This window comes from Coptis chinensis, chromosome 3 (genome assembly GCF_015680905.1).
Source record: "Coptis chinensis isolate HL-2020 chromosome 3, ASM1568090v1, whole genome shotgun sequence".
In the NCBI taxonomy this organism is placed as follows: Eukaryota; Viridiplantae; Streptophyta; class Magnoliopsida; order Ranunculales; family Ranunculaceae; genus Coptis; species Coptis chinensis.
The window spans coordinates 26,651,521-26,723,609 of record NC_141458.1 but is presented as its reverse complement, the minus strand read 5'-3'; the positions used below and the strand labels follow the sequence as shown (position 1 = coordinate 26,723,609).

The 72,089-nt window shown below is 38.2% G+C and overlaps 1 protein-coding gene across 1 annotated transcript; it reads right to left on the bottom strand.

Moving 5' to 3' along the window:
* Positions 1 to 31,686: 31,686 nt before the first annotated feature.
* On the bottom strand, positions 31,687 to 39,128 carry LOC147508910 (plasma membrane ATPase 4). Its single transcript, XM_086601265.1, has 16 exons — positions 38,733 to 39,128; positions 36,868 to 36,987; positions 36,517 to 36,753; positions 35,669 to 36,430; positions 35,414 to 35,536; positions 35,219 to 35,323; positions 34,990 to 35,134; positions 34,742 to 34,906; positions 34,400 to 34,638; positions 34,242 to 34,274; positions 34,066 to 34,147; positions 33,799 to 33,959; positions 33,540 to 33,713; positions 32,576 to 32,758; positions 32,265 to 32,446; positions 31,687 to 32,001 (listed from the first exon to the last, which is right to left on the bottom strand). The coding sequence occupies exons 1-16, from the start codon at positions 38,793 to 38,795 to the stop codon at positions 31,905 to 31,907; spliced, it is 2,871 nt and encodes a 956-aa protein (XP_086457391.1). The 5' UTR covers positions 38,796 to 39,128; the 3' UTR covers positions 31,687 to 31,904.
* Between the last annotated feature and the right edge of the window lie 32,961 nt (positions 39,129 to 72,089).

Sequence of the window (72,089 nt, the reverse complement as noted above, 5' to 3'; positions counted from 1 at the left end):
GCAATTAGAACCACTATCCAACCTACATAGCTTGATGGGGCCTATCCTTGGAATTCTAGGAGAAAACATTGAGGTAATGATGAATTATTTTGTTTCGCATGTACTTAATTTTCTTTTTGCTTCTGAAATTGCTTATTTTACTGTATGATTCGTGTCGTTTTAGTTTGAATGTTCAAGAGCTTTTGGCCCCTCGGTGAGCTGCTCTACTTCTTATGCACGCAATTATTTTACTTGATTTGTAAATCGTGGAAAAGCTACATTCTTGATGCTGATTATTAAGTTATTATGTGGTTGCTTGTTTTTTCCGTCTATGATGCCTTAAGGGTAACCGTGACGTTGTACTTTTTTTGCGGGATGGTTGCTCATGCCATTGAGTTGTTTACGGCAGGGAGCACTCAAGCTGAAACTCTCCTACATGAAGAGTGTTATTACCTGGGAGGAATCAACATGGAGGAGCTCCATCATCTTGTATATGCTCAAATTCTTTGTTCACATGCATTAACTTGGCAGGTGTGTTACGATCACTGGGGAAAGAATCTAATTCAGTACTTACGTTTCTTTGATGGGCACAAGAAATATATTTTGAAGGAAATAGTACTACAAGAATATATTAAGTTTTTGTTGGACACTTAGCTTCGACTGGGGTGCTAGGGTGAATAATAAGGTGGTTTACTACTCAGACAAAATTAGAAAAGCAGCAGATGACGAAAATGATACGGTGGGAAGAAGACAACAAATAAGAGCATGACATGATATGATTTTCCTTCTGTAGTTTATTTATATTAAAGTTAAATGTTTAGGGTTAAATTTCTATAATATTTCAATTGAGTGGTTGGCGTGAGTTTTCTTGCAGATTGGAGGTGCTAGCGAAATTGAAATCGGGGAGAAAAAGGATAGAGTTACTGATGCACTAAATGCAACTAGAGCGGCTGTTGAAGAGGGAATTGTACCAGGTAAATTCAATATTTGATAAATTGTCACTCTTTCTTTAGGTTGGTTAGGGGATTGAAAATGTGATTTATAAGAGCTTTTCTTCTGCAAGTGGTGGTGTCAATACTGCTTATGCATCAAAGGAGTTGGACAAATTGCAAACCGCAAATTTTGACAAGAAAGTTGGAGTCCGATTATTCGAGAATGCTCAAAGGTTAATATTTCATTGCCAACTAGTTTATTAGAACACGTATTTATTGCAAACATTCGACAAACATGATATTCTCTATAGAAGTCTCATTGAAATTATTCTGCATTATTTTTCCTTTTGACACTATTTAAGTATACAAGTGGGTACTTATAAGTTGAGTTCAATTCAACATTTGCATCCTGTTTTTTTGGACCTTTTGATACCTAATTTACTGATCTAATATTTTGTTTTGGCCTTTGGGCCCTCTTTCAACTTCAGATGCCAGTTCACACAATTGATGCTAATGCTGGAGTTGATGGTGCTGTGATTGTTGGCAAACTATTGGAACAGGATGACTATGACCTTGGATATGATGCAACTAAAGGTATGAAGCTACAACAATGTTATTCGCTAAATTAATATAGTTTTCTCTAATATGTGCTTAATTTGTATAACCAGGTGAATATGTAGACATGGTGATAGCTGGAATTATTGACCCACTGAAAGTGATTAGAACTGCGTTGGTTGATGTTTCAGTTGACAAAGTTGAGGGTCTTGACATCCAAGCTGGTAAGTGGTAATCCCCTTTTTCTCTGCAAATCCAACTAAATTGTGTGCTCCTTTATAGGCTTTGAAGTCGAATCTAGGGTTATGTTTATAGAATTTGGTTTTGTTACGAAGTTTGTAACCTTTGGCGTTATTCTATTAAGATAAATGTGTCGTTGGTGAGGACGTTTTCTATATGAGACTTAGAGGTTCATTGCATGTCATGGGAGTGTAATCATCAATATTTCTGTTGGTCTATATGATTTTCAACTTTGAAGTAGATTTTTGTCCTCACTTTGTAGAGGTTCGCTATTTTTGACACTAACCGAGCTTAACTTTCAGCTGCAATTACGGGGTTTCTTCTCTATATGTGTTCTAATCGCGGCGGATAGGGTTGTGTTCACCAATCATAAATGGTTTTAATATATAGGTATCTTTGTCTTTGAAATGATAGGCATTGCCTTTTATTGTTCACACTTGACATTTTATTATTCATAATTATAATGATTATAATAATAATAAAATTAATAAATTGCATCCTGTTTACATATACTTCAGTAATCTTCTATATTTAAATTGCCTGGATGAGTGTATACCTAATACATCCAGCTTTTGGTTATTTTATTAGATGGGGATAATGTATAGGGGGACTTCCATGTTATATCAGGGAACGTGGTTCACCGACAGCCCATAATTGTTCTATGATAGTAATGACTTGATCTTGTGTCTCATAAATTTTGTGTCTGTGTCTCATATAATGACGATGAAAGTCATTACTATTGACGTTGAGGGTTTCTCTTACAGATGTGCCTGTCTGAGGGATCATATCATGTTTTTCTAGATTGTGCCCGAAGTATTCGAAGGAGAAATCTTAATTTGAAATTATTCATGCAAATTGTCTTTTTTTTAAGAACGCGTTTTGTTGCACATCTACGGGGACAATGATAGTCATGACTATTGGGATCGATCACCAATAATCGGATTGCCTGGGGGTTCATCTGACGTCCTTGTAAATTTTGCGTGAAAGCTTATTGTAAAAGTATTTCCTTTTGATTTCTATAGATTCCTTTTAGTTTGTTTTAAGTTTTAACTGGATTTATTGTCCCAATTTTTTGTTTTGTTTTTGTTATTTTCATACTTAGACTGTGCTGCGCCTTTTAAGATTATCCTCAAGACCATGTTATAAAAAGTATACCTTCATTCTATGAATTTTATGAATTCGTTTCTGTGAGTTTTTACTTGCTTTCATGTCCCGTTTTTGTTTGTTTATTTGAGGGTGTTTTCTTGCACATCATACGTAGTCGATGAAATTCAATTGTTGTCTGGTTGGAAGTCATTGCTAACGAGTCCCAAGTGATCATCTAAGTTGTGCGGCTTGAGGGATTATAATATCATGGATTTGTAGACTGCTTGAATACATCCTCTTTGTTTAGATCTCCTGATTTCGTTTCTATAAGCTGTTTTTTTTTTATTTTATATCTCAATTCTTTTAGTGTGTTTTCATGCACATCATACTTAGACATGCAAGTCATCACTGTGCTTGGGGTATCACCTACAAATATGCTGCCCGAGGGTTGATCTCATGTCTTTGTAGATTGTTTTTGAAAGCGTGTACTAAAAGTAGTTTGCGCTGGATTTATGAACTTATGTATGCAAGTTTTTTTTTACTTTATTTATGTCGGATTCTTTCCAAATTCTTTTTTATTTTGTTTCCACTTTGTTCTTTTGGACATTATACATTGACTTGGAAAACATTTTTATTGAGTCTGAGGATCATCTATCCTTGTGCTTCTTGAGGGATCACCAATACCGATTATTGCTTGAAAAGCTTCTTCTTTTCTTTTTTATTTTCAAAAAATAAATAAATAAAAATCTGCTTTTATGATTTCTTTTGTCTATCATTTTTATTGCTATTTTCTTTTAGTCTCATTTTCCTCAATTTTTATTGCACATCCTACATAAATGAAGTTATCATCGAATCTAAGGGGTCATCTACCACTATGCTACCTGAGGGATCAAAGTATGTCTCTGTAGATTGTGCATGGAAGCATGTTGAGTATAATCTATTTTGTTAGGTCTCTTTATTGTCTGTATCTGGATATGTATTTTCTTTCTTCTGGTTTGACTGTGGTCTTTGGACATCACAATAACAAAATAAAATAGTGGCCTGGTTCATTATACATAGTTCTGAGCCTGTAGGATTAGTTAGCCGTCGGGCTGCCTGAGGATCATCTAATGGCATATAAGGGATTTAGCAACGTCATCCACCCAATAGAGATGGAAACAAACTTCTCCTTGTAGAATCCTCAATAAGTAAATCAAATTATTTCAGTTAAAACTGTTATTTCCAAACACTTGGTTACTGCATAACTGTCATATCTACTGGCATTTGATGACACACATCTCATGGGGGCGGTGAGAGCCCCAAACTTTGGGGGTGTATATTGGGGCACTGACTGGAGTTTAGTAACTTGGCTTGAGTGATGATATTTTTGGTGTACAACATCACATGCATGTAGCGATGACATGAATACATACTTTACACATGAATGATGTGTACATGTCAACTACAACATTGAACTATAGCATAACTGTGTTTTTTATTTTCCATAAGAAAGAAATGTGCACCGAAAGGAAACTACGCAATGGTGTCTTTTGGGTGATTTGATCAACTAACACTTTCAGTCATTTGCTAATGTCTGCTTTTTCATACGTGATAAATGTGTGATGCATTTACTTCTCATCTAAGGAGCAAAGCTTAGTTGACTATGAGACTTTTGCAGCTGAGTGGATTCCTTACTTTGTCGGGTCAAGCAATTAAAGAGCCAAATGGATTAAATAATGCAGATGATGAGTTTCACTCCTTTTTAATTTGTTTAACTAACTATCATTCCTTAGCGTAACTCTTCCATTATATGGTCGAGTATTAGGACTATATTAAGTATTTCAGTGCCACTAAATAAAATTATATTCTATGGAATGCATAGCTCTTTTGGGACTGAAGTCAATGTTATAAATTTATAACTTGATTTTAGATGGTCCTGGCAATAGTGGCCCTTTATCTTTCCCCATTTAGCAGGAAACGTGTTGACTACACAAAACGATAATCTTTCACAATCGTGAGTGATCCGGTTTTAATTGTATTTAACTATTTATTAAATGTGTTTGTCAACTACGTGCATAGCACATGCATCTTGCTAGTAAGTTTAATGCTTCCATGAAAACACTGCTTCCTATGTCCAAATGTCTGATTGATTACTATCAAGTAGCTATGGCGATGCCTTCTATTTTTCATTTTTAATTTAAATATCTAAGATTCATCTATCGGAACTTTCAGTGTTTTATACAATACTTTGTCATGTAACGAACTTCGGAGGTTTGCGACATGAAGTTACATGAGCGGAGTCATGGTTACTCCTCAAGCAATGCCTAACAAGTTTGATCCGCTTAGGAGATGCACAATTTTTTAAGCTACAAACTAATGTGCAACCCTCCAGAGAAAATTATCTACAAGAGCCTGGCCAGGTGGCCATATGGGTATGATGTGGGTTTTGGATATTTGCTGTTGGTATTTATGAGCTCGATAATGTAGGTATAATCGATCTTGGTGGATTTAGCGGTCTGATTCTTATTATTAGTCGTCTTTCAATTTCAGCGTTCAGTAACACTGTTGAAGAGTTTAGTTTTGAATTGTTTAGATAGTTTGAAATTTGAGTTGATTTGTTGCACAAAAAGCACAAAGGCAATCGGCAAATAAAAAAAGAGATGAGAATCACCCAATCTAGAGATGAGAATTCCGTGTATCTACACCCAATTTTCTCATTATGACCAAGTTATCACTCGGACTGAATTCTCAATTGACTCTACACTGTTCCTGAACCGACTTCCACATAACTGACTTGCTGGACAGTATTGAGAATTGTTTTTCTCCTTAATCCCGGATTACAATTGCATGTCCTTTTGACCTTTCAAGAACAACAAGCAGTCATGCTTTAGACTCTCAGTACTGTTACGAAGAGCTTGGAACAAAACAGTAGAAGAGACGTACAACCTCACTCAAAGTCAAATTCCTGCATAATCATAGTGAGCCACATAACATTTAAGGTACTATATACATTCAGAAGTCACCACTGGTTTGATTCCGGTTATGCATGTTTAATGTGATTTTTACTTGATTCAATAAATACTACACATTAGTACATTACTAAGGGCGTACACTTGACAAGAGATGATATAAACAACGACAACACCCACAACCATATTTGGACATACACAAAATCAACAAATTACACAAAATCTCAAACTTTAAAAACCACATAATCTAAATTTAATAAAAAGATTCATCTGCAGAATGGGAAATAGCATCAAAGTGGTCCATGAAACTTATTTGGTCCAAATCAACTGCATATATCAAATCACGCAGCGTATTTAAAAAGTCATCCTCCCTTTAGGAAAAAAAAAAAAAAAAAAAAGGCCAGCTGACTGGAAGGACAGTGAGATTTTCTAAAAACATTGCATAATTGCCTTAGAATCAACATTTTTAAATATCTCTTTCTCAATATATGTTACTAAGCATTCATTCAACCAATCATCTCATATACGATTCTGAAATCGATTCCTTACAATATGTAAAGTTGAAAAATACTATCTCAATAGTTGTTTAAAGATTACGAGAAAACTTACGAAAGATTAGAAATTTTCAATGAATCAATGGCACAAGCCGTACTTGACAAGTTTTTCAGTAAGAAGAATGAAGATTTTATTTTCTTTCTAATTAATTATAAGTTTTGCTAAGGTGCTCTAAAATTAGTAAAATCCAACCCAATTAGTAAATCTTAATTAAATCAAGTGACAACAAAACAACACATTCGAGGTAGCACCATATCAAAGTTTTACACCTTTCGAAAAAACAAACCAATGCACATAAGTAATTAAGTACATAACTTGAATTTTTTTATTAAGAAAAGTTCTGGATGTGTAGCTACCCACTCTTGGCTCCGCCACTGAGTACCCTGCTGCTACTGCTACCATCAGTCCTACCTCCAAAATATCTCTCACTCTCAATTCTTAAGACTCTTCTTCCACCTTGTTTTCTTATATACTAGTATTTGCATGTGTTGTACGGCACAGATACGCGCGCTTTCGGCGCCCCCGACGTGCATCCGCTCCCCCTTCTATACTACAGATATATGCCTTCTTCGGCTCCCGGCCAAGATCCGCTATCTATACAAAGATATCGTGCCTTTGGCACCCCGGACGAGCAACCGCCCCCCATATGGCATATAGATACGTCGCCGCGGGCGCCCGACATCCGCCCCCTACTCTACTGAAAAGCGCCTTCGTGCCCCGACACGATCTGCCCCGCATAAACACAGATATATGTGCGCCGGCTCCCCGACGCCCGATCCGCATCCGCCCCCCGTACTAAAAAAACTCCAACCGAAGCCTGACTAAAAAAACTCCAATCAAAGCCCATTAGAAGCCCGACAAAAAAGCCAAACCGAAGTCCACTAAAATTCCAGCCGCATTTGTTGACTTCAAGAATGATGCAACACTCTTGTTCCACACTATTAAACAACTCACACCTCATAAGCCCTAGGATTTGTCACCTTATAAGCTAGATCCAAAGGTTAGGGGGTGGTGTTAGATGTCCAGCACCACCCTTCTTTGTTATATAGATTGTAACATATCATTCACTTGTCCACCTCTACTAGTACTAGCATACACATCACCTTTAGTTCTTTAGACTCCACAAATATTTTGCAAACTTCCTCCACCGGAGCCAGAAGCCCCAAAACCAGACCCCAAAATTTTCACAACATTCTTCAACACAATACCAAATCTACTGGTCAGGCCAACAAACTTCTTCCCATTATCCATAGGCTTCTTACCACGATCCATTACTAAAATTTCCAACAAAACACATAATGATACAATTAAATTAGATTATAGATTGAAAAACATATTGAGAGTAGCATTATCCAATAATAATGCATATAGTAGATTAAACACATGAAATTTTTTAAAAACATATCGACTATTGAAATTTCAAAATAAAACACGCAACATTTAAATTTTTAGTAGATTGAAGTCGTTATTTAGAGTAACATAATCCATAACTAATACTTAGAATAGATTAAACAAAAGAAAATTAATTTGGAAAAACAATATCCATTACTAATTATTTACATTAGATTAAAGTCATTTAACACATAAAATAAAAAACATTTCTAAACCTTACCATAAAACAAATTATGTCTACATTTACAGTAGATTGAAGACAATGTTTATAGCAAAACTATCTACAACTGATAGTTACAGAGTTACAATAGATTTAACACTTCAAAAATAAAAACATTTCCATTACTTAAAATTCAACATAGAACACACTATGTTTCCGTTTATAGTAGATTGAAAACAATATCATAGCAAAATTATACATTATGATCCATATGGTAGATTAAAAAAAAAAACATGAAAACAAACACAGTAAAACACATTTCTCTAATTATAACAAAACAAAAACACCAAATCATATTTCTCTAAATGCAAAACAATTATACAAAATAAAAGTTCACCTTCAAATGTAATTTAAAATATTAAAGAGAACAACTGATTTTAGTTTGATACCAGCAGCAAAGGTGGCACAGGGAATAAACTAACAAAGTATTTATAGTTCGTAAAACTTTATAAATCCAGTTTCAATGCTACTGTTGGTCCGTGACCTATCAGACCAGACCCTTACAGGCCAAAACTTAAAATAATTTCATTAGACCCACTAAATTAGCCCAGATTTCTAGATGTCTACTAGAAAATAAAACCACCGTCAGAAAGATATAAATCTAACACTAGCTTTCGAACCCGTCCTACGAACGGGTGTCGTTATATTAAATTATTCTAAAAATTATTAGCAACTATTCATAACTATGAGATATGAAAATTATATTAAGCACTTGTTTAAATTTCTTGCACCACTCTCTATCAAAAGAAAGCACCAAATCTTGGTAAAACCCATCGATTTATTTTTGTTGTTATGTTTAATAATATAAATTTGATTGAAATTTTGTGAGAATGCTCAATGTGGCGAAGATGATATTGAAGCTACTTAAATAGTAAGGTATTCCCAATCATAATAAAATAATTATAATAAACACTACTTAAAATGCAAAACTATAATTGTCGAAATATTATATTCTCCCTATATATAATACAACTATGTTTCGAGGTTAGTTTAATGCATTTGCATCAAGTTTCCAATTTTACGTTAATTGAGGCTAGTTCAATGTATGTAGTTGGATCTAGTTTCTGATTTCCCATTAATTATTATTTTAGGTTAATTCAATATAGTTGTATTAAGTTTCTGATTTCCCGTTAATTATTATTTGAGGTTAGTTCAGTGCAGTTGCACCAAGTTTACGATTTCCCGTTAGTTATTCATTAAAGTTAATTCAGTACAGTTCTATCTAGTTTTCAATGTTTCGTTAATTACTCTTTGAGATTAGTTAATTGCATTTGCATCAAGGTTCTAATTTTCCATTAATTACTTTTTGAGGTTAGTTTAATACATCTACATCCAGTTTCTGATTTCCCGTTAATTATTTTTCGAAGTTAGTTCGCATCTAGCTTCCAATCAATTTCCAGTTATTTATGCTTTGAGGGTAGTTCAATGTAGTTACATCCGGTTTTATATTTGTAGTTAACTATTCTTTAAGGTTATTTAAATACATTTGCATCCAGTTTCTGATTTTTCATTAAATATTCATCAATGATATTGCATCCAATTTCTGATTTCCCGGCCTGTTAGTTAATATATGATTTTAGTTTAATGCAGTTACATCCAGTTTTCAATTTTTCGCTAATTATTCTTTGAGGTTAGTTCAATGCAGTTGCATCCAATTTCTGATTTCCCATTAATTATTTTTTGAGGTTAGTTTAATGCATTTGCAGCAAGTTTTCGATTTCCCGTTAATTATTTTTTGAGGTTTGTTCAATGCAGTTGCATCAAATTTATGATTTCCCGTTAATTATTTATTGAGGTTAGTTCAGTTCATTTGCATCCATTTTTTGATGTTTCTATATTTGTTAATTAGTTTTTAGATTAGTTCATTATATTTGCATCCAGTTTTCAATTTTTCATTAATAACTCTTTGAGGTTAGTTCAATACATCTGCATCTAGTTTATGATTTATGATTATTTATACTTTGAGGTTTTAATTAGTTTGATGCAATTTCATCCGATTCCTGATTTTCCGTTAACTATTCTTTGAGGTTATTTTAATGCATTTGCATGTAGTTTCTGATTTCCAGTCAATTATTCTATGAGGTTAGTTCAATGCAGTTGCATTTGGTTTTTGATTTCCTGTTAATTATATTTTGAGGTTAGTTCAATGCATTTGCATCCAGTTTTTTATTCATCGTTAATTATTATTTGAGGTTTGTTTGATCCATTTTTACATACCGTTTCCGATTTACAGTTAAATATTTTTCAAGGATTTGCATCCAATTTCTAACTTCCCATTAGTTATTCTCTGACGTTAGTTTAATACAGTTGCATCCAATTTTCGATTTACAGTTAATTACTTTTTAAGTTTAGTTTATTGCATTTGTATAAAGTTTCCGATTTCCCGTTAATTACTCTTTGAGCTCAGTTCAATGTATTTGAATCCAGTTTTTAATTTCCTTTTAATTATCCAATGTGGTGTGTAATACCAATTTTCTACTTATTCATCTGTACTGTCCTTGCAAGCATGACATAAAAATAAATTATGCTTGATTTATTATATTGGATCATCAAAGATTATCCAGTTCCCAATTTCCCGTTAATTATTCTTTAAATTATATACTTGACTCACTATTTGGGATCTTCAAAGATTATCTACGAACGGGTCATGTCATATTAATTATTCTGAAAAATATATGCAACTATATATGTATAACTATTATATACAGATATTATATTGCTCACTCATCCAAATTTCTTATAACATGAAAACCTCACGCACTCTCTATTAAAAAAAATAACTCACTATTGATAAAACCTTTTAACTTCATTTGTTGTTTAATAATAGAAGTTTGATTGGAGTTTTGTGAAATTGTCTAATAAGATGAAGTTCATATTGAAGCTACTTGAATAGCAAGGTGTTCCCAATTATACGAAAAAAGATAAGATAAACACCGTTTTAAATGCAAAACTATACTTATCGAGATATTCCCACAACATATAACACAACTATATTTTGAGGTTAGTTCAATGCATTTGCATCCAGTTTCTGATTTTCTGTTATTTATATTTTGAGGTTAGTTAAATGCATTTGCATCCAGTTTCTGATTTCTTGTTAATTATTCTTTGCTGTAGTTTAATAAATTTGCATCCAATTTCCAATTTCCTGCTAATTATTCTTCGAGCTCAGTTCAATGCATTTGCATCCAGTTTCCAATTTCCCATTAATCATTTTTTGAGATTAGTTTAATACATTTGCATCCGGCCAGTTTCCAATTTCTCGTTTATTATTCGATGAGGTTATATTTGCATCTAGTTTCTGATTTCACGTTAATTATTGTTTGAGGTTAGTTCAATGAATTTGCATCCAATTTCTGATTTTCCATTAATTATTTCTTGAGGTTAGTTCAATGCATTTGCATTAAATTTATTTTTTGAAATTAGTTTAGTGTAGTTGCATCCGGTTTCCGATTTCTCGTTAATTATTTGTAAAGATTAGTTTCACGCATTTGCATCCTGTTTCCAATTTATAGTTATTTTTTTTAGGTTAGTTCAATACAGTTACATCCAGTTTCTGATTTCCCGATAATTTAATCTCTGAGGGTTAGTTCAATGCATTTGCATCCAGTTTCTGATTTCCCGACAATTATTTGTTGGTGTTACTTTGATATATTTGCATTCAAGTTTTGATTTTTCGTTAATTATTCTTTGAGATTAGTTTAATGCAGTTGTATCAATATTCTGATTGTCCATTAATTAATTTTTAAGATTAGTTTAATGCTTGCATGTGCATCCAACTTCCGATTTCCCGTTAAATATTATTTGAGATTAGTTCGATGCATTTGCATCTAGTTTTCTGTTTCTCGTTAATTGTTCTTTGATGTTAGTTTCATGCAGTATTATATATATTTGAAAATATTTGTTATTATGGGGGGGGGGTTCCAGTTGGTATCATATATTTTGTGATGTTAGTTTTTGTATAATTTAATTTTCCATATGTAATTTGTTTTGTTTTGGTTTGGTATATAGTTTATTTAATCCTAATGTCTACTTTAACTAAATCAATAGTTATATAATTTATTTAAGCCAACGTCCGTTTTAACTAAATCTTGTTATTCCGTTAAAATTGAAAATTATAAAATTCATAAAATTAATTAGAATATGTCATAATTATTGTGGGCTGTGGTTTTTGAAATCTTTAACTATGACTAAATTTTACACCTCAAATTGATTCAACTTTATTTGTTAGGCCCATATATATAGTGCATATAATACAATTTTATTTGTTTTTGGTGTACACTATTACTTATTTTATGATTAATTTACTTTTTTTTTCCCCAGTCACATGTGTGGTTAATAAATGCATAAAGTAAATGTTCAAGCAACTCAATTCATTTTTTCCTTTGTTCTTTCATAGTTTCATTATCATTTTCTAAAAAGAAACTTTGTTATGTTAAACTTGACCTGAGATTAGTGTGGAAACTATTCTTTGTGGCGTAAGAGTTTTAGGAAAATCGTTTTTGGTTGAAAATATTGTTTTTTGCAATTTAATTATTTTTTTTAGGTTAGTTCAATACAGTTGCATTCAGTTTCCGATTTTCCGGTAATTTAATCTCTCAGGGTTAGTTTAATGTATTTGCATCCAGTTTCCGATTTCTCGACAATTATTTGTTGGTGTTAGTTTGATGTATTTGCATCCAAGTTTTGATTTCCTGTTAATTATTCTTTGAGGTTAGTTTAATGTAGTTGTATCAATATTCTGATTGTCCATTAATTAATTTTTAAGATTAGTTTATTAGTTTAATGCTTGCATGTGCATCTAATTTTTGATTTCCCGTTAAATATTATTTGAGGTTAGTTTGATGCATTTGCATCTAGTTTTCTGTTTCTCGTTAATTGTTCTTTGATGTTAGTTTCATGCAGTATTATATATATTTGAAAATATTTGTTATTATTGGTTTTTTTTTCCAATTGTTATTATATATTTTGTGATGTTATTTTTTATATAATTTAATTTTCCACATGTAATTTGTTTTGGTTTGGTTTGATATATAATTTATTTAATCCCAACGTCTATTTTAACTAAATCAATAGTTATATAATTTATTTAAGCCAACGTCCGTTTTAGCTGAATCTCGTTATTCCGCTAAAATTGGAAATTATAAAATTCATAAATTTAATTAGAATATGTCGTAATTAATTATTATGGCCTGTGGTTTTTGAAATCCTTAACTATGACTAAATTTTACACTTCAAATTGATTCAACTTTATTTGTTATGCCCATATATATAGTGCATACAATACAATTTTATTTGTTTTTGGTGTACACTATTGCTTATTTTATGATTAGTTTATTTTTTTTCTCTTTTTTCCAGTCACATGTGTGGTTAACAAATGCATAAAGTAAATGTTCAAGCAATTCAATTCATTTTTTCCTTTGTTCTTTTATAGTTTCATTATCATTTTCTAGAAAGAAACTTTGTTATGTTAAACTTCGCCTGAGATTAGTGTGGAAACTATTCTTTGTGGCGTAAGGGTTTTAAGAAAATCGTTTTTGGTTGAAAATATTGTTTTTTGCAATTTAGTTTTTTTTTTCCGTAATTAGCTATATTGTTTAGGAAAAGTTGGACACTCTGTGAAACTCTAGATGAAATTGTTTATTTATTTATATCTTACTTTTTCATAATTAGTAATAGAGTTTAGAAAAAACTGGAGTCTCTGGAGTGCTCCAAAAAATATATTGGTGAGGGTATAACTATAATATATATCTAATGATTTGGAATTCTTTTTTTTTTTTCGTAATTAGTATTAGAGTTTAGAAAAAGTTGGAGACTCTGTGAAGCCTTGCAAAATAGAGCCAGTAGGGTATAGCTATAATATATATCTAAGGAAATATCAATCGCTCAGAAAATGTTAGATCCGTATATAAACTTCACCAAATTTCAATAGAAAGATCGTATTTATTTGGTTGGAACGTTTACGACTATTAAACGCTTACAGCTAACGTAAGTAAAACATAACCTATTTTGTGATGATCAAAAGGAGGAAGAAAAAATCACCGTTTATAAGAACCTTACCGGTCTTCTTCCTTCAGATCATCACAAAATATACAATTGTTCATAGTTGGCATGTTCATTGACAACTGTAAAAAAACTCTTGTAGCCCTTGTATGTTAAACATAACCAATTTTGTATTGATTGGAAAGAGGAAGAAAATTTAGGGTTTATCCTGTCTTCCTCTTTCAAGCCATCACAAAAGATCATATTTTTTCTTAGTAAAACATAACCTATTTTGTTATGATCTAAAGGAGTCGGTCTTCCTCGTCCAAGCCATCAAAAGATCATATTTTTCTTGGTTCGTTGATGACTATAAAAAACGTTTGAACTTTTGTATGTGAAACACAAGTGATGAACTAAATGTCATAATTTTGTTAGCTCATTAACAAGGGTCAAGCAATACAACCCTTATAAAACATAATCATGTTTGGGTGATGATCTACAGGAAGAACAATAGTCATATTTTTTGTTGTTCTTCCTCTAAGCCATTACTACATGTCATACTTTTTTGGATTGGTTGACAGAAGCATTGCATGTTTTATTTTTTTTCAATAATAAGAAGTATTGCATATTGGAGACTGAATGAAGTAGACATATATATTTATAGAAATATTAGATCTGATCCAATGGTTGAATCAAAACAAATCAGTGCCTAAGACTTTAACGTTATACTTAAATAATTAAGGTTTCCTTCTTAAATCCCTTTACCGAAAGATTAGGATAACGTTTTGTTTTGCGACCAATAGCCCCCTTTATTCACTTATCTATTCACCTTGCATATTTACATATCTATCACATACGAAAAGCACTATAATTCCTTCAAAACAAGGGTAAATTTGGTCAATTCACAATATCCACTGTCCTACCTGCCATAACCTCTCCCGAGAAGATAAGACTTTGTGGGACTGCATGTTATTCCACCCGTCACACTGAAATAATATCTGGAAAGCCTGACTTTGTGGGACTGCATAAGTTGTTGGCACACGTCACGCCTAAAAGAAAAGCTCAATAATAATGAGAATAGTAATTGATGGGTCTTATTATTGACAGACCCCAAATTGTATTGGGGTAGACTCCGACCCAACTTAAGGTATGTAATTGTGTTAGGCACCACATAGAGTCTCAATACCTCCTCCCAATACACTTCTTCACCAAATTCTCTGCGACCGACCACTCTCCACCAAATTCTCATTAATTTCAAGTTGTTTTCTTTCAAGAATAGGAATAATGGGTAAAGAGAGAGAGAAATAAAAGATGTTTGTAGGTGTTGTTTGGAATTGTTCAGCTGAAATCAAAATCTTGTTACTAGCACTTATCTTTATATATTCCTTAGCTACTGTTATTCAATTCCTCCCTTCTCGTCTCTATTTCTTCTTCTGATTTCCATCTTTGTCTGCCCAAGCTTTCCTGTTATTCAGCGAAAAATCACATTTTGTTATACATGATGCTGGAGTGGTTCACCCAGGTGTGCTTGAGGTTCTGAAGCCTTGGATTTTGAAAGGGTATGTGACCTTGCAGGATATAAAAAATCGACATGAAAGGTTTGAAAGGTATTATCACAATCAATTTCTTGTGGTATTACTTTATGGCTAAGTGGATGTTCTTCTTTGATGTTGATGAGTACGTTTATGTTCTGTTCTGCCCAAGAGCATTATCAAATCAGTTTTGGATAGCCTTTCGGATTATACTCAGTTTACCACTAAAGTTGGGTTTGAACGATTGGAGCATCAAAATTCCAGCACATACACTTTTGGACTGACTCCACCACGTCGCTTGAATGTGGTTTTTAACGTTGCATATATGTCGAATGATTTCCATTTGAAAGATGGCAGTACCCTCCACTCTCAACCACTCGTTGCAGACCACGTGTCCAGACTACAAGCAGGTCATTTATGTAAATTGGTCGTCGGGTTTATATTTCAAACGTACGTAACTTACTGAAACTTAACTCCGAATCATAAGTCACATTAGGTAAGTGACCCATATGCGAAAATTTGACAAAATGTCGGTTAGCGGTTTTCTGCGTGCGAAGCTGGCACGAGTTAACAGCTTACACGCATGAGTGGGTCATCGTTATAGCATGCAGTGAGATAGGATATAGGAGATTAAATTTAGCGGGATGGGCCGGAAAAAAAATAATTACGACGCGACGTCAAATGAGTTAGTGGTTAGGAGTGAATTAGGACTTAAGCCTAATTGGGAAATATTGGGCTTGGGCCTTAACCAAACAAATCAGCCCAAACCAAACAAAATCGCGAAACCAAAAATCGCACCTAACTTCTTCTTCTTCCCCAATTTCGCACCTCTCAAACCCTAGGAGAGAGAAACCTAAATTCTCTCAATTCCCATCGATCCAACCCTCAATTCTTCACACTCCAACCTAGAAACACTAAACTGAAGTGGGAGAATTTGAAATCTCCTTGAAATTCGAGCATACCGAAGCAAAATCGCGGCGACAGGTGAGTTAATTCCTCTCCAATTGATTCAAACCCAAAATTCAAACACCCAATCCTTAGTAGCACTCAAATCAAGTGTGAAGCTTCGAAAATTCTTGGAGTTGCGTCGGGTTTTCGCGAAAGGTTAGTGAATTTCGCCTACAGTAAATAGTTTGAACTCGATTTCGTTCTATTTGGTTGTATTGATGAATGATAATTGAAATGGGGTGTGATAATTCGACAGTAGCTATTTGGAGAGGTGATGGCTTAACGAAATCAGCCGAGAAGAAAGCTAAATGTAGCATTCTTACTGATTTGGTAAGAGATTTTGATATTATCTAGTTCTATACTTTGTTTGATGAAGTTATTATGGTTGGAGTGTTGAAATTTGGATGGGATTGTGATGTATTGGAAAAAAAAATAATAATAATAATTGAAATTGGTTGTTGAATGTCGGCAGTAGCTTGTCTGGAGAAGATTGAGTTGAGCGATATCGGTGGAGCAGCTAGCTAGGGAGCTGTTCTTACTGACTCGGTAAGAATTATCTATATTCACTTTATTTTAGAGAAGTTATGTTAGTTTAAACTTGTTTAGGATTTGATTGAGTAATGCACGATTGATAAGGAACACGACAGTAATCGTTGTTAGATTTAATATGAATCGAAGGGCTTGGGATTGGTTGTAGTTGAAATTTGGACTTGGAATTGGGATGGGATAGGATTGGCGTCGATATGAGGGCCTGCCATGGCCCAAAATAGCCGTAGAGACCGTCAGAGTAACAGTGCCAGAAATGGCCTGTAGCTCTGTTAACGGTAGTTAGATGAAAATTTATCCAAAACCCAATTCTTAACGTCGAGATTTCTTCTCGGCTTACACTAGTTAAGAATTCCTCGTTGTTCGATCAATTCTAACAACCGACGTATATGTATATGCTGTTATATGAGTGAATTCGAGTTGATTCGGTTAAGCGGGCTCGATTTGGTTAAGTGGACTTGAGGAGAAGGAGCTTGCTAAGGTAGGAACCTACATACCAATATATAGCATGCTTATTTTCATGCATGATTTGAATTGTTTAAATTGGAAATAGATAGTTGCGTATCAACCATGCATGTATATATGATATTCATGTTTTGCACTGTATTTCCTCGCTATAAACTATATATATATAGATAGCTTTTGTGTGAAATGGGTTTTGTAAAATCGGGGTAGCGGAGATTTGTTTTCTTTGTTAAAAGAGAAAAACTGGTTTTGGGAAGGGTTCCCGTCTCTTGTCTCAGTAAGGAGACAGAGAGATGGATTTTGTATGCGGGTGAGGATTACCCGGGTGTTTGTAACTAGGTGGGAGGTTCTGGATTGTTCCCGGGATGGTTGTGTAATTTACGATGATTCGCCGTTTGGGAATCATCGGTTGTTATTTACTATGACTGGCCCGTTTGGGAGTCATAGATTGTTTTACTCGATGGGGGGAAATCCAGGAACTCACACCTACAGAATCAACAGTTTTAAAAGAAAAAACTAAATAGGTAACTAGAGTATTTGAAAACAATCGGTAATACGAGTATATATAGATATTACTATGCTTATCACGAGGGGATTTAGAAAAGGAATTGTGAATTCCTATAAAGAAGGAATTGTTGTCGCAATTCCGGAGACGGCAGTTCGCTCTAGGATTCCAACTGTGGTGTACACCTTTCGAGGTGGTGGGCCACCTTTAAAGGGATGCATCACTGGATGTAGTCCGGGAATTCCTTTTCTACTTTTCTAGATAACCATGCTTGTAGGTGTCACGTTGTATGGTGATTAGCTTGTATAGGGTTACATGTTACCTCGATGAGGTTTAGACGCGAGGAGTGAGAGTTAGTCCACTCCTGGATGTGTGTCAGGATCCTGAGCAATCTGCAGTCGTCAAACGGTTGACCACCGTAAGTTAGGTGACAGCCCGTATGGGGGTCGTGGTCACAGGGCCCACCTGAGCCCTAAAAGCTTTGGGGATTTTGTGTGTACGAACACAACAACGGCATTTCAGCTTCCCGGCCGGTAAAATCGGAAAACAACGGTGCATGGTTCACACTGGAAAGTCTTGAATCGAGATTTGCCTGGATCGGGTCAAAATACCGGTCGTTACCCTCACCATTCTAATAGGATGCAACGGCCACAATAGTTGTATGATGATTGTGAAAAAAACTCTATTTTGTATATCAATGAAGCATGTCGAGATGATTTCTGCTAGTTAGTGATGTATATATACATAGTCACAATATTTGAATACTATTATAAAAACCCTGCATGTTTTAAATGTTTTCTATAAGTAGACTATTTATTGGTTATGTGCGTTTCTACTGGGCATAGTTGTTTGCTCATCCTACTTAACATTTCAGACGAGCTAGTTGCGGAGGAGGTTTTCCCTAACCCTAGTGATGACGGTTATGGTGATTTGGGAGGATTCCCTTATGCTTGACGAGGACAGAGTCAAGTTCATATTTTGGGTTGTATAGAGATAGTCTAGTCATTTTGGTTGTATATATAGAGAGAGCTTCGCTCATTTTGATGTAATATTTGATGTATTTGAGTAGCAGTTACCCTTACACAGTTGGTGGATGTATATAATGTTGTTTAGAAGGTTGGGTTTGTATATATATGGTTGTTGGAAGGGTATTATGAAATGTCCAGGTTATGACAGGTTTTAGGGTTTACGAATGTCGATTAAACAAAGGAAACTCTGCCGAAATTTCGGTAGAATTGGGATGGGTGTCAGCCTCGAGATTCACTCCTCGTCCTCGGGATGTGTGTTGGGTCTCGAGGCGTCACAAGTAGTCAGCATTCTTCCATTCAACTATCAATGGCAGCAAGCAAAAAGTCAGCGTTCTAAGTGATAAGTCTACATTCAACTATCTTTCATTTATACTAATCTTTAATCTTTGGATCAGTTCGGATAATCTGTGCACACTTCTATGTTGCAAGATATATTTCATACTTACAGATCACTTGCAGTCGATCTAGTACCAACCCGAGGGCTGAAACTACCACCATGTCACACATTCCTTTACGGCGAATCGGGGACAATACAGATCCAGGAATCCAGCTTACAGGTCGCACTTTACCAGGTTAACTAAAGTGTTGGTTCAACCAATCTCAAACAGAAATTTCAGAGCATGTTAATCTATGGACCTATATCAATGAAGAGAAACGCACACCAGCACAACTCATCACAGAGCTATATCAAAACCTCAGCCAGATCTCATGCAAAGACCTCCGCCAGGTCATCCATCAGCCATCCATCAACCAGGTCGTCATCAATCATGCCGTCCTCAGCCAGGTCGTCTATCAGATCAGCGCATCATCAACTCAAGTCGGACAAAAATAGAAAAAGATGAATTTGGAGGGGAAAATATTGGATTTTGACCTTGAAAATGGCCATGCCAGCGTGCGCGCCACCGAGATACTTCTGAATTGGGCTCACACGCATGATTCTAACAACTGTAGCAAAAGTTATGGCCAAAATACCAAAACACATCCAAACTTACTCCAATTAGCTAAAGATCAGCTCATCCTCAACTCTTAGGTCGTTCTCAATTCAGGTCGTCCTCAGATCAGCTCATCCTCAGCTCAGGTCGTCCTCAAGTTAATTCGTCCTCAAGTCAAGTCATCTTCAAATCAGCTCATCCTCTGATCAGGTCGTCTTCAGCTCAAGTCTTCCTTAGATCAGGTCGCCCTCAGACCAAGTCATCCTCAAGTCAGGTCAGAGTAGGTCTACAACCTGGAAGAAGCAGCCAATATTCCAACTATCAGTTCAACTCGAACACAATCACTATCAGTTCAGCTTGTACACAGGTTATCATCAGTTCACTAGATCTTGAACGAACATCAATATTCCAAGTCGTCCCAGACTGACCACACCACAAAGCTCGCGTCGATGATGTCAATCAATCTAAAAAAGCTCGCTCGCCATGGAGTTATACCACACACAAAAAGTTGCCAACATATCCATCATCAATTGAAATAACAAATCAAGGGAAAGCAATACTTTATCGAATCAAGGAATCAACAATTTTAAACCGAAAAGCATCCAAGTGTTCCCGAATCAGATATAACAATTTAAAGCACGATGTTCCCTCCTCGACAGTTCGCATATACTACAAACCAGTGAGTCGCTCGAATTATAAAATGGAAGCCCACTCCCTTGCAGTTTATTGCAAGCCAATCAAGTTGGGGGCTAGCTATAGCCATCTCCGAAATGGGACAAGTTATTGTCATCTAAACATATCAACCAAGCTCTAACATTGGGGATAAACAACATTAACACCCATAAAGGGCTGCTTCTACTACGAACTGGGGGTTAGCTATAAGCACGCCAGCTCAAGGCTAACTATCAATCATAGTAATGCCCCCAAAAGGCTTACTATCAGCCAACCAAATTGGCATCTACGATCATAGTAAAGCCCCCAAAAAGCTTACTAATCAGCTAACTCAAATGGCATCTACGAGACAACAATTGCGCCCCCAAAAGGCTAACTATCAACCAATCAGCTTGACGCCCTGCTAAGGATCAGTTCGAACCACACACTACAATGTTAGATCGCAATCAAGGACGCTCAACAGGAAACAACCATAGTGACGCCCCCAAAAGGCTATCTATCAACAAAAATGCCCCCAAAAGGCGTACAAATCAACTTAACACCAACGCCAAGGTTAAGCTGGATTCAACTGTAATTACCACTCAAAGACTAATTATCAGTCAAATCCAATCCAAGGTAGCCCCAAAAGGACCACAAATCAACTTAAGGCCTATGATAGGGTTAAGCTTGATTCAACTGTAATTACCACTCGAAGGCTAATTATCAGTCAAATCCAATCTACGAACTATGATCTACGCACTATGAGCTATGACATACGATTTACGATTTATGCACTACGAGCTACGATCTGCGCACTACGACGTAGGGCCTACCACATCAACTCCCAACAAAGCTCTAAGCAAAAAATGACATCTAGCCTACAAACACATAAAATTCAATTAGCAGCAATCTTCATTTTCAACCAAGTAAGACACGCGGTCTCCTTTATTATCTTTCTTTACACCACTATTCTACAAACAGTGATATAAAGAAAGGAGGCTATGTCAGTACCCTCCACTCTCAACCACTCGTGGCAAGCCACGTGTCCAGACTACAAGCAGGTCATGCATACGACCTAGGAAATGTAACCGTTGCAAGCTAGTCAACAACATCATTAATGACAGATCATTACTTCATAACGGAAAGAGTAAAAGCAATCATCAAGATAGCACAAAAGGGGGATTTACGCCTATAAAAGGAGGCGTATTCTCCATTCTCAAGAGGAGGCTGACATTCTCTCCATCTCCAACTCAATCACTCAAGATGAACTACGTTTGACTTGATTCCAGTTCATCAGAGAACTGGATACGTAGACAGCTCAGAACACCGACCTGAGTTCAGTCAAATTAATGCACTAAAAAGCGATATTTCTCGGGCGCCCAAGGACACTCGTTTTTGGAATTTATAGAACTTTGATGTTTTGGGAGACAACACAAAGGGTTTTACTTAACAGGGCCAAATGGGTTTTTAAAAAAAATTAAATTTGAAATTGTGGAGTCACTCACAAAGTATAAACACGACCCAGACAGACCCAATGGATAGGCACTCACTCTATGCGAAGGTGTCGTCTAAGCCAACCTCAATCGACACCACCACATCGATTGAAAATAGGTCTGATGACATGGTGTAGTCACCCCAAAGGTCTACTAGAATATTTGGTTTCAGGTGACACTGTGTCACGGTTGGAACAAATTCCAGCAATATTGTTAAGTCATTTGGGAGTGCTTTATGTGATTGGATTAGATCGTCTGGCACAAAATATTCCCAAAATCATGACATTTTTTTTTTAACTCAAAATGCAAATCCAATTAAACCCGATGTTTGATGAATCAAAGTATATGTTTTAAACAATTTAGTCCAAGAACTTGCTTCATTTGCTCTTCTCTCATTTCTCTAATTTGTTGTTCCACTTCAAGCATTTCTTTTTTCAAGTGGTTCACCTTCATGTTCTATATATTTGGAGTATTCCATTTTAGATGTTTGATTGAGATTTGGAGGGAAAATTGTGTTTGTTTTTAGCACTTGGGAGTTTTGAAAGTGGAGTATTTGAAGGTGAAGGGCTAATTAAAGGAGGTTGCAACCCTTGTTAGCAATTCGCCGAATTATTCGCGAATCGAATTTTTGAAGGACAAAACATATAATATTTCCGAAAATTCGGAAAAATTCGCGATTTTTTGCCTTTAAACTTATAATACGGATTTTGGCAAATTTTTCAAAAATTCGGCTAAAAAAAATAAAAATAAAATTTGGTTGCACTTTTGTTATTTTTTATGTACTTTATGTCCTCACTCTTACTTTAAGTCCCAACTCTTACATTTTTAGTGATAAATTAATCCAAAAACTTTGCTTTTATATTTTTTGGGCAATATTTAAATTGTCATGTCATGGTATGTGTATTTTGAAATTTGAATGGTAATTTCAATCCAAGAACAAATAAATGAAAGTACCTATGTAGACCGTTCAATTGGTTTCAATGTTTTTGTAGTTAAATTGTTTAGATATGTTTGTTATGTTGTAAAGAATGACAACTATTATTAATATTTACTAACATAATATCACGAATTTTTTACTTCCGAATTTTTGCAACCAAACATTTAAAATGCATATTAATTAAACACCGTATAATTACCGTATTGTGAATTTTTGACCGAATATTTAACCGTACCATTTTTTTGAATCACCGAATAATTCTCGAATTATTTCCTCGAATTATTCCCGTACCGAATTTTTGTCGTATTCCGAATTACTAACAAAGGTTGCAACATGTTACCTTGATGTAATTAGGGGGTGCCTAATACAAAACATGTTTTTTAGAGTAATGACTTACTTGTAATAAATCTTTTCTTTTTTGGGTCTACCCAACACAAAATGGAAGGTGCTCGTAGCGAATATCTAATTGATTAGCAGGGGGGAAATGAGAGTACTAGATAAGGTGGTCTAGCACATAGATTATTTTGAATGCCCAATCATTTTGTTTTGAAGGTCTTCTAATTTTCCACACAACATCACTAAATCCATCTCACCATTCACTTTCACTTGTCTACTGCAATAGCTATATTTAAGTATTTGCTACCACTCTATCAGTATTGACTTTCAGTTATCCGTTGCAGTAGTTATATCTACTAGACTACTACCACTCTATCAACTAAATCCATAATACTTATTTGAATATTTCTTTAATAATTTCACATCTTGATCCAAATGAACGCTTGCCTACACCAGGGCACCCTACCCTAGGGTATGTCACGTGGATATTGTTCATGGCAAGAAAAAATGTAACCAAAAGGCAAAGTGCAAGTGTGTATCTAGGAGTGTAAAAAAAAACCGTTGACCCATCATCCAGTAGGGTACCCGGTCTTCACCCGCCACCCAAACCCGCACCGACCCGAAAAAAGACCCGCCCCGCCCCGCCACCATTTTTACGCGGTCGGGCTATGGGTGTAGGTTCTATGCTCAAACCCGACCCGTCAAGCCGCCCGACCCGCACCGTGTCAAAAGTCGTTGACCCAACCCCATTGACCTGCACAATTTCAAGACTCTAACTCTAATATTTTTGTATTTTGTTTATATTTTCTTTTTACTTTTGTAGGAATTTGAGAGATATGAATACAAACTTATGAGTTCAACATCAATTTCACATATTCAAGTTTGAACATTGGGCAAATATCAAAAGTTCAAATTCAACTTTCAAATTTTAGAGAAGATGAATCATTCATCCTTGTATTAATTTTGAATTCTTTTAGTTTATATTTTATTGTTTTGTACCATAGATCCTCACCCCCATCTTCATTTTATCATGCTATGAAAAATAATCAATTTACAAATGGTAAATCACGAGAAAAAAAATTCAAATTTACAGATATGGTTTTGGGTTCAAGTTCAAGTTTTTTTTTTATTTTTGTTTATTTTTTATTGATTGATTCCATTTTTTTCTCTATGTTGTGAATTGGAAATATATTACTTGTAGAATTAGAAAAAAAAAATTTGGGTGAAATTGGGTTAAAATGATAATTTCCACCCGACCCGGATGACCCGCCCAAAACCCACCCCGTAAGCTGACCCAATAGGTCGGGTGATAGTACTAAGACATGACACTTCAACCCATCCCGCCCCGCCCCGACCCAATAGGTCGGGGACCACTGGATTTGTATCCCCTAGACCCGCTCTGCCCCGACCCATTACTATTTGACCCGCGGTTGACCCGACCCGCCCCCCGTATTACACCCCTATGTGTATCCATGTATTTTTATTCTTTTTTATCAGAATGTGTTTTTTTTTTAATAATTTTTTTATCAGAATATCCATGTATTGAATTGGCAAATGCGGCTATTGTGCATCGAAAATAAATGTTACCAAAATGTCAGCCCCTTTTATCCGAAAAAAAAATGTGCCAGCCCACAATGGGTTTGGTCTTTGTAGCATCTCCACTCAAAAAGTCAAAACCATAGTTTCAGATTTCGGAATTCGAATATATTTTGATCAAAATCTACCGATTTTTTAATCTCAACTTTATATTATTATTTCAATTTGTTTCAAAAAAAAGTTGTATATGCATTAGTGGAGAAGTACCCGACATAAAAACCACCTATGAGACATAATGTTCCATTTGCAGAGCCCCTTTATTGGTAGAGAGAAACACCTTACTATTATGCATTAGGTCGTTTCCGTAAGGTACTTTTTGTGGCCGTAATAGTCTTCGAGCTCAACACTTATTGGATGTCACGCCATAAGTGGTGCTGCAGCAGCTATATCGTTTGATTTGCTAGATGCATTGACCTTTGTGGTGAATCATTAGTTACAGGGACGATGTCCACAGCCGTTAGTAGAATTCATAGCGAGTGCTCCGCTTAGTCCGTTTTTTAAACCAGATAATAGTATTCATCCTATAGTTGTGGGCATGGTCTGGCGTCGTCTGGTCTCCAAGATTGCAATGAAAGGAGTTTCCAAATATATGGTCGGGTACCTACAGGATTTTCAGTATGGGGTTGGTGTTTCTGGTGGAGCAGATGCGATTATGCATTCTGTCAAACATATAGTGTATGCTAATAGTAATAGTACCTCTCTTTCCATGTTGCTTCTAGATTTTCAGAATGTTTTTAACATGGTTGATCAGACTACCATGTTGAGAGAGGTTCGTATTCGATGCCCAGTCATTGCCCCTTAGGTCAAGTAATTGTATTGTCAACCTGCGAGGTTATACTTGGGTAATGGTTACATATGGTCTGCTACTAGGGTCTAGCAAGGCAACCTTTTGGGTCTCCTTCTGTTTACATTGGTGTTGCTTCCTTTGATTCTATGAGTCCAGTCTAGTTGTCAGTTATTGCTACAGGCTTGGTACTTAGATGATGGGACTCTGATCGAAGATACAAAATAGGTGGCGACAGCTCTGCGTATGATTTAAGAAGAAGGACCTTCTCACGAGCTGGTTCGCAATATTGCTAAAACTGAGATATTTTGGCCATCACTGGATCTATGTCATTCCACCCTCGGTCTCTTTCCTTCAAATTTGTCTCGTCCTCAGCAGGGGGTCAAGTTGCTTTGAGGAGCGGCCAGCACTGAGTCATCTTTTGTCATGGGCCTTACTCGCAAGCGTGTTGAAAAAACTATGACTTTGATAGACTGTTTAGCTGTATTGAAGGATCCATGGTGTGAGTTAGCACTCCTACGAGCTTGCATTGGGCTCTCTAAATTGGTCTTTGCGATTCGTACTTGTCCACCATCACTTTTTAGAGAGGCAACTAAGACTTTTGATCAGCATCTCCACAGTGTTCTTCAGGGTATCGTGGTTTTTTATGGTCCTAGTTTCGGTGATTTAATTTGCAGTGGCGTTTATTGACATTCCCATTACGTTTTGGTGGTTATGTACCTAGGGCTATCAACGGGCTAGATTCGAATCGGACCTACATAAGTCTAGGTCCAACCCATTTGTTAAATGTATGTGTTCAGGCCAGATCCGACTAGAAAATATTTTCAAGAAATTGGTCCCAGGGCCCAATTTTGGGGAAAATGAAGTCTAGAGGACATGGTTTTTTGTGAATAACTCACAAGGACAAATTTTGGAGAAAAGTAACTCACGAACCCACTATTTCAAAATTAGTAACCCTCAAGAACAAAATAAGTTGGCCCCGCTTTTTTACATTTTTTAAATGTCAGTTATACCCTTCCGTGAAAATAACCCTCAAGGACAAATGACCCGGATTTAAAATAAATATTTTCCGATTTTGCCTTTTCTGTCATTTTACTATGAACAATGAGTGTTCATACCTTCTGCTGGTGTATGAACAATGATTGTTTATATCCAAATAGGTGAATGTACCTTATACAATATATTAATATATGAACATTGAATGTTCATACCAAAAGGACTATGAACATTCAATGTTCATACCCAAAGACTATGAACATTGAATGTTCATACCCAAAGGACCAAGGACTATGAACATCGAATGTTCATACTCAAAAGACTATGAACATTGAATGTTCATACCCAATCAATATTCATATCCAAGGACTATGAACATTGAATGTTCATACCCAAAAGACTATGAACATTGAATGTTCATATCCAAAGACTATGAACATCGAATGTTCATACCCAATTAGACTATGAACATTGAATGTTCATACCCAATCAATGTTCATACCCAAAGGACTATGAACATTGAATGTTCATACCCAATCAATGTTCATACCCAAAAGACTATGAACATTGAATGTTCATACCCAAGGACTATGAACAATCAATGTTCATACCTACCAATTGAAAAAAAAATTAAAAGTAGTCATGAACAATGATTGTCCATATATGTTTGATGTATGAACACTTTTGATGTATGAACAGTGATTTTTCATACTCCCAAATAGGTATGAACAATCCATGTTCATAACTGGATCAATGTTCATACCTATTGAATCATTGTTCACAGCTCCAATAGGTATGAACACTCATTGTTCATAGCTAATGTTAGTAATTGGGGGTATGAACAATGAGTGTTCACACCTGCTTAAATGTATGAACAATGATTGTTCATACTAAATATACCAGGTCGTTTCGTCTGGGCCGGGCCATTAATTATTTCGCATCAGGGGTATACCTGACATTTCATCTACCCGATCCGTTTTTTATTTCGCATCAAGGGTATACATGAACTTTCATCTACCCGGTCCTTGAGAGTTACAAAAATAAAAAGGTGTCCTTGAGAGTTACTCTTTCGGCATTTTTGTCCTTGAGAGTCACTCCCTGAAATATTTTTTGGGAGTCCAAAACCAGCCCATCTTGATTGGCTAATGTGCAAGTCCAGCCCGAATCTGACGAGCCCGAAAACCCTCACTTGATTCATTTCATAAAAATTCAGAAAAACACAACTATATATTAAGGACATCAAATAAAATAATAAATAGGAATATGATTTTTTTAACTATATATAATTGATATTCATTCATTCATTTTGCACAGGAAAAATGGAAACAAACTAAACGAAAATTGCATTCATTCCATAAGAAAATAACTGGACCTAACAACTGGGGTAGGTCTTCCCCACAAAAAATAACAAAATATTGGTCCCCATAATACCACTTCCATCAATTAGCTTTCAAACTTGAAAAAAAAAAAAACAACAACAACAACAACAACAAACAAAAAACAAAAAACAAAAAACTTCTGACTACAGATTCTAAGCTAGAAAATGCATCAAAATAGATTTCAACTCTAAACAATTAGGGCAGGGAACGGGTCAGGTTCGGGTCAGATATGGCTATATCCGAATCTGAATCCAAATAGTTTGACAATATCCGAATCCGAACCCGAACTGAACCCGACCGATCGTATAACACTACAAATTCAAAAAAGCCCAAATATTATATCCGAACCCAAACCCGAATCCGACAGACCCAAATTCGAACCCCAACCCGAATAAATAAACGGATATGAAAATCAACCCGAACTATTCGAATTCAGGTTGGGTCGGATTCGGGTCAAACCCAACCGGATTCCCTGGCCTTCAAACAATGCAACAACAACAATAAACTTCAAAAACTGCATCTAACATCCTTGAGGCGAGCCATCTTTGCCAGTGTGGGATACTTAGGTGCATTCGTTTTTCACCAAACTAAAATATCAAAGTTTTCCACCCTTGGAAAGATTGGCTCTTCTAGGTACAAGTCCAAATCTGATTTTCTATTTTGTCTAGTAGAAACCCCATTGTTGTGCCAACTATCAAAGCCCTTAAGCTTCTCCTGACAGGTACTCCTAATATCATATGATGAGTTGCCAGAACTAGTACCAACATTGACATTCAAAGAAGAACTAGATGGAAAAGTTCTCTCATAATAAGAGTAAATATCATAAAGTCCATCTCGAATCCTCATAAAATGAGTATAAAAATCAAAACCATAGATCAAATTGAAGTAGTACTCGACTATCTTCAACTTAAAACGAGGATCTAAAACAACTGCAATAGCCAAAACCAGCTGATTGCAAATAGTACTTATCAAACTTTGTCTTCATCTTTTCAGCCATGGTGCTTACAATTGAATTGTCACTTTCAGACCACCCAATCAGCTTTAAATGGATATCAGCCACCTCAAGAAAATATTGATTTGCAGTCGGATATTAAGTGCCTTTAGATACATATAACAAACATGAGTGTCACTCCATGTTTCTATTTAACAAAAGCTGAACATACTAAAAATGTTGTACTTGAAAATAATTTTGAAGCATCATAGAAGTTTTTCAAAATATCACAAATAACTTTTGCTATCACCCAATCTTTCTTTGATGGTGCTGCTTACAAGGTATATAAATTAAAGGCTCAATTAGTTATTTACATAAAGAAGTAATTTAAAATACAGATTACTTAGTAATCTTGAAAGAATGTTTATCACCTTACAATCATTATCGACTTACTCCAAATGAGAAAATGCATCCTTGTACGTATTCAAGTGCAGATTCGAGCACAAGGTAAGTTGAGTTCCACCTTGTCGGAACATCATAGCTAACACTCTTGTTCCCTTGTAGTTTTAATTAACCAATTGTTGCCTCCCATCTTTGTTTTCTCACAGGTGAAACTCGGATATACTTTATGCTTTCTCTTATTTTCACTAAGACATGTTTGATCACACTCAATCCATCTTGCACAATTAAGTTCAAAATATGTGCACAACAACGAATATGAAAAACATCCCTATTCAAAAGGAGGTAACCAATCAAAACCTTAAGCTTACAGATCATAGAGTCATTGGTAGAACAATTGTCTACTGTTATTGTAGAAATCTTCTTGTCAATATTCCAATCTAATAAACACCTTAGAACAACCCTATAAAGTTCAACATTTTCGGAGAATCACCTACCATCACAGAATTAATAATTTTCTTTTGCAAATTCCACTCAGCATCAACATAATGCGCTGTCAAACATAGACTATCAAACTGATGATAAAGATTCTCTTTCTCAATTCTTAAAATTTCCATTATATTATTTTTTTTATTGTGTTTCGCGAGACGACATAAAACAAAGATTGCAAGTTTTTCAGAAATATCCTAAAAAACTTATGCTCAACCATGTTAAATGGGTATTCATGTTTCAGAATTGCACGAGCCAATTCTAATTGATTTTTTTTTTTATTCAACTTCCAATTTTTTATAATGACAGACTTGTCCTGAGCATTTGCTACAGCAGACAACATCTGTTGACCAACATTCATACATATACACACACCAACACAGAATGTAGTGGTATGCCATGGTGACAGAGGATCACCAGTAGCATAAACAAGACAAAAGCAAAATACTACACCAAGGTCCGATGTATATAAACAGCGATATGCTAATCAACTTAACAAGTAAAATCACTATCAAAAAACAAACTTAACACGTAAAAACAAATCACCAGTAGGATGCTCGCTGCACCAAAAGGACAAATGGATTTGTCCACTCTATTCTATTAGAATTCTAAACTAGACTGGGCCTTGGAAGAGCAGCTCGCTCTATGTTACACTCGAGAATCAGAACTTGGTGTCAAGACTCAAGAGTTTGAGGTCATTACTGGACTCGGCCTAGAATTTTGTCTTGGCCCAAAGCTGCAACATGAGGCGGTGAATATATCGGTGTATCCAAAAACCGATATATATCGGATATATCTTTTTTTTTTTTTTGACCAGTCCAAACTATTTAAAATATCGGAAATATAATATCGGAAATATAATATCGGAAATATATGGTAAATATCGGATTTATATTAAAAAATAGTCAAAAAGTCAAACAATATATATCGTAAATATTGTATATATCGATTATATCAGAAATTCCGATATATATCAGAAAAAAAAGGTTCAATATTCGGTAGATATATGTAGGAAATATCGATATCGGTGTACCAAAAAAACAATATATATCGGCAATATATCAGATATATCAACGATATTTTGGTCCTTGTATATATGCACGTGTGTGACTGATCATTTTCATCCTAGGGCTCATCATATACCAGATATACTGCGTGGGCAGGCCATGCTTCATATGATCCATCAAATCGCCTCATATTCTGCTCACTTTGGCGGCCGTTTGACCTCTTCAGGCCTTCTTATATGCTCTTTATATGGGATTATGGATAGATAGTGCAGAGCATACAGTAAGGCCAATAGCAATTTTTGTCTACTGTTAGTTAAGTGTATGCACTATGCACTTGAATTGACCAAATACGTATAGCCGACCTGCATACAAAGCATTCAAGGCCTTCTGATTTCAAAGAATCGCAAAAGTGTATTCTCTATACTACAGGTTAGCATTAACACGTGTTGAACCCCTGGAAGTAGGTCGTGTTGAACCCCTGGAAATAGGTAGTCACTTTGGCAGTTTGCGTGTTTTTAGCACACAGCAGCATTTACAGATTCCTTTGCATATCATACTGCTCCTGCTCGTGTGTCTACATTGCTATCAGTTCTTAAATAATTCAAACGATTACCCAAGCAGTGTAACAAACTAACAATCCATGTAAAGTAACGATGAAACTTAGTTATAAAATGCTCTCAACTAAAGCAAAAAGCATGGAAGATAAGGTATACATCAAGAAATTCAATAGTGATACGTGAATGCACTTAAAAAGCGCGCAAACAGATTGGTAATTTTGACCCTTTTAAACAGGGGGCTGATGATTCCAAATATATGAATTTTGAAAAAGATGATAGTAAAAAGAGCTGGGAGAAAAAACTGTAGGCTGATGTTATTCTGCTCTTACATCAGAAAGTGAAAGCAGTTTCACTCTGCACCTAAAATTAACAAGATACAAAAGCAAATACTGATAAAACTATATCACCAAAACATCTATATAAAATTGTTCTTCAAGTTAGGTTTTAATTCCTTCTTGTCTCTGTATCTTGGTGAAAAGATCATATTTCTCTGTTCATCATCTCTCCTTAAACGGTGTAATGCTGCTGGATCGTGTCGATGTCAAGACCTTTTAGCTTCACCACTGATTCAACATGACCCTTGAGTGTGTGAAGCTCTCGAAGCCTGTATCAATCAAATCAAGCACAAACAGTTATCCCCTCGAAAAAATTGAACATTAGTACTTCGCAACTTTTCTCCTAAAGTACACTAAAGGATCTCTTCAAAGGAAAGAGAAGATGTTTATAATGTAAAATAAAATAGAAATAACATCAAGCACTGTAATTTATATAACTCAAGTGGTCAGCATTTATCCATCATAAAGTAATTTTTATCTTGGAAGTGTCCGACTTTATGCGAAAAAAGGAATAGCAATGAGCAATCAATACCTTGCAACCTCCGCTCTTCTCTTAGCCTGCTCAGCAATTTCAGATAGTTCCCTGTAGCTGCTCTTCTCTGGGAATATGTTATTGGACTCAGGAGGTTGAAGACCATGTAAAGTTCTCTGTGCAAGGGCCCACTGAGCTTCTCTTTCCTCTCTTCCATAATCCTTCTTAGTAGTGAAGGCAGTCTGTCGTAAAAAAAAGCAATTAATATTAGACGAAAGCAACAATTTCAAATCGAAAAAACAATTAAAAACAGTATGAAAAAAAGACTAACTGAAAATATGTGATAAGTAAAAGTGAGGTGAGGGATTTACCTTGTTCTCCAGCAGATTATCCCAAGCCTTTCCGCTTAAGATGTAGCGGATAGCGAATTTCAATATGTCAAGAGGGATGTAAGTTATAATGCTGTAAAGCCAGATGACTCCAGCCCAACCCCAGCCAATGCCCTGGATCTTTGCAAAGCCCCAGTTGGCATACACAGCAATTAAAGTTGCAACCTGGAAATATTGGACAAATTAAAAATTAAGATATTGTGCTAGTTAAAAATAAGGATATGGCTATGTTATACAGAACTACATTTAAAAAACAACAATAATAATAATAGCAATAACAATAATAAATAAATAGCATAGAGTATCACTCTTGGTCATTTAGATGTAGCATAAAAACTACAAAAACAATCATCAGTCTACCATAACAGATGAGATGATTCCTCAAATGGCAGATGAAAATAAAGAAATGTTGACACATAGTACACAAATATACGTATGAACTATATAAACAATGAAAAACAAACGTAAAATAAATTGTCAAAATGAAGTGGATGCTGTGGAATAACAGCAATCCAACATCATCTACCATGAATTAATTAACCAAATAATGTGGAATGTGTTCAAGTGGTTTTTCGCAGTCAGAAAGAATTAAAAAGTTCAAAATTTTAAGACAAAAAAAGAGTGGATGTGACAACTATTCCATGAACCATAGAAAGAATTAAAAAGTTCAAAATTTTAAGACAAAAAAAAAGTGGATGTGTGAGTACTGGTGATCTCTGGAATACCAATAATAAGAAATCGGCTACCATAAACAATTAAATAACAAAATAAAGTGGAATTATCAAAAAAATAAATAAATAAATAAAGTGGAATGTGTCACAAGTTGTCTTCTGAGTCAGAAGTCCAGTCGTCTGATTCAGAAGTCCTCAACTATGAGTCAGCCATGAATCATGTTGACTATATATATCACAACAGCGGGCAGTAGGAAGGGCAAGATCTCGCTTACCAGCTGAGCAGCTAAAAATGCACCCATTAAGAGTAATCCAGGGCGTTCGACGAATGACCAGCTGCGTGACCGAGTGACAAAAATGAGTGCCTGGCTCACAATACTCACTTGAAGGTACAAGGCCGCCATCATTTCTTTATCATTGTCGTAGACTACTCTAACATTGAACTTGTCCTACAATGCACAATCACGACGATTGAGATATGAACTCACTCAAACCAAGTAATCATCTATATATCCGGAAACGAGGAATGCTTACTGAGAAGAAATCAGTCTCCTTCATGATCCAGAAAAATATCACTGTCATCAATGCCAAGTAACTTCCGAGCACGATACCAGTTGCAAAAATTTCCTTCAGTTTCCAGCTATCAGGCATAGGTGATGGCTTCACTCGATCTTTTGAGATTGTCATAATTGTCCCTAAATATACAGCAATAATTGCATTGCATTAGACTCGAAATATCATTTTGAAAATGTAATCAATGGAAGAGCTTCAAGTGAATATAAGAGCTTCGAGTATATTTACCATCATTCAGGATGGCAATGATCAAAACCATGAAGGGAGCAAAGTCAAACCTCCAGATTAGAGCAATAAACATGAATCCAAACTGAAAAGGGAATACAGATAAAAGATGGAATCAAGATCCACAATTATAGTGTCTGAACTTTGGAACTTCAAACTCAATTATCAAGTACACTTACCACAATACGGATAGTGATTGAGACTGCATAAATCTGCAAAACAAATAAACAATGACTACACCATACTGAGAAACCATAGATATCACCTATCAAAAAAAACAAGGAAAGAAACCATCGATTTTAGATTTTAATGAAGATATAAAATATGAGTAACTCACAGTGTAGTTCTTCATCCTCTGGAAAATGGCTCTGCTAGTTAGCACTGCACTGATGATAACACTCAAACCAGGTTCTGTGAGGACAATATCTGAAGCGCCTCGAGCAGCATCCGTAGCATCAGCAACAGCAATTCCAATATCAGCCTTCTTCAAAGCAGGTGCATCATTCACACCATCTCCTGTCATTCCACAGATATGCTTCCTCTCTTGCAACTTCTTCACAATTTCGTACTTGTGCTCTGTCAAACCAGATAAAATACCAGTCTCAGTAAAAATAAAAGTATAATGAATAAAAGTGACCAAGATTTAGAAAAGATCAATACTATTAGACAGAGAGCATACCGGGAAATACTCCTGCAAAGCCATCCGCCTTCTCAATTAACTCATCAACAGGAAGGGCTGCAATGGATGCATCCTTGTCTTGGCCGAGTAATGAAGACGATGGATACATGTTTGTTCCCATCCCGAGCCTTCGGCCAGTTTCTTTGGCAATGGCAAGCTGATCTCCTGAAAAATTGAAAAGGAATATGAGAACAAACATATAATACCCAAGTAGAACAACAACTGTAGGTCCAATAAACCAAACACACCTGTAATCATTTTGACATTCACTCCTAAGTTGAGAGCCCTGCGGATGGTTTCTGCACTATCGTGACGGGGAGGATCAAAAAGAGGTAACAGACCAACAAACTGCCAAGGCCCACCCGAACTTTCTTTTGTTTTCTCAGGCACTTCCTGCATATGTATCGCATGGTACAAGATTGTAAGGCACTATAAACTATATATACATGAAGAGAAATTCATTAGTCCAATAAATACCTGTCTGCCAACAGCCAATGATCGAAGTCCTCGCTCAGCGAACTTTTCAATTACAGAATGAACCTTGTTCCTAACATCGTCTCTGCAGTTGCAAAGATCCAATATCTGCACCCACACAAATCAAACATGAGAAATTGCTAGTTATCACCAGTATAAATTCTCCAACAACAAGAGAACAATGAACAACAAAATTACCTGCTCAGGGGCACCTTTGCTAGCCCGATGCCAGCTTCCATCAGCATCAATGTAAGTAAGAGCAGTCCTCTTGTCCACAGGGTTGAACGGTAGAAAATGTACCTCCCTAATACCAGCTCTTGCCTGCAGATACGTACAACACACAAAACGTTATTCCCTGATTAAACGCAACAAGTTATGGTCAGACTTTCGACATGAGCAATTCAAGAACTTTCAGATCTATAAGAAAATAATCTAACAAAAAAAAACATGTACCTCCTTTGGATCAGCAAGCATTCCAACCATTGCAGCGTCAATGGCATCCTGATTTTCAGTCCTTGATGACCTTGCAGCTAGTAGAAGTACATGTTCCTTTTCCACACCCTTAGCAAATACCTCAACAAGGTTTCTGTCAACACTCAGCTTATTAAGGGTCAAGGTTCCTGTCTTATCACTGCATAGCACGTCCATTCCAGCCATCTCTTCAATGGCAGTCATTCTCTTGGTGATGGCACCTTGCTCGGAGAGCCTGTGTGACCCAATAGCCATGGTCACAGACAAAACAGTGGGCATGGCAATAGGGATTCCTCCAATCAAGAGAACAAGGAGATTGTCAATTCCATCCCTGTACTTACGATGCTGGATCGGATACATGACTATGATCTCAACAAGCATTCCAACTGCAATTGAGCAAATGCAGAAATTTCCAATTGCTGTTAGGACCTTCTGGAAATGCCCAACATTGTTTGTGCTATCAACCAAATGTGCTGCCTTTCCAAAGAAAGTGTGGACACCAGTAGCAATGACGACGGCTTCAATCTCACCCTGTTTACAGGTGGAACCAGAATATACTTCATCCGAGGGATTCTTGGTAACTGGGAGAGATTCTCCGGTAAGGGCAGACTGATCAATCTTTAAAGGATCACCCTCAAGAAGACGGGCATCAGCAGGGACAATGTCTCCCAATTTGATACTAATGATGTCTCCTGGAACCAGGATGGCAGCATCCTGCTCACTCCATCGACCATCTCTAAGCACCTAAACACAGTGAATCATAGAATATTAGCTGAAAGGATTCCAAATCCATATGAGCTATCTTTGAAGTACAGTTCAAATTTGTTTACCTTGGTTTTTGGTGCAAGACCGGCCATAAGAGCAGCTGCTGCATTACCAGCATTGTTTTCTTCAATAAAACTGATGGTTGAATTGATTACCAGTAATACCATAATACCAACAAAGTCCTGCCAATCTGGGGGCTTTCCGCCGCCATTTGCTAAGCCAATGGCCATAAGAGCAGCCAGTTCCATGACCCATGACAGGGGATTCCACATAAACCCGAGAAACTTCAGAATTTTGCTTTCCTGTTAATTTACCAAACACCAAACTTATTTAACACTTACGTCAAATGTAGCCAGAAAAGCATACCATACAACCTCACTTATAATGAGACGTCAATACTAATCAAGGAAACTGACCTTTTTCTCCTCGAGCTTGTTGGGACCAAAGATCTCGAGCCGATGGGCTCCTTCGTCCGCTGAGAGACCTTCCTTGGTACATTTCAACTGCTCAAACACTTCCTCGATTGGAATCCTTTCCTGTAAATTTCAAAATAAACCTTCAATGAAAACTGAAAGCATGCAGGCCTCAGGAAAGAGAAATGCTTGGAAAAATCGTATTATGCTAGGGTCCTAAATTCAATTTTCATAGAACAAGTTAGTTTTCATAAGTCAACAGAATTCAGTTTTTTCAAGGCTGGCACAACATTAAAAATTGAGAAAGGTAGGTCCTCTGCCACAAGGACTTAAATTACCAACAAGATATCTTTGTTAAAAATTTCTAACAAATTGTTACTCCTGACACATATTGATGAATATCACTTACATGATTAAAAACAATTTTAAAAAAAAAACTCATTAAACCCAGCAAACGAAATTGTACAAGTTTTGGAAATGGGAAAGAGAAGTACCTAGTCACCCCGGGGTACTCAATAAAAAAGATGGCTATGCATATATGATATATCAAGAAAAAATAAGGCACCACAAAACCCTGATATCTCAGCGGGGTAGCACCGATGCTTACCCCTTGAACAGTACAAACACAAAATAACGAACAAAAGACAAAATCCAGAACTACTAAATTATCAGTTTATCAAACACAACACTAAACTAAAGAACCATTTTCGTACACACAGTAACATAAGAAAACAAAAGATATTACAATTGAATAAGATCAACAAATACAATGAATTATATACAAACAGACAGGATTACATATTCTGTTAAAATTGACAGTTGAAAAAAGTTGACACTTAAAATTTTATATTCTCGTAAAGAATACTAATAACCAGTGGGGCTCATTATTTTACAAATATATTATTCCATATGAATATCAAATGTCCAAGTTGCTTTTACATAGTGGTATCCTATGTCATCTCCATATATGAATTCCACCACTGGAAAATCATTGATCAACTAAGTACCACACATGATTAATAAAGTCAAATAATCACGTAATCCACCTCGAGATACACACTGATAGTTCTAAATTATCGGCACACACCTCGAGGCGGATAAGGGGCTGTGATCACTTTTAAACGATACGGAAAATAAAAGTACAGAAAAGGTACACATGATAGAGTATTACAGTACGGAGTACCAGATCATATAAGATAAAAACACAAACAGTATATATATATATATATATATATATATATAATCATAATAAATGAATGAATGAAAGAGAGAGAAAGGAGTACATCCGTAGTACTCCACTCAAATCCCTAAAAAACAGTTTAAGTAATCAGACACGGCAACCCATATAAAAAACTAGCTGGCCCTACAAAAATAATAAAACTGATCAGAGGCACACCAACACATATAAAAAAAACTGGCTGGCCCTACAAATACTCCTCGAGATTAGTTTTAAAACAGTCCCACCGCCGAGTTTAAAGGGGTTTGCTATTCTCTAGGTGGAAAAAATTAAAGTCCAGATAAAACCTGCTCAGATCTCTCTACTCATTTCTCTATATGCTGTTAAACCACGGATTAAAACGTTATCTCTTTTACTGAACAAAAAGTTGTAAGTCAGAGAAAGTTTTTTTTAGAGACCGTGAAAATTAAAGCGGAAAATGAAAAAGTGAAATGACGAGATATTCATTTTTTTTTTTTTACTGATAAAAAACAGAGATCGGTCGGTCGATGAATGAATCTAAAAAATTACTATAAACAGATTATACTTTGAATCAATTAAAAAAAACACAGATCTAAATTTCATCAATTCCACGTTAAACACATACATATGGAAACAGGACTATAAGAAGAAGAAGAGAAAGATGTATTACCAGATCAACGTTTTCATTCTTAATCTCTTCGAGACTATATGAACCTTTAGTTTCACCACCCATCTTTCCGAAAAAAAACCAATCAAAAAACAACCAAAATCAATCCAAACAAACAAAAAACAAACAACCACCCTAGAAGAAGAACAAGGACATTTAAACAACACTTTGTTGTCTCTCTTCTTTTCTCTCTCAAAAATGAGAAGAAAAGAAGCTTAACAACAAAAAAAGGAAAATGAGCCTGAGATTATTATTTTTTTCCTTCTTTTGCTTCTTCTTTTGCTTCTTCAGAAATCAGAAGAGGAATAGAAGACCAGCTCTTGGTAACAAACACGCACACCTCTTTATACTAGTTGTCTCTCCAGTACTACTGCTTTACCCACCATCTTTATGGGTCCCGCTTTCCTTTTTTTTCTTTTATTGTTTTTTAATATGGGTAGGGTCCATTAACCCACAAGTCCCCCAGCCCACTTTCTTGGACTCTGAACTCTCAAACTCTCTCTCTATCAAATACTCGAGACTCGAGACCATTTATTCTCAGTTTTTGGGTTTTAGCTGGGTACCCGTTTACCTAGAACCAAATACTAACGGATTTTTTCTTTTTTTTGTTTAAATTATCTTGCGATAATAATTTGTTTTAAAAAATTGATTTACAGAGTTGACATGGATATAATTTTATATTTGGAAATGTATAAAATTGGAAGTTGAATTAAGTTTACTACTATTGGCTAGGATAGTCTCAGAGATCGTCATACCAAAACTATTTAAATTTGTTTTAGGAAATAAATATGCACTTAAGATTGTGTGTAATACCGGCTACATAAAAAGACTTTGTTATGAATTAGGACTAGAAATTTCAAAACGTTTTGCGGACTATTTAGTATGACAGTTTCTATGAACTAAAAATCGTCTATATAGTTGAATTGTTCGTTTAAAAAGTATATTTTAGTGTAATGGTATGTACGCAGATCACTTTTAAGATATTTGTATATGTCGAGATATAGTATTCTCCTTTAGAAATTTAACATTTTCTCTGTTTTGATAGAGACGGAGGACAAATATCTTTTATATAAACAACCAAACATAGTTAGGGGAACGAATTAAGTCTAAAATTAAACCACAAATACTCGAATGAATTTTTTATTTTTGATCGGCAAGCCTGGTTTAAACTACATCAGTAACTCTTTGGTATTGGTGGGATTCGAACCCCAAATCTATAGTATCATCACCCAAAAGTTTTACCAACTTTGCTAGTAACATCTACAAATTCTATAAGGCATTGAAATTTTCCTGATGAATCTTTAATTATTCATAAAATTTATCGAGAAAAATATATTTCTCATGTATGTATTTGCCTAAAATTTAACATAAGATTATGCATTTATGCATTTTTTATGATTCTACTTCTACAAGACAAATATACATAATTTTAAATGATATGAAGTTTGCAGGCCTAACCAGCATTATTTCATTTCGTTTAGTTTCAACACTTTTGATTTATTGGAACAACAAATTGGTTTGAAATTATTCAAGAAACTTGAAAAGTTATGAACCCGATAGCGTTATGACAAATTTGGTTAATGAGTTTCTTTTTTAAAATGATAAGATTTGCTATTCAGAAAAGACTTGCGGCACAACTTGTTGCACGCTTATCCTAATTATTTGTAAAATTTGTTATCGGTATCAATAAAATTTATACTTAAAAAAAAATCATTATTAATGAGGGAAAAAACTCAAATTATCCGGCTATAATTAATGAAAAACTACATAATTATAGCTTTTTTTCTATTGAATTTTCAGTCTACAAAACTTAAACTAAAACTTTTGTGAATTTTAAAACTCTAGCTTGGATGTGAAGGGATGAAAAAGAAAAAGAAAAGACAAATTGTAAAGCATTAGAAATGAAGAAATTATGGTTTTTGGACTCGAGAGATCCGACAGACCCGTTCCTCTCTCTAGTTAACGTGTCAGTCATAATGTGTTGGATTTCGTACTTTTGTTTTTCCCACACCGTTCTAAAACTGGTATCCTAGTAGGTCTTTCGCTCAAGTCAAGATTGGAGAACACAGAGCATTGATTGGCTGCTGCAAATTGTCACTGATTTCTTGTATATATAATATATATCACATGCTCACCGAAACATTTTCTCAAACTACCACCACAGTTCCACTACAATCAATTGTATAAATGATTTTAGAGAAGGGACTAGGGGTGCCAACGGATCGGTTTTGGGTCGGATATTAACGGTTTCGGTTTGGATTTTACTATTTACGGTTTTATCGGTTTCGGTTTTCAATAGTTTTAGTATGAGAATTATAGAACCCAATTCAAAATCATAAAAACCTATGGATTTTTATCAGTTTCGGTTCTAATTCGGGTTTTTATTATTTATTATGATTATTAAACAATTTCAATCATTTAAATACTAAAACTTGCATTGTTTTTTTTTTTAAATTTTCCTACACGATAATATTTTATATATAATTAGTGATGTATCAACAATCATATTTACATAAATATAATTAGTGATGTATCAAAAAAAAAGAAATTGCAATTTGATCGAGTTTAGTAATGGGGACCAAAAATTCGGAACCCGGAGGTGATATAACATAAATAGCTTAAGTGATCCAGTGCCCCTTTTTTTGTCGCTTATAGTTACAAAACAAAGAGGGAGACAGGTTCTTATCTTTAAACCTTTAGGTTTTCTTCTGTTTTAGGAAATTTCTTTGCCAAGGATTATTCTCGTCAAGGAATCCTTCTTCTCTTGTCCTCTTTGACTGATCTTACCCCGGTGAAATCCTTCCTGCTTGAGCGTGTGAGTTCGGGAAAGATTTCTTGTTAGCTGTCTTTTGTGGTAAAATCCTCCACTGAGCTACAGTGTGAGTTTGCTCAAGATAGCTAATTTCCTTGACTTCCTTATTGGTAATATCCTTCTCTCTTGAGAGTGTCTTTAGTTTCTTCCCTATTCTGGTAAAATCCTTCACTGCGAACAGTGCAAGTTCAGAGTAGGAATTCAAAAGCTCGGGACGCTATTCTCTTGCTCTCGTCAGCATGGCTTCATCTAGCAACCCTCAACAGTCATCAAACCAGAACCGACAAGCTGGAAGTCGACCAACTTCATGGAGTGCCCTGTTTAATAGAAATGGGACTCAACAAGATGCGACTGTAGCATTTAAAGCTTTCACACCAGTCCTAGTAAATGGAGTTGCACAATTCCCTCAAGAGTTGTTAGAACAAGGTATTCAACAGTGGGATGAATACTTGGTGGGGTATTTTCTGGACTCAAGGCTGCCATTTCTTATGGTTAAGGAGTTTCTGGAGAAGAAGTGGAAATTGAAGGGTTCATTTGAAATAACTACTGATAAGGAGTTGTTTTATATGAGCTTCACTAGCATTGAAGACCGGCAGATGGTGATGGAAGAAGGACCAGTGTTTATAGCTGGGAAAGTGTTTGTTGTTAAGCCTTGGACAGTGGAAGTGGATAGCTACAGAAACAAGGTTGCCTCGGCACCGGTCTGGGTCAAGTTGATGGATGTTCCTAAGGATATGTGGACGTTTGATGGGCTGTCCTATCTCGCGAGTCTAGTAGGAGGAACACCTATGTTTATGGATGCGGCTACCGCACAACGGAAAAGGCTTTCATTTGCGAGGTTTTGCATTGAATTTCCTGTGAATCACGAGTATAAGGAGGTACTAACAGTGAAAGCAGGAACTCGAGAGGTTGTAATCCCACTAGAATACCCTTGGAGGCCAGTTTCCTGCTCAAAATGTAATCGGTTTGGGCACTTAGATGACAAATGTCATGGAAGAAATGTTCGAGCATGGAGAAGACGAAATACTCAGCATAGCGACCAGTCACAAGCTAATGCAGATACTACTGAGCATGAGGGTGCTCATGAAGGTGATACCACGAGGGAGCAGACAGTAGACTATGGAGAGGTGGCCGAGGGAGAAGGAGTGGTGGCTATCACTCCTGAGGAGGTGAGTTTGACAGGTGGTATTGATAGCAGGGCAATAGTCCCATATGAGGGTGGTACTCAAGTTCTTAGTGAAGGAACTGAGGAGCCAAATGTTGGAGTGTTAAACTCTTTAACTGGAGCTAACGTCAGAATAGAGGGCAACATAGAGGATGCGTCAGTTGAGGCCATCTCCGAGACTGGATGCACAGCGGGGTTCAGTAACCCAGAGGCAGCTCCATTGGATGTTAGTGGAGGTAGATTTGCCATCCTCCAAAACACAGCAGAGGATAATGTACAGAGTACTACAGTTATCATCCACAGGGAAATCCTGGCAACAGCTGAAGAACTGCAATTTCGGGATGAGCAAGTGGGTTACGAAGCAACAGTGTTGGAAGAAGGAATCATTGATGATGACCTTCCTGAACCAGAAACGGAGCTCTTTAATGACGAAGCGACCACGCAAGCGGCCTCTGCAGTATTGTGCTTCCCCTCAAAGTTATAACACGGTCTGGCAGGGAGGGCCGGAAGAATGGAAAGGGAAAGAATAAGGGCTCGAGTAGGAAAGGGAAACACAAACAATAGTAATGACAAAGATAGCTATTTGGAATATGCGAGGGCTTAATGACAATAATAAAGCTAGATATATGAATAAATTTAGAAATGAGAATAAATTGTGCATTTTTGGTATGTTGGAAACAAAAGTCAAGATTGAGAAGTTCCAGGCTCTCAGTAGCCTCTGTTGCCCTTCATGGGCCTTTGTTCATAACTATACTAGTAATCCAAGTGGTCGAGTATGGCTATCATGGGATCCGGCATTATTTCCTTGGTGAAAATTATGGAAACGGACAACTAATTCCACGACAAAGGTTGTTTGTTACCTACTATGCAATCGTTCTTCTTAACTGTGGTATATGCTAGCAACTTAAGTGTTGACAGACTGAGATTATGGAGAGATATTTGCTCTATTCACTCTGGACTTCAGGGGGAGTGGTGTGTTGCAGGGGACTTTAACAATGTATTGTACTCCTTTGAACGTATTGGAGGGGAGGCGGTGCATGCCCGGGAGACAGGGACTTTTTTGGACTGCCTAGTTCAAAATTTGAACTGTATGATATTAAAAGCTTCTGAGGGTTCTACACTTGGACTAACTTTGCCAGGAAGTGGTCTAAGATAGATAGGTGCTTGGTAAACTGCTCTTGGAGCTCGTCTTTTCCGTTCTCATTTGCTGATTTTTTGCCCCCAGGCACGTCTGACCACTCACCCATTATTATCTCTATATTGAATAATGTCTCTGTAAGTCTCCCTTTCAGGTTCAGCAATTTTTGGGTTCTGCATCCTGATTTTTTGGGCACGATTCTGGCAAGCTGGAATGAAGCAGTGTTTGGGTGCCCCATGCATGTTCGTCCTCACCCAAAAACTGAAGCATCTAAAGAGTAAGCTAAAAGGGTGGGCAAAATTCTTCTGTTCGGATTTATCTAAGAAGACAAAAGCAGCAAGAAAAGAGCTCAAGAGCATCCAGAAAGATCAACAAAGCAATCCAATGGATAGACTGTTAAGCATACGGGAGAAGGAAGCCAGAACCACTCTTTGTCAGCTTATTATCATGGAAGGGGAGGACCTCCGACATAGAACAAAATGTGATTGGATGAAGTACGGGGATAAATGCACTGAATATTTCCACAAGACGCTCAAAGAGAGAAAAGGCAGGAATCTTATATGGGCTATTCAGGACTCTACTAGACTTAGGAGGGAGGGACAGGTGGGAGTATCAGAAGCATTTGTAGATTATTACAAAGGGTTGTTGGGGTAAACTGCCCCGGTTCTATGTGATGCGGCAAGTATGGAGGAGCTCCACTTCCCAAGAGTGCTCACTACACACGGTGGCGAACTTATGGTCTTTGGATTTTTCGGGCGAAATATGACTAGCTTTGTTTGAGATGGAAGATAATAAGCCCCCAGGGCCTGATGGGTTCAATGCATTTTTCTTCAAAAAGAACTGGCAGCATGTGAAGGCGGAGTTTGTTAAAGCTGTTACTTCGGTGTTTGCAGTGAAGACAATTAATAGAGGCGTCAATTCTACCCACATCACCTCATCCCTAAATGTGCAACTCCCTTAAGAGTAGAAGAATTCAGACATATTGCCTGCTGCAATGTCATCTATAAGTGTGTATCTAAGCTCCTCACGAACAGAATGAAGCCGTATATGCCTGACATCATCTCCATGCAACAATCGGCTTTCATCCTTGGCAGATCGATCCAAGATAACCTCCTGTTGGCTCATGAGCTTATCAGAAGCTATAACCGGGCACACGGGACTAAAAGATGCTCAATCAAGATTGATATTACCAAAGCATATGATCTGATCGGTTGCGCACTATTGAGATAGTAATGGCGAGATTCAGATTCCATGAGAAGTTCATTGAGTGGACAAAGATGTGTTATTCCTCACCATTCTATTCTATTATAGTTAATGGTACACCACAGGGTTACTTTGCTGGCTGTAGGGGCCTCCGACAAGGGGATCCTATATCACCGTACTTGTTTGTCCTTGTCATGGAGGTACTTGGTGGAATGCTGAATCGGAGTGTTATGGCGAAAGAAATTTCTTACCACTCTAAATGTAAGAAACTTGACATTACGCATCTGTGTTTTGCCGATAACGTCTTGGTGTTCTGTAAAGGGGATGAAAAGACAGTGAGAGCAGTGAAGAAGACTATTGATGATTTCTCTGCGTGCAGTGCGGTGCGAAGCTAAGTAGACGAAAGACGACCCTCCTTCTTTGGAAGTATGAGTAATCACGAGGCAATGAACCGGCGGATATTTTGGAAGTCGCGGTGAGTACGACCCCAGAACTTACCTAGGATTGCCTCTCACTGCAGCAAGAATGGGTATAAAAGAATGCCTGCCACTGACGGAAATGGTCACCAAGAAGATTTCTAATTGGAAGAATAAGTCGCTCTCTCATGCGGGAAGGCTCCAATTGATTCAGTCAGTTCTATCCTCTCTTCATGTTTACTGGGAACGAACGTTTGTTTTACCCAAAAAAACTTTGCGAGATATTGCTAAGCTTTGTAATAGATTCCTATGGGCAGGGCTAGACATGACACCGAAGATGCACCATGCTAGTCACACCCTCACTAGAATGGATAAAGAATAGGGAGGATTGGGAATTGTGGACCCTAGCATGTGGAATAAGGCAGCTTACTGTGGCCTGGTGTTCAAGATAGCCAGCTATGAGGACTCTTTATGGGTCAAATGGACAATTGAACATCGTGTCCAGAAGCAACACTTCTAGACAATGGTGATCCCAGCGGACTGTTCATGGGTCTGGAGGAATGTCATAAAGAACCGCAAAGCTACCCAGAAGTTTGTTAGGCACCAGATAGCGAGAGACGAGCAAACATATGTATGGCATGACCCATGGTGCCATGACACTCCGCTCATCTTTTGGGATGAAGCAGTTTTACTGCTACAGGTCCCTCACTCTGCTTTGGTTAGTGATCTTATTGCCGATGGTAGGTGGAATCACATTGTTTCGAGCCTGCCTGATAGTGCGCTGAAGAAGAAGATTGAAGGCACCGATATAAATCACATGCTACAGTAGGACCAGGTCATCTAGACACCGACTTCTACAGGTAGATTTACGGTCAAATCAGCGTACATGTCCTTAAAGCAACTCCGACCAAGAGTTAAATAGTATCGGGTGGTTTGGGGTAAGTTGGTTATACCAAACACTTTCGTTTCTTGGATGGCGATTATTTTGAATAGCTTACCAACCCAAGACCGACCGTTAAGAAGAAAATAATCCACCACTCGATATCGCGGCTTCGCAATGCTTCTAGGGAGCATTCCAACCATCTCTTTTTTTTCGATTGCCCGTATACAAAAGAGTTTGGTCTAGTGTTAAAGGTTGGATGGGTTTGAACACGCATGAAGTGAAAAGCATCGGCAGAGTGGTACGACCTCTTCGAGGATTGTCGTTATGCCCTCGCTTCGAATCTGAAATTACTAGAGCAAGTAACCTCCGCCACAATATATGCCATCCGGATAGAGAGGAACTTAAGGAAATTTCAGCGAAAGAGGCACTTTCGAAGCGCGGTATGTGCAAAGATCAAGACAGAGATGAAGACGTATCTACAAATAATGTTGGTGAAGTGCACGAAACGATGGCGACAAAGGTACTTCTACGAGGATCGGTATCCAAGTGCAATACATAGTTCAAGGCTCTGTGTGGTGCAAATGGTCCAAGCCGCAACCGGGGGTTTTATTGGTCAACACGGATGGGTCAGTCTCAGCTGACACTAATGGGTATGGTGGTGTTATTCGAGATGAGTTTGGTGCCGTCAAACTAGCATTTACAGGGAGCTCGACTAAAAGATCGGTTATCACCCAAGAGTTCTTGGCGATTGAGGGCCGGAATGAAGGCAACAATCCGGATAGGAGCGAGAAGGATTTGTGTATGTTCGGACTTCGAAGGGAGCGATGGGATCTATTATTTGGACAGAGGAGCCGCCTTGGTACTGCCTCAACATAGTGGCTGCTATTGCCCGTTTGAAGTTCCACTTTGAATGGGTGGACTTCAAGCATGTGTTCAGGGAATCAAATCGAGTTGCTGACTACTTCTCTAAGTTAAGCAAGGAACATGAGGATTCAATTTTGTATTTCCTACCTCCTGTAGACTATGAACTATCAGAAATAGTAAAGGAGAATGCACAAGGGAAAATGTATTTTAGAACATGAGTTTTTTCTTTAATACAGGTCGAGGTCTGCCTAACCTCTAAATGCTTCAAAAAAAACAATCATATTTACATCAATTTATGAATATGTATCAATCATACACATTAAAACATTTACTATTCATGTGATAATTTAAACTTTTGATATAAAAATTAAAATAATCAAATATCTAACCTTATAATTTTGATTTTTTTTTACGTACATACATATATATTTGTTTTCTTGTATTAACTCGACCGTGTACACGTGCAATCACATATATTTGTTACATTGATATATTTTACGTGCATACACATATATTTGTGCACATGTATTAACTCGCATTTTAAATCAAACATGCGAGTATATGCATCTTACAATTACATCTCATCACTAATTTTTAACATGAACACTATATATTGGTTTATAATAAATGCGTGTACCACAATATATCAAGCATGTGTATCTTATTTAAATATACACGTGCATAAATTAATAAATATAAAATGTATTAGTTAATTCATAATATACACGTTGACATTATTATTAACAATCTATGATACACTTGTTTAACGTATAATTATAAAATATACATTTAACAACACACATTCACTATTATGCTATATATATTTAATAGACTTTTACACGTAAAAAATATATTTTATATTATAATGTATGAGTTTGATTATCTTAAATGTAATATAATATTAAATTTTATATATCGAAATCATAATAATCGATTTCGGTTTCGGTTTGAGTACCCACGAGTTTTTTACTATTCGGTTCAACAGTTTCGGTTATTTATCGGTTCGGTTTTTAATGACCCATTTTAAATGGGTCTAACTTTTTAAGATCCATAACCAAAACATTCGATTTCAGTTTCGGGTAATCAGGTACCCATTGGCACCCCTACTAGGAACATGTTTTATAAAAAACACGTAAATAAACTCAAATTTGTTAGGGCATTTAAATTTTTTAGATTAGACTAATTTTTTGTAGATGTGATCTCCTAACTATTCTAAACATTATCATAAATAATCAAAAAAATTATAAAATTTTAAACTTGTCAAATATAATATCAAAAATAGTGAAAATGAACGGTCTATAATTAGCTAAAATTTGTAATTTGTTGAGTACATTCGGAAAATTTAGAAATTTTTGAATTTTTTTTATTATTTGTGAAAACGTTTAGAATAGTTAGGATAACATATATACAAAAAAAATAGCCCAATCTAAATCTTATAAATGCTCTAACGAATTTGAATTTGTTTACGTATTTTTATAAGATATGTTCCTAGAACCCCTCCCTTTAAACAATTCATTCCATGCTCACAAAATCAATCCTGACTCTTGCTCCCTCTAAAATCAATAGTAAAGACGACGATTTAATCCTCTTCCAAACTAAATAGAACTAGTTGTTTTCTTGTTTGTGTGAAAACATTATACAATGAGACTTGAAGCGCGTTAAATGAACAATGCAATTTCGTTTGAACTTTATAAACCTGGTAAATAAATACCCTGCATTTGCCGAGGGACTTTACTTAAAATGTCCGTCGAGTGAACAATTCTCTGTTCAACTTTTGGTAGTGTTGGATATTTTATAGGACGAACTTATTATTAGACGCTACACCCTTCAACACTCTAAATCTATATATACAATGCAAAATCTTATACGCTCAAGTTTTTCATGGGCAATTTAGTGAGCAAGTCTTTGATTCTTCTAAATCCAATCGTCCAGTAATGAATGAAAAAGGTTCATGATGTGAAAGGGCGTAGGAAATACTCTCTTATATTTAATTAGGGGTTTGACCTTTAGATGGAGGGTCATACAATGTTAATTTTTCAGTGAGATATTCAACACTCCTTCAAAATGGCAGAATTGTTTTGTTTTGATTAGCATTTTATCTATCCGCAGCAATGGAGTATAATTTGGTGGGATGGTTATTGACTGCCCCTACTTTTGGCAAATGAGCATTTAAAATAATCAAATACTTATTTTGATGACCAAATTTACTCCAGGGGACACGAATTATTTGGCAACCAAATATTTATCTAGTAAATGTCTATGGTGATGATGTCCAAATTTAACTATATTTTCAATAGAAAAATACAAATTTTTGAGATTTGCCTAAAATTGAGAATATCCAAAAACCATTTAAACATGTAAATATCTAAAGTATTAAAAAGATAAATCTTATAAAAGATTTCAAATAAAAGACAATTGACATATAATGATCACAAGCTAAAAATTGATTGTTATCCATAATAGTATTAATAAGGATGCTTATGACAACTATAGTAAAGCAACCATCAATTATAGTATAACAACCATGAATACTAAGAACTATGAAATCATGTTTTTAAACTATAGATCAGGTGCATATTTAGATTCTTGTAGGGGTAGGGTAGTATAATTTTATGATGGCAGCGAGCCATCGATGAAGATGACAATGAATCAAGGATGACAGTCAAATGTAGTATTACATTGATACATCATATATATGTAGTTGTAGGACCACATCATCTGATCTTTAGTACATACTTGTGGTCCATTTATCCCACTACAAACTCCGGTGATCATATTATGGCATACCATTTAGAAAGACTCATCACGGTATACGTATATACGTGCTTGATATTAATTCATTTACCGAGGGTTTCCGCATACATATATATATATATATACAAATCTGATACACTGTTTTTTTTTTTTATTTTATAAATAAAAATTTGTCTGATACACTGAATTAGAAGTTTAGGATTTAATTATCGACAGAAAAACAAAATAGTTTAGGATTTAGGACTTTGTTATATTTTAGTAATATGAACCAGCCACTTTATAAGTCGTCTTCATCCGGTTGATAAGTACAATTGTAAGTTATTCATTACCGCATATTTACTAGTCTAAAATATCTCAATAAATTATGGTACCACGCCTCGAGAAACTACAGGGCAACCGGCAAACCTGTTCAATGTATAATTGATCCATGATTTGGATTTTGGAGACTATAAATTAAATGAAATTTTTTTTTTAAAAGTAGACAATAATTTTCTTGAATACCATGATTAGGATTTTGGAATATGGTTTATGTGGGATTATAAAAAATGCCAAGTTCAAAAGAGGTACCCTAAAACGATGATCATTTGTTTCCTTGAAAAGTTGAAATCTTGGGGTTGCTATTGGCAAAGAAAGTCTTTGAGGCAAGTCAGAAAGAATGAACGGGTTCTAAAAAATGGGGACCCATATTCACTCTGAAGAGTCGACCCTTTGAACATTAAAACTGTTTAAATTGGAATCAACAACTCCCTTCCGCAGTTCCATTAGTCTTTTTCTCCATTTCACAACCACAAAAAATTCATAAAGAAGTCATAATTGAATCCAAGTAAAACCCAAATTCCTCACCACCATCCTTTTTAATATTCCGAGGTGTCGCCTAAGACAGGTAATATTGTCACGCATGCACCATTTTTTCCCCTTAAGTCTTTCTTAAACATAATTGACACCATCATCAAATTGTATTATTCTGTAACAGAGTACGTGGACTACCTATTATTGGAAATGTCAACGCCTGATTCAGTATAATAACACTAGATGGAGGCTAGATGAAAAAACACTCAAATCCCCCAAAAAACAGTATAAATTGGCGATATGTGTATGAACTCTTCACATTTCTCTTATTTGTACTATTCTTTTTTGGCTTTGATTTCCTACTAGGTTTCAAAACAAAACCTTCCACGTTTTCTATTGAGTTTGAAGATTCTTAATAAATGATTCTTGACAAATTATTTACATTAAAATTAATATAACTTCTGGCCTTATCAATAGAAATATCTTGTTATATCTGTATTACGGTATTACCAGACAACAAGTATGCAAACCATGTTGTGCATTGGGGTTTTTTTTTTTTCTAAAGTCTTAAAGTCTTAAAACCTATCACTCGAGTTCGATAGTTAACATGAATTTTTTGGATTCTAATTGTAATTGGTAATTGTAATTATGTAGAAAAGGCTCATCTATTTTTTTAATAGGGAATAATTATGTTATTTAAGTGACATTAGAAAGGTTTTTCTAAATTATTAATAAAAGAGAACTTGTTCTAATATTTAACGAGGGAAATTGGGAATAATTATATAATTTAAGTGATATTAGGGAGATTTTTCTAAATTATTAATAAATAAAGAATTTGTTCTAATTTTTGTGAGTGAGGTGTTTCGAAATTGAACAACAATGGAGATTACAAATTGCGACAGTGGAAAGGGCTTCCTACATACCCGGCTATCATATAGTACAGAGATGTGTTTATAATCATAGGATTTTGGAATTATTGGAATTCCGACAAATTTAAAAACCGAAATTCACAATATTTCGATCTATGTTATATTTGGAATTTCAAATTTTTTTGAAATTATCAATATTTCGACTCTAAACTGTTTTTGTTTAGTTTTTTGAAAAATTGAAATATTAGGCAGAATTCCGATATTCCATTCGAAATAATGAACACTGCTTATAATGCATACCTGCAAGCTGCTGCACTGCTATGTTGCTATGTATCAAGAATTCTACATTAGTTTTTGGGGTCCTCAACTAGTACCAATTATACAAGGCGAAGTACCTCATGTGTGTACTTTGTTGGATCAGATAATGAGACCGATCGGATAAATGACTTTAACTAACAACGCATAATTTCCAAGACTAGAAAAAGCAACTGAACAGACAATGTAGCTATAAATCTGAAACTACACTGATTTTCGATCAATTAATTGAGATAACTTGAATCCTTCATCCTTCATTCCTTCCTATTCTCAGCTGTTGCCAAATGCCAAATGCCTACAGCCAGCTAAATGTTGTGGCACACGCACGTGCATCTATAAGACATTTTTTTTTATAAAGGTCTATTAGAACATCTCTAGGTGGTAGTAGCATACTCTTCAAATTTGAAGAATGCAACCACAGAATCTGGTAGCAAATTTCGACCAATTCTAGGTGGTCGCAAATTCCTAGTCGCAAAATTCATTGTGGCCCACCCTGCGCGATATTAGTACTGGCGCACGACAGTGGTATTGGTGCGCACTAATGTCGCGTGCTATGTTTTATATAATGTCGCGCGACAGTCGGACTTTTGTCATTTTACAAATTTTTTTTCAACTCAATCACTCTAGTTTTTAAAAATGAGTTCTGACGACGAATCCGTCTATAATAACCAAACACAATGGAGTGGTGGCGGTGAGGAAGAAGAAAACAGTGCATACGTTTGGGATAATCCCAGTGGTGATCTAGATGATGAACCAACCACTTCCGGAGCTGGAAATCAAGGAGCTGAGACTGACGATCCATTGCTGCTTCAATATCGGCAAGTCGATTTTGAATTTCCTGCGGAAGCTATTGATTTCAGCCATCTTAGGCCGGTGTCTAAGAGGTTTCATGATAGGCATGTCTCAAGAGTTGTTCTTGAACAACAGGTATGCATTTTAATTTCATAAATTAGTAGTAGTAGTAGTTAATTTTAGTAGTTCAATCACGTTATATTTTTATTTTTATTTTTTTAATTTTAGTTTCATTTTGCGTACATCATAGATGTGTTATGTATTGGGTTCGGTGCACTCCACGTGCGCTTAAGACGTGGTGGGATGATATTAAGAAAGTTGGTGCACTTGACCATATTAGAGATGCAATTTTAGCGACTCCCTTTGCTCATCTAGTTGACATCCCTTACAATAAGACTGACATTCAGGGAGTTATTAATGGTTTAGTTGAGAGATGGTGGGATAGTACACATACTTTTCACTTCCCTCAGGAAGAGTTGGGCTTCACTCCATTAGATTTTTGTATGATATCTGGTTTGAGTATAGGATTAGGTAATCCGTTGAGATGTAGCACTGAATTCCAGAGTTGTGCCCAAATGATGACTTTTTTCCCTTGTCTGACCGAGGAGTCATATGACAGTGCTGGTGTTAGGATTTCTGGTATCAAGGCTGCATACATTACACCGTTGACTACTGATTCAGGATTGCAGTTTTTGATAGATTATTTGTCACTTGATTCCGATGATGGTCAAGCACATGTTGATGAGTATGTAAGAGCTTTCTGTATGTATTTGATGGGTGTCTTCTTTTTCCTTCCGCCATTCCACGATTAACTTGGGATATCTAGCTAACTTTGAACACTTGCATGAGTTAGGCGGTATTGATTTTGGTGGAGCCATATCTTCGTCATTTGTTGCATTGTTTAGATAGGGCTTCTCTCGACCGGTGTTGTCGGTAGTCCCCGAGATGGGAGGGTTTGTCATTCTCTTAGAGGTATGGTTTTATGAGTATTTCCGTGTTGCAAATCCTATCCTCCACGAGTATACCGATGAGAGGCCTAGGCTCGGGGCTTGGCACGGACCTTGTCGAGCTCGTCGACCCGGTGAGATCGGTCATAACATAACTTCGTCCGAACTCGGATCGAGCTTAGCACCGCATGTGCTTCTATTGTTTGGAGGCCTTGGAGGACATCTGTGCATATCGGCCAAGCGAATGACCGTAGATATGCATTGTTCATTTCTCATAGGAGGATGGTATTCACTTGTGGGAGTGATATGGAGTGGTATTTAGGGGATAGATGTTACGCATGTTTCACACCATGCTTTGGTATCCCTCCCGATCCGCTACCCATGTATCGGAGGCTAAGGACATGACCTTAGAGCAAGTCATCGAGAGTAACCCGCATTGGACTTGGCTCACGGGCTTCCGACCTAGTTACATTGCAGACTTATGAAAGCGATACTACCGTTCTTGGTTTAGGGTGTCTATTGGTCATTTGCTCCCGGTATGTAGGTCGTACATGCAACATTCATACGGTTAGCAATTTGGGTGTCGGGCGTGAATTCAGATTGGCCACCGTCCAACCCGACGTTCAGTGGACTGTGCACACATTTGTTCCAAATACGATCCCCTCGGTCGAGTGGCCTTGGATTTTCAGTTTGAAGCGATCCGAGTGGCTAGGCGATTTACCGGCCCATTTCTTCTATTGATGCCCACTTGCGTCGTCTGGTTAGAGCGACCTTGGACATCTATCTCCTCGGTAATTATTTTTATTGGTTTTGTTTTATTATTTTGGTTTATTATGAAAATGTCATAAATTATTAATGAATAATTATTTCGGGATGACCTACGCATGAGATATGAGACAAACATTCATGTAAATGATGGCTTGCGCTCCTCGATATTCGCTTCTGATGTTGTGAGAGAGAGACTTTTCCCGGCTCATGTGGATTATGGCGATTTGCAACGCCAGATTGATGAGTTCTGAGGCTCGGATTGATCGCCTGGGGTGAGTTCATCACAAAGCATGGATGATGAGAGTTCAAAGACAAGGACAGTCGAGGAGGAGTTCACGGCAGAGGAGGCGTATGTAGGATAGTCTAGGAGGTTGTTGTATGACGATTATTATTATGTTGTGTGATTTAGAATTGTTCATTTGATCATTTTGATATGTTGTGTGATTATTATTATGTTGTGTGATATGTTGTGTGGTTATTATTTTGTTGTGTGATTTAGAATTTACTTCATTTGATTTAGCAAATGAATTACAATTTTTATTAATAGAACGACAACTAATATATGATTGCAAAAACATAAAATAAAAATAAATAAATAAAAGATAACCATTACATATCACCCTTTTATTACATACTACTAAAGTTACTCTAATTATCTAATAAATAAATAAAAGATAACTAATACATGATTGCAACAATCAATGTCGGTCACCCCTAATGCTCCATAGATGCTCGACAAGGTCGCTTTTAAGTCTATCATGCATAGTCTTTGATTGAACTTCGTAGAGTCCTTCAATGTAGTGTTCCCGAAGTAGGTGGGATCGTGGTTGCCTTTACGGATCGAAATGTACCTCCTCATTTCATAATTTTTATTCTTAGCTCCGATTACCATATTGTGCAATATGATACATGCTCTCATAACAAAGCGGTTTTCATTGTCTCCACATGCCATAATTTGCAAGCTTTCTTCAAAATACCAAATTTAGCTTGCAAAACCCCAAAAGCTCTTCAATATCTTTTCTTGCGGCTTCTTGCATCGTTCGCGAACCACTTCGTCTTTAGAGCATTAGGGTTTGAAATTGTTTGTATAAATGCCGCGATAGTCGGGATAGATACCATCGGCTAAATAATAACCCATATTATAGCTATCTTTGATTTACATCAAAAGAAACAGTGGAGAAGTACCATTGATCACGTGCTCAAATACCGGCGAGTTGTCCAACACGTTGATGTCATTGTGTGACCCTGGCATCCCAAAGAAAGAATGCCATATCCATAGGTCTTCGGTTGCAACAGCTTCGAGAATAACGGATGGTTTTTCAGCGACCAATCGTAAGCACCTTGCCATCCAAATGGACAATTATGTCATTCCCAATGCATACAATCAATGCTTCCCAACATACACGCCATCCACGCGTGTGGCGGAATGTGCAAGCAAGCGTTACAGATCTGCAATATTTGGCCTTCGCAAGTAGAGGCGAACCGCATAATTTGATAATTGCATCACGTAAATGCCTCAACGCTGGTTTCCACTTTGCTCGAAATGTATAATTGATCGTCAAGTTGATCGCACAATCGTGCATAACCAAGAATACGCAAAGTCTGCGACCCACCTTGACTAGAGGATCTATACCGGGTTTACCAAAGCATTGTTAACTTTAGGCGGAAAAACTTAAAATGAGTCCTAATATCGTTGAAGATGTGAAGAAATAAATATTTTTCATCTGAAAAGCGCCGTTTGAAATCCTCTTTTCGAAAGACAGGACAATCGGCGGCGTAGTTGTTCTTCAAGATTTCAAAGTCGAGCATATTTTCTATGTTTAATTTTTTGACCCTTCTTTGAACCACCATGTGGTGCCTTCGGAGCATGTACTTGTGCTTGTGCAAGTACAGCCAAAGTGTGTTTCATAAGGGGCATGACGTTAACAAATTTTTCATCAAGACTATCTACCGAAGTCTTCATTTGGAGGAGATGAAGAAGAAGAGACGGATGAAGATGAAGATGAAGACTGAGTGGAAATATCTCATATACTTCATGATCTATTTTTTCGCAATGTGTGTGTTGTTTGTTAAGGATTGATGTGAAATGGTTGAGTTGTTTGATACAAATGTTTGAGTTGAGTGTGTGTAAAATGAAGAAGGAGATGAATGTAGATATAGAAGGTAGAAATCCGACCGTTTTTTGCCCGTTGGAGCACGCGACAGTAGGAGTGGCGCGCGACAGTGGTAATGGCGCGGCTTTGTTGTGGTCAAAGTCAAAAAAGTGGCGCGACATTAGTACTGGCGCGCGACATTACTATTGTTGCTCCGCATCCGCATCCAAATTGCCAAATTTGCAAACAAGAATGCGAACAAACAGGTGATGCGACCACCTAGAGTTGGAATTCCGGGAAATTCCGACGCATTTCTTCAAATTTGAAGAATGCGACCACGAATGCGTCCACCTAGAGATGCTCTTAGACGGTTTTTATACTATTTTATCTTGTTATATCGAGCTATATAAATTAACCGAAAAAAATTACTATGACTAAAATAAATTATAAATCTATCTTACGGGGAGAAATTTAAGAAATTATTGTTATACGTAAAAATTTGAAGAGCATGTCTTCAGTGCGCAAGATGTATGGGTACGTAGGTCTATGAGGGCATAGATCCAGTACCTTGTGGAGCAATACACATTCAATCTCTGTGTGTGAGTGGTTCAGATTCTTTCTCACTTTCTCTTTCCTGTGCACCATAGATTTACCCAAATTTAAAAGCTAATTATACTCAAATGTTAGAACATGCAAATTAGAGAAGAACTGCACGCTTTTCATTTACTTTGTTTTTTGGTTGTGCTAGTTGAGAACTTGAGATAGCAATTCTAAGTTGAGTCAGTTGTAAAGCTTAGTTATAAGAACATGTTTACACTTACTCCGCCCAATCATCACAAGTGTTTTACGGAATTACGTTCAAGAAAGATTGGAGAAAACTTGAATTTTCCGATTTTCGGTATGCCAAATTGCTGCTGTGTTCTGAGCCCACACTATAAAGTCTGTAAGTCAATAAATTGATCAAATAAAAACCTACAAATTGCAATGGCGCTAAGTGCTAACATCCATGATCCAAACCTGCCAAAAATGGTCAATAATATTTGAATACAGAAAGCTGACCTAAACCGCTTACTTCAATACTTTATTTATTGACGTTATTTCAGTTATTTGATATTTTTATATATTTTTTTATTTTAAAGTTTCAACTGTTCATTTTATATAAGAATTATTACTTATCCTACTGTAGATACTGTGGATAAATCATGAGACCTTGTGGCCCATTATTGGGCCATGTGCCCCTTACCCTCTCACCCCTACTCTACTGGCCTTCTTAAATATCAAATTCCGAACACACTAATGATCAGTTTGAGCTGCACTGAGTCACCGTTAGGACTCGAGATCTCTACAACCGGGTACAGAGATCATTTCTGTAACCGTATTATCTCGCCGTTGATCCGAATCCGAAATGTGTGTGTGCCTCGATACCTGTGTGTTCCAAAATGTGTGTGTGCACCGAGATACGAGATGTGTGTGTGGTACAGAGATCAATTTCTGTACCCAACCGGTCTCACTTTACTAAACTATGTTAACACCGATGTTATTTTTTCTTCTTCTTTTTCCTGGAATTAGTTGTCGTAGAGCAGGCATTTCAGCCGTTGTTGAGCGTACAATGGATTATGGCGTTCGGTATTAATTTTAATAGTTTTCCTATAACACTTTCCAATTGACTCGTTTTGCATAAATGCTAGCTGACTTCGACTAATTCAGGAATGCAGCGCAAATCAAGGGTAATGTGTTCAGTTTTCAGCAACTGAATCCTCCTACTAGGGATAAGGGATATCCCTCCTGATGCTTCCTTTAATAGGTGCAATTGATATTGGGAAGTAGCTCAACTAAGACGCTCTCCCATTCTCAGTCCACAGTCCACAGTCCACAATCCATACTCTACTTTTTATTTTTATTTTTTTGTTCCGTGTTTTTCACCTGAAGACATAAATATCAACACCGGAGTTTCTCCTACATAAACTAAAGGCGTTGCATCATAGCAAATTAGCAATGCTATATGTAGGGGAGGAATATCCTCATTAAGGAATATTGCACACGTGCGAAGCATAAGCGAACTCAGGACATCGACTTCCGAGACCGATTTATGAGCAGCTCTCTTCATGTAGGTGGGACGCTTGAGCTCGTTCAAGAATATCTCAGGACAAATAAACGACTGGAGACTGAACGCCTCAGATAAAAATACCACCAGGTGTAATCATTACCAAAATCTTACTCGTACTTCCCACCGCCGGGAAATAGGGGCTACCGCACCAACTTCCAATTAGCCCACGACTCCTACTAAAACCAACCTAACACACATTCATAATCTCCACCCTACATATGTACAAGAAGGTACACGTGTCTCAAAGATCAACACTCCCTTAGGCTTATAAATACCACCTACTTGAACTACGTGAGACCTGATTATTCTCTCCTCTTAAAAAACCAAGAGAAGATATGTAGGCAGCTCGCTCATCAGCGAACTCGGTCTCCCCAAAAAACCTCAACCCATTCTCCTCTCTTCATTGCATCTAAAGAAAAACCTAAACACCCCTTTACATTGGCGCCGTCTGTGGTTTCGATTACTTGAGAAATCACTTTCACTCAACTCAAAAACCAACAATTCTCAAGCCCACGAAGCATGGCAAGCCTCGAAGCTCAAGTTCAAAACCTCGCAAACCCGGTTGGATTTAACAAGCGAGCATTTCCTTGCTCGAGCAAGAAAATGCCGCTTTACGAGCACAAGTAGATGCTTACCAACAACAACCGATTCGTAACGCCGAGAACGACATCAACGAAGTTAATCAACAGATTAACGAATTGTCTCAAAGGATCGGGCAGAGTGCAGTAAGAAAGGACGCGACCCAGATTGTTCAAAAAATGCTCAAGACATACCGCGTGTCTCCGTTCAGTGCCGAGGTCCTCAATAAACCCTCTCCTCAAGATTTTATCCAGCCACGTTTCCCAATGTACGATGGCAGCACGTGCCCCGATCAGCATGTGGCTCGCTACATTCAAAGTCCGGCGCTCTACGTTCTCGAAGTTTGATCACCTTCATCGCCGATTATTTCCGGCCCGGTCTCAAAGATGGCGCGACTTGATTGGTTCTTCTCACTTGAGTCCGATTCTATCAAAACCTTTGAAGCGACTTCGATCTATTTGCGGTCAATACGCCGCAATAAATGCATCGAAAGAAAGCTTGATCTTGACTCATTCGGCTATCATTCGGGGAAGATGAAACCATTCGCCAATTCTTAGGACCGGTTCAAGGCGAAATGTTATGTATGGAAAACGACTGAAAGAGTCTTTTGCCACACCGGCATTCTCTAACGCCGAGTCGCGTATACCGACCTCTCGGATCATTGATGAAAGAACGCCCAGAAACGCTGTCCGAACTGTACGCTCTGGTAGACAAGTATATTAAGTTGCAAGAAAGTTTGAAGTTCCATGGCTTAGCCGAGGACCAGGAGGTGGCAGCGATCTCTGATCACACTCTGCGTGCCAAAAAGCGATCCAGGTCGCTTGCACCAAAGGCAGGTACCCGACCAGACAACAGAAGAGAGTTCGCTGTCTTGACACGCTCCCCTAGTTACATACTGGACAAGATCCAGCGAGCTTCATATTTTCGACCAGATGTGAGGCAACCAATAGATCGACCTGACAAGCCTTACTACGCATTCCACAAAGCAAAATGCCATGAAACCAATGCGTGCTGGGGGCTTAAGCACTATCTCCAGGACCTCGTGGAAGCTGGTCATATAAAACAGTACACCAACATTCCTGACGGCGACTTGCGCCATAAACTTATGGCTCGCCGAGTACGCAGTCGATCTCCGCCTCGCCATAACCACCAAAAGGTTCAAGCTCGCCCTCAAAGCAGAGGACGTCCCAAAGACCGTTCTCGCCACGAGCGAAGACAGCACTCGTCAGATCGTGACAATGCTAGAACCATTCATATGATTACTTTCCCCGATGATTCTGTAACCTCCTCCAGAGAGAAAAGACGTCATGTCGGCGCTCTTCAGGAAGTGTATCATTTCACTTCACAGGCAGCACATGCTCTCGCCGGCTCGGTCGCAACTTCGGGGAGATATCATTTTCCGCAGGCCGACCTCAACAAAGGTGCCTCCCTGTAACGACGACACTTGTTGTCGTCCACGTCAAGATTAGCGACTAGACAGTCAATGATCGACCCTGGGAGCTAGTGTGACATTTTGTTCTATCACACCGTTCAAGAGATGAGCTTACCCAAATCAGTCCTCATCGATCCGATTGCCCCCCTTTACGGGTTCAATGGCTCCAGGGCCGACCCCGTCGGTGACATCATACTCCCAGTATCTGTAGGGTCTCGAGCAGACAAAGTCAGCTGCAATACACGTTTCAGCGTTCTAGACATCCAGTCGTCCTACAATGCCATACTAGGACGGCGTTGGATCCATCAAATGTAAGCTGTACCATCAACATTGCATCAAGTTCTCCGTTTTCCAGGCCCTAGAGGAATGATGGAGCTTCGCAGCAATCAGCTCGAGGCGTATCATTGTAATCAAATTCTGTCAGCCCACCAGTTATACAATGGCGAACGACTTAGTCGCCGGAGTCAAAGTACAAATCAATCGAGCGGTAGGGGGCTCCAAAGAAGAAGACCTTCTCTCCGCTTGGGGCGCACCGCGACGCTCCACTAGTCGTTACTGCACCAGTCAAGACCTCAAACATTAATCAAGTATCCGTCGTTCCATCGATCAAAGCCCCAGAGGTCGCATCAAATGTTGTCGGGCCACCATTTACGACCCCGAAAGCCGCACCATCAAGTATCAGGCAACCAGCCCCGATTCCAGAGGTCACGCCTACCCCTTGTATGCGTTAAGCCACGGTCGCCTCCAACCTCGGTGTCAATCACACCGCTCTCGAGGCGATAAAACATTCCCAGAGATCGAATCACCAAAAGACACATCACCATCAGACGCAACACCCCCAGCTGCAGAAAAAGAGCGTGTGAATCTAGGAACAGAAGACGACCCCAAGTTCGTCTATGTAGGGGCTAATCTTGACCCCACAGTCAAGGCCCACCTTGTAAACTTCTTATCCATGAATAAAAATATTTTTGCTTGGTATATATAGATGTGCCGGCATAGATCCTAATGTAGCATGTCATAGATTAAATGTAAATCCCAATGCTAGACCCGGTTAAGCCCGGCGGCCTCGCCGACTATCCCTGCGATTTGAAGCTATCAATGGCGAAGGTCGACAAACTCAAGCAAAATCGGTTTCATCGAAAGGTAGACTATCGGACATCGGATCGCCAACATCGTCGCGGTCCCCAAAAAGAATGGAACAGTTAAGCCTATCGTCGATTTCACGAATGTCAATCAAGAAACACCGAAAGATAGTTATCCCCTACCTCGCATTGACCGACTTGTCGACCAAACCTGTGGTCATGAACTTCTCTCTTTCATGGATACGTACAACGGATACAACCAAATCCCACTCGCTGAGGAGGATCAAGAGAAGACCTAGTTCATTACAGAGCAAGGAGTTTATTGCTACAACGTCCTCCCATTCGGCCTTAAGAATGCTAGAGCAACGTATCAACGTCTGGTAACTGACATGTTCTAGGATATGTTAGGAGATACCATGGAGGTTTACATTGACGACATGGTCGTCAAAAGCAAGAAAGCAGGTGACCACCTCACTCACCTTGAACAAGCATTCTCCAGGTTACGCCGAACTCGAATGAAATTGAACCCAGAGAAATGCCTCTTTGGAGCGTCCTCCGGAAAGTTTCTAGGATATCAGGTGTCACAGCAAGGGATCGAAGCAAATCCAGACCAAATCCGAGCGTTCTTAGACATGCTCGATCCACAGACAAAGAAACAGATACATAAGTTGTCAGGCATGGTCGCTGCACTCAATCGATTCATATCCAGGGCATCAGACAAGTGCTGACCGTTCCTACAACTCCTCAAAAAAGGCGAGCAATTCTCATGGAACGATCAATGCCACCAAGCATTCGCCACTCTCAAAGAGTACTTCACCACGCCTCCCATCTTAGCCAAACCAACAGATGGAGAAACACTGGGGCTCTATCTAGCAGTATCAGACTTCGCCATCAGCTTAGTTCTCTTCAAAGAGGAGAACAACTCAGAAAAACTGATCTACTTTACAAGTAAGACGCTCACGCCAGTTGAAAGAAATTATTCTTTCCTTGAAAGAGCCGTACTTGCTTTGTTGTATTCGGCAAGAAAATTCAGGCCGTACTTTCAAGCACATCCGATCAAAGTACTTACCGACCTCCCCTTGAAGAAAATCTTTCACAAAGAAAACAAGACTACTCGTATAGCAGTATGTGCCGAAGAGCTCGGCGAACACCACATGGAGTTTGTACCTCGAACTTCTCAGAAAGGTCAAGTCGTCGCAGATTTCCTAGCAAATTTCCTTGTCGATGACCCAAATTGGGAACCAGAAACGGAGCTCGCAGACACAAAGGAACGTATCAAATCAATCTGGTCTCTCTTTGTAGATGGCTCTAGCAACCCTGGAGGGAGTGGCATCGGGGTCGTTTTAGTGTCACCTGATGAAACTATGGTAGAGAAGTCAGTTCGAATCGACTTCACAACTTCCAACAACGAGGCAGAGTACGAAGCATTGATCATGGGACTTTGTATGGCGCTACAACTCGGTGTACAGGAACTTCAAGTCTTGATTGACTTCAATGGCGGTCGTTAAGCCAAAGTTGCAAAAGAGTACACTACCCATGAAGGTAACCTTTCGAAATATCTTCAAGTCATTCATCGTTTATTGCCTTCTTTTAAGAAAGCTACAATACATCATTTTTTGAGTGACGAGAACCGTCATGCAGACAGTTTAGCTTACTTAGCCACTCAAACACCGAATTGCGTCCCAAGACAACTACTCATTGAAGTAGTCGACCGACCTGCGTACCAAGTCGAGCACACCCTAGCAATAAGCGATCAGTTCCCTCTCTCCGCCAATCAGTTGAGTCAGACATGGATGCAGCCCATCATAGACTACATCCAGCATGGCAAGCTCCCTGTAGAACGTACCAAGGCTAGGCAAATCCCATATCAAGCACGTCGTTATTACTTATTTCATAACAAGTTATTCAGGAAATCTGCTGGTGGACCACACTTGCGGTGCATTACTCAAGAACAGGGTCAATTGATTTTTGCGGAAATCCATGAAGGAGAATGTGGAAATCATGCCGGAGGTCGCTTTTTAGCCCACAAAGCAATTTCTCAAGGATACTTTTGGCCCGATATCGCGGTCGATGCCAAAGCATCGTCCTCAAGTGTATAAAATGCCAAACATTTGGCCACAACATCATCCAACCCGCTCGCGAGCTGATCAGTATAGCGAGCCCATGGCCATTTCACATGTGGGGCATGGACATCATGGGACCATTCATCCCACAAAAAAGCACTGGTTTCCGCTTCGTCTTAGCTGCAACCGACTATTTCACTAAGTGGGTCGAAGCCATTCTTTTGGCGCATGTCAAAGAATCACATGTCAGAAATTTCATCTGGACTCACATCATCACCAGGTTTGGTTTGCCACATACACTAGTGATGGACAATGGCTCCCAATTCAAAGGCAGAACAGTTAAAGAATTTCTAGTCAAGTAGAAGATCGTTCATGCATTTTCTACTCCACGATGCATGAGTAATGGTCAAGCGTAACCCGGCAACAAGGCAATCTTAGAAAATTTGAAGAAAAAGATTGAAAGAACAAGAGCCAATGGCGAATCGGTTGGAGAACATCTTGTGGGCTCATCGCGCCTGGCTTCGGTCGATCTGGTGAATCTCCATTCTCCTTGTGTTATGGCACGTAGCGTAATTCCCACCCGGCCGACAAATACTATGACTCGGTCGAGCTCATAGAGATTGACCTGATGATGACTCCGTCTTAGCACGAGAGGTCGACTTACTAGAAGAACGGCGTGACTTAGCCGCCATCAGGATCGCATCTTATCAACAAACTCTGAAGAACTCCTACAATAAATGGGTGCATCCTAGATCTTTTCAGCCTGGTGATTTAGTGCTAAAAAAGACGCAAGACAACTCCAAGTTAGCACCTACGTGGGAAGGCCCATACATCATGGAACGCGTTGTTGGCAATGGAGCATACTGGATAAAAACCCAAGAGGGGAAATTGTTACCTCGCCCTTGGAATACTTATCTGCTGAAAAAATTTTATCAGTAAAATCACTGATGTTGTATATTCCGTTTTTCATTTAGTATAAACTCAGGGTTAAGTTTCTTATGTTGCCTATTACAATCTACTCCATTTACTTGCATCGAAAAGTCATACAATTCGCACCGGAAGAACGACCAGTACACTTACATGGTCTAATGCTCTCAGCGAGCAAAACGAGAACGCTCTCCGTGAGCAGACAGCTCTCTGGAGCTTACAGGCTCCACAACCTCTCCAAGTCTTGTCAAGTCGAGGAACTATATTTTTAGGATCGACCAAACGAGAACGCTCTCGTGGAGCGCACGACTCTGCGAGCTTCTTACAGCTCCACACCTCTCCAAGTCTTGTCAAGTCGAGGACCTATATTTCTAGGATCGACCAAACGATAACGCTCTCCGTGAGCAGACAACTCTCTGGAGCTTATAGGCTCCACAGCCTCTCCAAGTCTTGTCAAGTCGAGGACCTATATTTCTAGGATCGACCAAACGAGAACACTCTCCGAGCAAGCGGACACTCTCGGAGCTTCACGAGAGCTCCACAACCTCTCCAAGTCTTGTTAAGTCGAGGACCTATATTTCTAGGATCGACCAAACGAGAACGCTCTCCGTGAGCAGACAACTCTCTAGAGCTTACAGGGTCCACAGCCTCTCCAAGTCTTGTCACGTCGAGGACCTATGTTTCTAGGATCGACCATACGAGAACGTTCTCCGTGGAGCGGATGGCTCTGGGAGCTTCACGAGGCTCTACAGCCTCTCCGAACCTCGCTCATCGAAGAACCTATACTTCTAGAGTCGACCATACGAGAACGTTCTCCATGAGCATTACGCTTCTATAAGCCAACACGCTCTGCCTGAGCAAAACACTCTCTTGAGTATTACTTCTAAGCTCAGATCAATGCACCTAGTGGAGAACTCTTAATTCTAGACTCAGATTATCTAGAATGCTCCCAGCGTTTCTTCTCTTATAACATGATGAACAAGGAAGAAAGCGCTAATCACAGGCAAAACGTGTCTCTAATCTAAGTCTCAAGCTCCTCAGTTATTTCAAGCCACATACATAATAAGCAGGATGCTAACTACAAGCAATTAAGCAGACACATGCATTATGAACACAATCAGTAGCAATACTTGGCCAATGCCACAACAACTAGATCCACCGATCTGCTGGGACTACCCAGGAAATCCAGATCGGTGTCTATTACAAATTTAACAAAGCATCGAACTGCCACTTCCGTGGAAACAAGTTCTCTGTACCAAAGTAGCGAACTGCTCAGGCAATCCTGAAGACACATCTCTATTGTTAACTCTCATATAAGAGAGGAGAACGTAAACAACACTCACAATTTTTCGCTGAAATAGACAAGGATAGATTGCATCATCAAATATCAGTCAAGACATGCTTATCTTAAGGCGCTAGTAGAAGCGATGTGCGTAGCGGATCTCCGACATCACGCCGCATACCTTGCCCTTACTCCTTGCCCCGATTAAACTTTCTTGGGACGTGATACTTCTCGTCGGGCGGCATATCGCGGCCGCGGGCCGTGGTATCGCTATACATTGCTTTCTTGGCGCTACCCTTTGACATTTTTTTTGGCATATCGCGATCACCTCGGCTAACTCCCCTTTAGATCGGTCATATCCGTAACCAACGCACGCTTCGGCGGCAACATTCTGATACTTGTTGGTCATCACTTCTAGCTTCCTCTTGTCAGCCCCCCACGCAGCTCGTATACATCCCAGCTCGATGTGCGGGTTGTCATCAGTCTCAACGTTTTTGCCGCGACCTCTTTTCGGTTTATCATACCGCAAAACTGCCGCGTACAAAGTTAAAGATCAAAATTGCCCTGGAAATGGACACAACAAATTAGCGCATCAGGAGGTCACCAAACAAGCGGCCATATCCATCGTCCCTAACAACGTTTCCATATCTTCATTTTTCACCTCCGCCTTGTCACCATCCAACACGATCCCCTTCAGAAGGCTAGTCGCTATGGGTGCCGAGTGGAAGCTACAATCCGAGCGTTTCACTGTACACTTCTTCCCCGTCTTCCCCACGTAGTAGAATTTGCTCCCCACATCCCCGAATCGCGGGGACGAATTCTCACCAGCGACTTGGCAACCTTGCCTCAGGTCGCTACGCTCCGCAGCATGACGATCGGTGTCGCCTACCCGCTGTGGCGACCTAAACACAATGCCACCAGCCGGACGACCAACTCTCCTAGGTCGCTTGTTGCCTTTGGCTCCTACAGACACAGCCTTCCTCTTACCACGGTCACCGTGCACATGAGGATCGAACTCCATCTCCTCCATTATCAGAGGCGAAGTCTCTCTCATACTCCCTTCTCCTCTCACATATGGGCGGCACCTTGCCATGATCAAACCTACGAACAGAGATAACACCGCATGAGTTAAAACTATACACCAACTCATTCTCAAAGAGATCACATTCAAAAATGAAAACAAACATATCTGTAGAAGCAGCGACGAAGGTAGTGCACAACGATAAGGCAGAGAGGAGCTAAAACAAAAATCCAAGCAAATACCTTTTATATTCTATGAGTAGTTTTACTTATTAGGTAATGTCTTTTCCCTAAGCACATCATAATTACCTTGAGACGCCAAACGTCAGGCCACCTGCCGGCCATCATTACGCTCCTTGAACCGCTCATTTTCCTACACGTGTCACACACGTGAGGAAATACTCCTATTCTTGGCAATGAACAGAACACCATATGTCCTACTTTATATGCAGATCACAGCGATCTAGTAACCTCATTACAGGCGGCACCTAAAGCTAAAGACAATTTAACGACATGACGCTCATTCAAGCCTACAGGTCACTTGGAGGTCAGTTATCACCACAGTCCATCTGACATGCATAGTTAAAGCAGTATCACCGTTCATACATTCAATCAAATAAGCGACACACACAACAGGGAAACAAGCAATGAGCATATCATATAAGCAAAAAATGACCTGTTCAGACAGGCCACAACCACAGTTCGTTCCTTAGCCGAGTACGGGATACCAGATCGTTCAGAGTGCTAACACATAAAAGCAAGAAAGGCGAACTGGCCAGATTACCCTAGGAAACCAGCTCTATTATATCACAGCTTACAAGCAAACAGATTAACAAGACGAAATTACAACTCGCCATCTCTAGGCGCAACAACTAGCTCTCCAGCCACAAGTGACTCGTCAATTTCAGCATCCCTCCCGTCAACCCACAATGGACACTCCATCCAAATCCAAACTCATAAGCACTTCAAACCCAGCGGCCCATTTCAGCGGTATCCGCGATACGGAATTAACCAGCGAAGAAGCGAGAACACTACCGACATCTCCCTGCACTTGTTCCACTATAGTACGAGACATCCCGCGTGCATGCTCCTCCTTCAAAGCATTATAGTCCGCTTCCAGCTCAACAAAGTCGACATCCAGTGTCGTCATAGGCCTTCGTAGCGTCCTGAGTAACCTTCTTGCAGTGCAAGGCATACTCGTTCAGCCTACCAATTTCCACAGTCGCTGCAATGACGTTCTCTTCAGCACCCTGTAGTTTTAGCCTCAGATCTTCTGCCTCGGTATCCTTCAGTATCTTGGCCAGACTCAGAGCTTGGTGTGCTTTCTTCAGGTCTTCAAGCTCCTCACGTTCCATCTTAGCGGCGTCTTGAACGTTTTTCAGCTCGTCTGACAGCTTCACCACAGCTTCTCTATCTGCCTCCGCGAACTGAGCAATCTCCTTCAACTTCTGAAACGCACTTAGAAGCTGCAATTGCACACATATGTTAATAACCAGGTCACAGTAGCGTACATAAGCGCACCGATACATCAAAGGGGGACAAATCCACGTACCAGACATTGTGCGATTTCCATCCGCTTCAGGTTATCGGCCAGCCCTCTCTCGTCCAGCTCCATATGGTTGCCGTCCAGAGCTATCTGTTATAGCAGACAAGCCGATACCTTACTTGACTGAAGCTACAGTCAGTTCGCCTCACAGTTCGTTGAACCCTGTTGTCGTCTAAATACACAAACTGTGACTTTAAGTAATCAGCAACCATAACAGATTTTCCACTCGCTTTGCGGGGACCCTTTGCTTTCGCCAGCGGACTGGGTTCTCGCACCACAGGTGACGGACTAGACCCCGCCCCAAAGCTGGCCAAGTCCATGACCTGCTCCGATCACACTCGACTCCGGCGAGCAACTGTAGCACCAGTCTAACCACCACCAGCACCGCCCCCCGCGCTAGAGCTTTCCCCAAGAGTATGCCACGCAACTTTGGCAACTCGGGCAGCATCTTGCTCAGAGGCGTCATTTCTTCTCTTCTCCGACCTGCTCTTTACACGAGGGTTGAAGACCACCATCTCCAACTCTACAGGAGCATCGATCGACCCCCCTTCAGGTCGGGAGCTCGACCCACCAGCCCCTGAAGCACCACCTCCAGAGGGTCGTCTCAAGCATCCACGAGCCCGATTCCTATCTTTCCGCGTTACCAAATCACTCGCACGCATCTCCATCACCCCTCTCCTAGTCTGACCTCGAGCTCGGTCCTTTTGAGCCTTTCTTTTTTCCCGGATCGCAGGCCCACCCTTTTCTACAAAGAAGTGAGCAAATTCGGGCGGCTTTTGCTTGTTTTTACGCTTTCGAGTCACCGAACCTCTCTATCTTCCCACGATCAGTTCGCATTTTCACAGAAAAATCTACAGACAAAGCAAAGACATGGGCCAGTTAGAACAACAGTAAATCACCAAGTAAAGCGACAAAAGAAAGACATTCCTATCCACCGGATATGTTACAAATCCTAGTTTGCAACCTACATCCACTAGCCGCGGTGGTTGCCAACTAACAAACAACGACCTCTTTGTCGGGCCGTTGCTTACACCGTCAATCCGCAGAACGCGCGCGTCATCGTTTGCAAACTAAAGTTCAGATTACGAGATCGCCTCACAACATAATGCTCAATTATGTCGGATACCCCTATGTGGTATTCCCCACTTTCATTCAACAGGTCGAACACCCTAAACAGTCGCTAGGTGTTACCAACAAACTGACAAGGAGACTTCCACCAATGAGCCAAGAAGTCACAAACCAGTTTCGAGAACGGTATTTGCATATACGCTCTCAGCTGGCCCTCACAGATGATTACCCCACCATTCGGCGGGTTGTACTCCTCACTACGTACATTTTCATTCAACCGTGGTTCATATATCTCTAGATCGGGAACGTTGATCCCATAAGCTGCCCTCAGTTCGGGGAACGAGCTCGCAGCACGACGATCCACCGTCCTAGGGGGCAACTCACTTGACGACGAACTCTCTCCTCGACTGGACGTCGCCCCGCGGCACCTTCCGACCCAGATCGTGTATTACCCTCGTCTACCCTAACTTCCTCATTCAACTCAACCTGAATGCCAACACTCACCGATTCTTCATTATCATCCTCATACTCACCTGAGAAACCCTAGCTTGCGTTTTTGCTGGAGAAGGAAACAGGAAATACTTTTTCGAGTGTCCCAAATTTGATTTTGTACAATCGCCCGTTCAGTTACCAAGAAGTTATGATTACAGCCTATGTTCTAGCCCGCATACGTGTTCCAAGGACCTGTCTTCTCAAAGTTCCGAATAACACGGCGACACGTTTCTTTAGCAATCACTGATTAAATCGCATCGCGCCCCAATCACGTGCCAACTTCCCTTTCCCGCCAAATCATCATGCCACACGATTCACACTTTACGGCATCTCAGTCGGATCGTCCACCACAGCTCGCTCATGCTCCACACGTTCTTCCGTTTTTCTCTTAGCAGATCGTTTCCATGGACATAAACAATCTACTGAGAGGGGGCTGTGTAGGGGAGTAATATCCTCATTAAGGAATATTGCACACGCCGCGAAGCATAAGCGAACTTCGGGGATATCGACCTCGAGACCCGATCGTGAGCGGCTCCTTCATGTAGGTGGTGCGGCAGGCTCGTTCAAGAATATCTCGGATCGAATAAACGGAGGGCGAGCGCCTCAGATAAAAACACCACCAAGTGTAACCATTACTAAAATCTTACTCGTACTTCCCACCACCGGAAATAGGGCTATCACACCAACTTCCAATCAGCCCACGACTCCTATTAAAACCAACCTAACACACATTCATAATCTCCACCCTACATATGTACAAGAGGGTACACGTGTCTCAAAGATCAACACTCCCTTAGGCCTATAAATACCACCTACTTGAACTACGTGAGACATGATTCTTCTCTCCCCTTAAAAAACCAAGAGAAAATACGTAGACAGCTCGCTCATCAGCGAACTCGGTCTCCCCAAAAAACCTCAACCCATTCTCCTCTCTTCATTGCATCTAACAAAGTTCAGATTACCAATAAATAAAAAAGCTAACGCAGGTTCAGTGTTTCCGAAATATTTATTTGTAAGGCAAAGTATAATTTATGCCGATATGTTTGTCTTTCTGCACTCTACAATAGTACAATCTCTATTCTATAAATTAAAGGAAGTCCAGAGAAAACAGAACCTTAAAATATCACCACCTAGGAATGGCAATGTCCTCTATGATCTTAACCCGATGCAGGTTCTAATCTGACATTTGGACACCATTAACTATTTTATTGCAATGTTCATCTCATCCAAAAATCCATCAATCAACTCTTACTAATTATATCTAGCATGGGAACCAAAATTATGAGCCAAGAAAATAGGGAAGCACGTGGAACAAACTCAATAATCCACTTAAAAAAAATTATATGGTAAACCAAATACAATATCAATGCTTCAAGTTACAGACTCTTTGATTAACCAAAATAATCATTGTTTAAGGAATCAATATACCGACTCATTAGTTGTCTGCACTAGGCACTACTGATTCTTCATCACTATCCATGAAACAAGCTTCTCGATTAGAGACGTGATTAGTCTTTCTTTGCTTCTAATCATATACTTTATATTATATAGTTGTATTATATTATATATTGAACTATTTGTTTAGCTGTTTAATTGACTCCTAAGTTTGAAGAGCTGCTTTCATATACAACGTGCAGTGAACGTGGTTACCGTTGGGAGATATACTGTTGTTGGAGCAGGATTCATGTTCATGTTTACAACCACATATAGTTGGAAACTCGGAATTAAACTTTGTTGAAAGATTATGAATTTACGAGGCAAGTGTCAAATGCTTTGGTCTTCTTGTTAGTATTGTGGCTTTAGATCTTGACTTCATTGTACATCTTTATTCGTTTTTTTTGGACAGTTTGAACTCTATGTAAATTATTAAATTTCAGTAGTTACTTTGTTCAAATATAATAATAAGTGTTGTATTATAAATTTATAAGGGTATAAAAAAAAACAGTTGGTTCTA

Coding starts and splice junctions, on each gene's coding strand:
- LOC147508910 (XM_086601265.1), bottom strand. CDS start 38,795: ATGGGTGGTGAAACTAAAGGTTCATATAGTCTCGAAGAGATTAAGAAT. Junction 34,639..34,741: donor CTTTGCAGGAGTATTTCCCG/GTATGCTCTCTG, acceptor CTGGTTTGACAG/AGCACAAGTACGAAATTGTG. Junction 32,759..33,539: donor CATTTTTAGCTGCTCAGCTG/GTAAGCGAGATC, acceptor CAATATTTCCAG/GTTGCAACTTTAATTGCTGT.